The following is a 72,089-nucleotide window of genomic DNA, read 5'->3' on the forward strand; positions in this document are numbered from 1 at the left end:
CTGAAGAAGGCATTCAACTAACCCGCTTTTGTGGCATTGTGTGATTGAGAGAAATGCTGCCACACACACACACATTCACACAAACGCAAGGTGACGAGGTCGATTGTGAATGGGACCAACAAGTCAAAGGATTTGCGGAAAATGAAATTTAAGATACGCAATACTGATGAAAACTTTAGACAATTCGTATTGTACTTAAATATGAATTTTATTGCAAATAAATTATATTCAATTTTGGGCAATTGCTGGACCGCAATGACCTGAATGAATGAGGCAATTTGCCAGTTGAAATAAGTCAATTTGAATTGCATTACAATGCCGTATAAAGTAATTTCAGTAAATTTAATGCACATGTACAATAAACAGCCGAAAAAAAATTCTGTTTATCACAAAGATGCGAAGCCGCAACCACAACAAGAGAAATTGCTGTCGTTTCGTATGTCGCATATTGAATACTCTAGACGATTGACAATTATCTTCGACTGGCGCAATTAAAATGCGAATGATTTATATTTATAGGTATTACGAAAGACTGATAAGAATATAGTACAAAAGTATGTAACCTATTGTGTAACTCAATTATAGCATTCACAGATAGGGTATAAATGAATTCGCAATGCAATTAATCTGACCATGTCGATGTCGGATGGTCAAATATGGATGTCTCTACAACACAATGATGTAGCCTTTGTCGTGGTTTTTCAGTGTCGTCGCCGTGTCTGCCTCTGTCTGTCTTTTTGTCTACCTCACTGTGCATTTTATATTTGATTCTGATTAAGGGAACTTTGCACTCGATGCAGCTGCAGACACCCCAATATGTAGTAGAAGCAACAGAGCCAGAGAAACACAGCAGCTGGCAGCAACATTGAAATGCGGAGCATTGCACAGATTACGCTTGCCTTTTGTCTGCTTTTATTTGCATTTTCAATGAAGGAAATTGTTAATTGAAATTGAGACCAGAAACATTGCACACAAAAAGGCGAATTGTGGCTACTTTTAGGTGTCTGCTGGCTGCCTATCAGTCACAGTCTCGCTCTCTCTCTCTCTATATTGAAGAGCATTCGCTCTGTGTCTGAATAATTGTAATGTCAGCGCACGCAAAACAATATATAAATACTCTGGGTATCAACATTGAGCGTGGTTATCTTAATTTAAACAACCGAGATACAATACCCCAGACCTGTCTGTCTCTCTTGTCTGCGTACTTGTAAGCTCGTGTCGATGGAGCCTGCAAACTGTTACTCAATGAAGCACAAGTACTCGTAATGTGCAAACATTTCATTAAAATGAAATTTCAAATTGATTGCGAATGGAGGAGACCATCAAAAAAGAAAAGAGAAGGTAACGCAATAATTCTAGGAAAATGAAAGAACGACAGGAAGCAATCCACACACAACATACAACAGCAACAATTGTTGTACTGCAGCGGAAATTCCATTTTGTTATTGTTATTAATAGCACAGCAGAAAAGTTAGCATCCAGTTGAACTTTTGCTGCTGTTTATGGTTTTTCCTCTCGTTTGAGTGTCAGGTGCCGGGTGGGAGTTACATAATATGGGGGTAAAGATTCCTAGTATTATGTACCTCGCCACTTAGGTAACTTTTGAAGCGTATTGCAGCATACTTTGATGTGATAACCACACGCATTATTTAATAACTGTTATAAAGCAGAACAGTTCAGAAAAGTAATTAAATAATTCATAGAAATATTTTGAGAGGGTAATTACGTTTTAAATTTAAAAATAGTTGAAAAGTTAATTTATGGAAAGTTGAATGTAAAAAGTTTTAAAAATTGAACAGAAATTCATTTGTTGAGTGATTTGCCTCTAATATCAATAACCAGCTAACGTTTAACCTTCAAACACACAATACAATGAAAGTAAATATACAAAGGAAATGAAAGCCAAACTGAAGATAATTATATTTATATATAAGAGTATTAATATGTAAGAGTATTTTTTTTATGTATATTTAGCTTTGTTTGTTAATCAATGTCTTGAGAATTTAAGGGAAGCCAACATCGAGCACAATTCATCTACAAATTCAATTCTTCCTGACAAATCTAAAATGTATTGTAGTTTCTTGCTTTGATTAGACAACAACTTTTGTATTCCTCAAAGTTAAGGAATGATTATCTCATAGTCGATCACACTCGATTGTAGCTGTGCTGATTATTTATTGAGTTACTTCCGATTTTCTATTTTGGTCTGCCAATAAAATAAGTACTAAGTACTTGCATCACAGCACACGTTGTAAATCTTCTCACTAAATATAAGACGTAGTAGCAGATAAGTTTATTTTACCTGAGCTAAAAATATATATTTAATCAAAGCATTTAATAAATAGTTCTATAAATAGAGCTAATGTTTACAATTTGTTGCATAGTTCTTGTGTTCAGTTACTGTCAAACTGTGTGAATGGAAACTGTAAACTTCATAACCTGCGCCTGGATGTATGCAACAAAAATTGAATCTCTTACTTAACTACCAACATACATACTTAAGGGAAATTTAATTAAATTGCATCATTTATCCGTATTGTGTAATAAAACAGTTAAATTGGTTTGCTCTTTTATAAGGTTTTCTTTATTGAATGATGTTCGTTCAAAGCCCTTATTTTTAACATAATTGTAATTGTTGTTGTTGATTTGTTTTCTTCTGTATTTTGGTTAATGTTAAGTGAAACATGTTGTTCTTGCTTTTACATGTTGTTATTGTACGTTTCGCTTTCAGGATTTCAGGTTTTAATAAATGAGTTATACCTTTCATTGTTTTCGTAAGTTCTTCTCTAAAATCATAAAGTTCGCTTATAAATGTAATATATTATTTGCTTTGCTTGCATCTAAAATGTTTTCGATTAACAACGATATGCAGAAATATATAAAGTAATCAAATTGAGTAACACATAATAATATGAATCATAAATATAAATATTTAGGTATGTATGGGGTTAGTAATTTATCAGCATCGATATCCCTTGATCTCCGTGATCAAATGGGATTATTTCGGTGGCTATCAATACAAGGGTAAATAATAACAATAATAATAAGCTGTCAACTACAGTTTTGCAGTCACCATATTATTAATATTATTATATTTTGTTATGTTTTGTTAATATTTTCAACCATTTAGCAATAACAATTTCATATATATATGTATATATGTGTATGAAAATCAACTTATGTCAGTTGACAATTATTTGGTTTGATCTTGATTAAAGGTAAGTATTTCTTTTTTATTAGTGTTTGTGTATTGTTTATTTGCGTCTTCACTTATAATTATAATCGTAATCATAAATATAAAGTGTAATAATAATAATAATTATAAAAAAAAGTTTTCTCATAGCTTTTTTTTTACAAACGTTGAAAAATATATACGACATAATTAGAAACGTAAGAAACACATGCGATTTCAATGTTTGAAACTTGAATTGTTCATTGTTGTTGTTCTTATTATTTTTGTTGATGTTGTTCGATTTGTTACACTTTTTTGAATTGCGACATGTTAAAACAAGTGCGTTTGAAACAATGAAATGAATTACAAAAATTCATAATTTTAAATATTAATAATATTTATATAATTTGCATAACTTCAACATTTTTTTTTGTTTGTGCTTACAACTAAAAGTAAAATTGCGTCTCATAAACATAATTATTAATTTTTTTTTTCAACAATTTTTGTGATTCATCATCTTCATTTTTTTTTTTTTTTGCTTTTTTCTGCATGCTTTTTATCAGCTTTTTGCTTGCGTGTAACTTAGAAAATAAATAATGTGAATTGCCGAAAAGTGATTTTTCCAGCAACTCGCGTTTTATTATCTGCATTAGCGTTTGCGGCCACCTTAGTAGGCGTGGTTGGCAATGAACAGGGAACCGGAACCGGCACCAGCGCTGCCGGGAACGTATTTGCCCACAGCGGCCTCACCGTTAGCCTGTGATGAAGGAGAAGGAGAAAGATAAAGAGGAAGTGTTAATTAAATTAGAAATTTGTAAAAACCCTAAGTAAATTCTTATAAATAACTTGACGCTCACGCAAAATGCTTAACGTTTCATTTTTCAAACTTTGCTGCGATTTCTGCCATGGCTCACTGAACTGTAAACTTGTGGCTCAACTCGCCCGGCTCTTCATGTTTTCTCTCGATTTTTCCACCTGCGGCAAAATATTTTTCAAGCTCGTCGTACACACCGCCCACACGTGTAAAAGTTTTTTGTAAATTAAATTTACAAGTCTTTTGAGCAAAAAGTTTATTCGATTACGGATAATTGCGCTGCGCAACTGCGACGAACTCGGCAGTGAACAAAAGGGGACGAACCCAAAGCTTTTCGCAATCCCTTTGAACGCCGCAGGCAAAAGTTGAACCTGACCCGTAATTCACTGCTTGTAATTCACACAATTATGTATACGCCCCGTGTCCGGTCAGCTGTGTGTGTGCGTCCGCTGGCCAATTACGTTCTTTAAGCCATGTTAAAATATTCATGGCTACACAAGCATCACGCTTGCCTTTACAGTTTTGCAAGCATTGCTAAATATTCAATTTACAAACTTGTTTCCTTATTTAACATTTTAACGATCACACATATTAAAAAATATTTATCTTAATACTAGTTATCTATATATCTCCCTCTGCAACAAAAAATATTTCCATTAACGTAAAATTAACCTAACGATCAATTCTTCAAACATGTGTCTTAAGATTGTTTTTTTTTATTAAAATTCTAGTTGTACATCTAAATGATAAAATTAAAAAAAGTTTATAAAAGAGTGTAAAAGAAATATCGTTATCTCCATTTCTGTGTGTGTTTGTGGCTCTCTGGAATGTAGTCTGATCGCAGCACAGTTTAGCAGGCCTTTGGGTAAGCTATTGCACTTGCATTTTGGCCAAATAGGATTTAATATTTTTAGTATTTGTGGCCAGCAATGAAGAGACTGGCATTAGCCGCATACGAGGGTATCGAACCGGCCACGTATTTGCCTTGGCAAGCTTGGGCATTAGCCTGTGTTTTTTGGTTGAATAGTGCGGGTAAAAATATAGAAACAGAAGAGGAAGCGGGAATTGGTTGGGATTAATAAAAGAAAATTGTGCATAAGGATAAACATAAAAATAAAGTGAGGTTAGCAACAACATACAAATGAATAAATTATAGAGGTTAATGCAAATGAGTTTATGATGTTATAGTTCAATATGATTCACAAATGTTAAATTGATAATTACAACTTTAAATTGAAAATGCTTTAAAAGTATGTTATGTTGATAGATTATTAGAGTTAGCTTTGTACAGATTTCATTATTTTACATGCGAAATAAACAATTTTTGTAAGTAACTTGAAATTTGTTTCTTTTTTTTGTGATTTCAAATAAAAAGTAGTATTAAAATGGGATTAGTATTTATGATCTTCAACATGAAGTCCAGCATCACCAGCAGCGCCTTTAACCGAACCGGCTTCATAGCAACCTGCACTGGCAGCACCATTGGCCTGAATGAATTAGTTGATTAGGATAAGGATGATGATAATGATTAGTAAATTTGGATGGGATTAATTTGGGATCGAAGTGGAAGCTGTGGCAAGCGGGAAAGCACCCGAAACTTTTCGTCTCAAACCCAGCCTGACAACCAGAACTATATGACTTCTTAAATCTAAACCCATTCTTAAACTAACCCAAAAGTCCATATCTAAAATAGGGTTAATCTAAAACTTACCCTGGCGCGCTTGAGCAGCTCGTTCTGGCCAGCACCAATGTTCTCCTTCTTGCCACCCCATGCGCGGAGCACGGAGGCTTGCAGGGCACGACCGTACGAGAAGGTCAGACCCCATGGGCGACCCAGAGGAACTTTGTTAATGGCGCTCAAGTTGACGGAGGCCTCCTCCTCGGACTGACCACCAGACAGGAAGGTGACGCCTAGTGATTGTAATCGTTTAGTAAGTTTGCAATTTGGAATTAGAAAGATGTCTCTTACCGGGAACGGCAGCGGGCACGGTGCGACGCAGAGCCTGAACGGTGGCCAAGCCGATCTCCTCGGGTGTGTTCTTTTTCGCGGCAGACTGACCAGCAGTGACCATGTTGGGCTTCAGCAGAGTACCCTCCAGGTAGACGTGGTGATCGTTCAGGGCCTTGTAGACGGCAGCCAGGACGGTCTCGGTGACCTTCTGGGCACGGTCCAGATCGTGATCACCATCGGGAAGCACCTCAGGCTCAACAATGGGAACGATGCGCTCCGACTGGCAGATGGAGGCATAACGGGCCAACACATTGGCGTTCTCCAGAATGGACTGGTATGAGGGGGTGTTCTTGCCGATCTTCAGCACGCAACGCCACTTGGCGAAATCGCAACCCTCCTTCTTGTACTTGGCGCAACGGGCAGCCAAATCATCCAGACCCTGGGTGGTCGACTCATCCTCGGAGCCGAACAGTGGGACAACACCCTTGTCGACCTTGATGCCGGGAATGATGCCCTTCTTCTTCAGCAGCTGAACGAAGGGAGTGCCATCATCGGCCTTCTGGTACAGAGTCTCGTCGAACAAGATAACGCCAGAGATGTTCTCAGACAACTTATCGTCAGTGGTGAACAGAAGCTGGCGGTAAGCGCGACGGTTCTCCTCGGAGTTCTCCACGCCAATGTCCTTAAGACGCTTGCCCATGGTCGACACGGACTCATCGGCGGCGAGGATACCCTTGCCGGGAGCGACGATCGCCTGGGCGATGGTCTTGAGCTCCTCCTGCAGCTCCTTGCTGGGATAGTTGAAGTATGTGGTCATGTTTGAGATTCGCGTATAGTTCTGCAAAATACGAGTCCATTTTGATGAGAAAATTTGAAAAATAAGGGCGGTCTGTGACAAAACCATTTTTGCAAAAATTTAACTAAACGATGAATTTCAAAAGCCCTAATAAAAACTACAAAAAAAAAAACAACTAAAAATTTCCAACTCTGATATTCTGATGTTCAACTTAATTATATCTGTATTGAATATATCAACAGCAATCAATCATGAGAATTATACATTTTGAAAGCTAGTCAAATGCTCAGCTGTTTCCAGTTAGAAAGAGACAGAAAAAGAGTGACAGTAAGCAAAGTAAAGAAGAGAGCAAAACAGAGAGAGAGAGAGAGAGAGAGAGAGAGAGTTGCAGAGTGCGCAACTCTTGCTCTTAGCAACATTTCGTTCACATATGAATACACATAAATGTTGCCAATGAAATGTTGCTAAGCTCTTGTTTTTTCTTTCTTTTTTTTATCATTTACTTTTGTAAGAGAACAGGTGAAAATTTCACTTAATATGCAAAAGTAAAACAAATTTTTGCAAATGCTATTAAAGTATTTGACTATTGAATTATATTTCTAATACAAGCTTGCACTTGTTTAAGTATAATCGTAAACTTCTATTACGACTGCTTGTTTATTGCTGTATGCTGTATTTGCTTTAAACTCATTCACTTTGCACACTTCCTATTTGTTGTTTCAACTTCAGTTAAACTTTTTAAATTGTATTCACTTGATTGCCTAATACAAAGTTCACTTATTTCAACAACTGCACTACATATTACTTATAAGCTTTAGTTTTCAATTAGTTTTCAACTGTTTTTTAAGGGAACTGCTTGAAGAGTGAACCAACCTCGACAATGCTTTTCTAGCAACTGAGCCAAGTCGGACGTGCGAATCGGACGTCAACCTCGACCACTGATGTAATCAAACCGGTAGGCATCGAAATATGTACATGAGTATTACACAGACTGGAGGGTGTCTAGAGGGGGATTAGGGGGCAAATCACCCTCGCATTTGTGACGTGACCGTTCGTTCACTTTCACTTTCAATAGAAGCTGCCCTGATGCGTGATATGCGACATGCGGCGCATGCTCTTCGCTTTGACATTGAACAAGGTCAAGCAACATGTTGCGCTCCCTCCGCTTGTGCTCAAATGTTGCTAAAGTGAAATTTGTGACGTGTTGCTTACGAAACGGTTATACAAACTCGTAAAAAAATCAACAGAAATTCGTGTGGCACGACAGAGAGTGAAAGAGAAGGAGTGAGGAAAAGGCAGTGATATATAGAGAAAAGTTTCGGATACAACAAAGTTGCAATGTTGCGACTGCTTGACTTGTTTGACATTGAAAAGCACGCACAACTTATATACATTTATATTTAGGTATACTATATATATAAGTGTGGTGACTATTCCAGCAACTGATTATAGTAACCTCAACTGATAGTGCCTAATAAACTACATAAATAACGTTTTGTTTACGTCGACCTAGAATATAGCTGAATTGATGAATTACACTTCAAACACTTGACTCTGCTGCAGAAGAAAGATCTTTATGCAAATATATATATTTTGATCTATATAAGTAATATAAAGAAAGCTGATTCACTTTTTTTTAACACACACCTACACGAGCCGGCAATCGATCGAAGACTGAATGTAGCCCAAAATACGCCACGAATAAATATAAAAGCGAACCCCACAAAGCGACGCATGACAACAACAACAACATCAACATCAACGACGACAACATAGAAGAAAAACAACAACAACACTAATTTACTGCTGCTATCACGAGTGTATATATGTATGTGTGTGTATTTGTATAAAAATAAAATAGACACATGTGTACAAATATGTTCGGTCGTGCTGCTAAAAAAAAAAAACAAGTTGATAAAAAGAAACGAATATATAGTAATTTTCGAAAATTATGGAAACTTTGTGGAACAACAATTGATTCGCTGTTGCCTGTTGTCAAGCAGTTAACATCTTTAACCTTCAGCAGAGGAGCAAAACAAGAAATAAACGAGCCCCCATATAGACCAAAGTCTTCTTTTTTTTTTTTTTTTATTATTTTGAAACGTTATCATAACCAGACTTGTTCAGGATGTTGTTGTATCAATAATAATCAGGGCCTGCCTCCTCTCAGTCATCAACAATAGGTCAAAAGAACAAAACGAGCTATGACAACGCTGAGATTATTTCGAGTGTAGTAGAATAGAATAGAATAGTATTTATTGATGATTAGGGCAACTGGCGACGATTATGTAGCTCAACTGACGTCAAAAGGGGCAACGAAATCGAGAGAGATATAGCGAGAGAGCGAGAGAAATGGCGAAGAAAGGTTGACAAATATCTATACATAAAAATAAAAGAAAACCCGAAGCGAGAGAGGGGTCTGCAAACAGCTGTTGTTTGTATTATGCATTATAGTGAAGAAATATGTAAATATATTCTATAAACTTTTATCATTTCGTAAAAGTGAAAACTAATTTGATTTGCAAAAGTTTTTTAATTAGGCACATAATAAATAATAATAATAATTTTTATGACTGTCAAAGACTTTATCATCAGCTTTAGTAGAATAGTTTATTATAATATAACTAAATATTGTTATCATTTTTTTCGCATTGACCTGCAAAATCTTTTTCTTTTTTAGGAGGGCAAGGAACTGGTTTCATTCACAAACTTGTTTTGCGTCTTAAGTTGCACATAAAGTTTGTTATGCGTTTAGTTATACATATATATTTTTGCCACCCCTAAAAATGTCACTCTCTCGCTCTCTCTTTACATAAGCTTTTAATATTTCTCTGTATGGGGATCACTCTCTTATGTAAATCCCAAAATCTAAGCAAAGATAAAATGCTAAAGTGACAACCACACCCGAGTGAAGCAAATACAATTTATTTACTTCAGGTCTATTCCCATTCTCTCTCTCTTTCTCTCTCTATATATCAGTCTCTTTTTCTATTCCTCTATGTCTCCCTTTATCATGTGAAATCAATTGCTGAATAAATGTTTTAAAGACTAGGAAAAACAAAGACAATTGATGCTAAAGTCAACAAACGATGACGACATTTAATTGAGAACTAAACGAAAGCTAATTAAATTCATACATATAGATAATTGAAAATACTTATACGACGCGTGTGCGCTATATGCATATAACATTTGAGACAACTATTTATATAAAGAAAAAGACGACGACGACTACAAATTGCAGTTGAACAGCTGCCAAGAAGCAAATGAACCCAAAAGTGATAATATAGTTGAACATGCAGAGAGCGACCAAATGCAAGAGAATGGGAAAAAGAAAGAGATTAACTCTGCATGGAAGAGCCGGTTAAGCCGGCAATTCAACTATGGTATATATTGGAAGCAATGTTATACGATATCTGGTGGCGGGCTCAGGTTTCTTATCAGAGTTGGAGCGGTTGCATAGGTCAACGACGTTGTCAACGTCGATAAGCAGTACAACTAAAACAACAAAGTTCGAGAAGCCCTCATAAAATACTTGTAGTTAGAAAATTTCCAGAGTCACACACACTCAGCACATACACACACACACACCCACATACACACACGCTTACAACGAGAATGTTCTGTAAGTTGTAATCAGCTTTAACCAGTGCAAAATGATTACGAAACCAAATTGAGATAGATGTGAGAATATAAAAAAACGGGCAATGCACTTGATATTATTACGAGATAACGAACTGCGTTTTTTCTTATTTAGTTGTTCCTTTTTTGATTTATTTTATTATTATTATTTTTTCTTGATTATCACACACTGCGGCAACACACTTCTGCACTCACCGATCTGGAAAATGTAACTGTGTAGGTGTTTTGCTTTGCGCTGCTCTGCTGCTGGCTACCGGCTGGCTCTGCTGCTGCTGCTGCACTGGAGTTAAATAGAGGACGCTTTTATTTTTGGGCTATCGACTGCGACGTCGACGTGAAATTCCAAAGTGAAATAAGCAAAAAGGCGGCCGAATGTGGGCAAGCGAAACGTCAAAAGGTTGTTTGGAGGTCGTTCGGTGTTGATAAATCGAATGCACTCTTTGTGCCTAAATTGAAAATACCAAAAGCTCGCGGTATCTTAAAGCTTGCGTTGGTCGTTATGGGCGTGAGTAAGCACAATCAGCTGTGCGCAAGCAGTGCGTGCTTTGCACTGCTTGTAACGTTAGACAATACGTTAGTATTTAAATATTTAAATTTGCGCTGCTTGCTGTTGAAAGTTAAATGTGAACTGCTTGATATGATGGAACTGCTTGTCAAGAATCGTCTAGCACTGTTATTTTGAAGTACATTACGATAGATTGTATTTATCAGATATAAAAATAATAATATATGTATAGTTTGAAGTACTTCCATATTAATCAGAAAACAATACTTAAAAGTGTCATTTTCCACTTCACACACAATTTGATAACTGATATCGCGAAAAATAGCTGGAATAATTCAAGAATCATAAATTAAGAATTACTCACTCACACAAATTATACTTAATTCGCAAGAGCTAATAACAAAGCACTTGAAAACATGCCTGACCTCCTACAATGTGAAATGACTCAATCAAACAATAAGCAAAATGAACAAAAACAGCTGACCAGAAGAGTCGAAAATTTCCCAATATTCCACACATCAAAATTGGAGTAACTCAAAGAGAATAATTCCCTGCCTTACTCTTTGTTTTATTCTCACGCACACTCTCCGCAACTTGCTCTCTTCGCTGTTGCTTTATCCTTTCAGCTTAAACTTGTGAGGAATCAAGTTTGAAGACTTTAAGAACTATACTCCTGAGTTGGTATTTAAGCAATTTAATTGTTTTGGCTTACTTAAAATGTAGTAGTTACATTTTAATCCTTTATGTTATGTTCTTAAGTAAGTATTCTCTTATCTAGTTATCCCATTGATGCCATCTTTATGTGTTGTACCGCGTGCTCTTATCTAATGCAGCAGCCACAATCGCAATCACAGTTAGAGCCACAGTTACATCCGCATCTACATTCACATTCACATCTCCTTTAGGTGGCTCTGTTCTCTCTGTTGTCCTTGCTCTCAAAATGCTTCGCTCGTTGTTTTGGCTTCGTGTTGTCGTGTTGTTGGCGTCTCGTGTTCGTGACGGGCGCACAAGGACTGCGGCGAGTCCTGTTTCGCATTTTGTCGCCATTTTCAGTTTCAGTTGAAATTCGTGCGTCGGCCGGTTGGGTTGTGTGGCAAACGCGCTGCTTTATCAACAGCCACACGTGTTGCATTCGCCTACAACCACATACACGCACGCACACACACAGACACACGCATACATACGTGAAAAACACGCAAATTACGTTACGTTACGTATACGCCGTGCCTGCCATTGCCCTCGAGCGTTGACTGCGACAACAATTACGCGATTTTCTTGGCGTGTGAGAATTAATGCAAGAAAATTATGTGAATTACAAGTGAAGTGTAACAAACGAGATTAAATACTCCAAAAGCAAGTGTACAAAAAAGTAAAATAAATACACAACAAGCAAAAAAAAAAACCCAATAAAGTATTAAAGCACGAGCTTAAAGCAAAAGCCACAAGCCGGAGAGCATGTTAAATAGTTTGCACAATTTTGGTAAGCATAAATGCCCATAAATCCTGGCAAGCAAATAAATGTACAAGTGTGTGAGTGTGAGTTTCTGTATGTGTGTATGTTTGTGTTATTTTCTATACATATAAATTGGTACATGGGACATTTTGTGTACCCGGTTTTGCGGTTCATATGCAGATTTTTGGCTGCTAAATTCGTAATATTGAGAAATTGATGAGTGCCACTAGGTTCAGCGCAGGCGAAGCCACAGTTCAGCTCTCGGCGACTGGCAGCCACTTCATTAATATGCAGCAGGCGACATGCGAATGCGAATGCTGTGCGTTGTCAAGTCACCCAATTTCAACCCAGAGAAATCCAACCTCAAACCCAAGCCCATTGCCACATGCCGCACACACACACACACACAGACAATGCCATTTAATAGCACTTTGTGAGTGTGTGTGTGTGTGTGAGAGAGTGTGTGTGTTGTGGTCCCTTCGTTTCTTTGCCGCCAAGTCGTCTGCATTTGTGGAAATGAGTATCCTATAGCTGGTGCTTGAATATCATCCTGTCTACTGCCTCCTGCTGATGATAATGTTGATTTTTGCCTTCCGCAACAATTTGCTTTGAACTTTGCCCTCCTTTCATTCTCATTCTCATTCACTTGATATGCTTCTGTTTTTCACCCCTTGTTGTGTTGATTTCATAAACGTTTCTTACCTGCTTTGAAGCTATGGTCAACTCTCCGGACACCGTTTGAGCTTTGACTTTTTGTTTCATTCCGATTTTATGACACACTTGACATTAGGGAGAAATTTATTGGGTGCAAAAGATAAATAGCTGAGGAAGCGCCACATAAAATGCATTCACATTAATTTAATTAGGTTTAAAATTGTGTTTTAAATGCAAGAAAATATCGCATCGTAAACTATAAATATACATTATTATTAGGCAAATAAATCAGTTTAATTAAATGACAACACAGCTTATTAATTCGTTGCCATTAAATTTATAAAAACAGCAGCAACATGAAAAAATTGTAAATATATGCAAACAATTTGTTTCAAGTGTTAATACCAAATATGAATGCGCATTAATATTAATAATTAAAATTGCTCAATTAATCATAAAAAGTTACACATGTTCGACCACAAAGCAAACAAATATTAAATGAGCTACGTATGTAAATGTTTTCTTAAAGACTTGAGAAAACCTTTTAGTTTAATTCGAGTAAAAGTTGACTACGAAATTTTATCAAGCTTATTTTTATGTACACACAAATATTATTTGTATTTTCTCTCTTTGCTTTGAGCAAATGTATTTCTATAGTTGAGCTGCCTGTGGATATTTAATGTCAACTATTTGTGTGCGTTGGCCAAAAGTAATATGTGATTTTATAGTCGGAAGCAGCATCTTTGGGGCCATTTGGGGGCAAACATTTAAACCTTTTAGCACTGGTTTTGCAATTGGTTTTCAACTCGTGCATAAATTATGCACGCCAAAGGAAATAAAAAACAAAAAAAACAGTAAGGACAAAGCACCAAAGCAACAGAGCTGCCAAAGCAAAGGCAAAAGGCAAATCAAACAAGAGCAGAAAACATGAAAATGTTGTAAAATAATTTCAATTCATTCTTACGCACGCATGCCTGAAGGGCGTCTCTTTGCTGTTGCTCTGATTGTTGTTGTTGTTCTTGTTGTTGTAGTTGCTGCTTGTCATTGTATTGGTGCTGCCCCCAAAAAGTGTGCCACACATACGAATATACTTTTCCATAAGTTGCTCAGCTTCAGTTGTTTACTGCCAGCCCAAAATATGAAATGAAATAAGCGCAAAATAATCAAAATCACAACAACAACAACAACACAAAATAATAATAATAAAAAAAGTGAAACAAATGAAAGCAAAACATCAGGTGGCGTTTCTTTCTTTCGTACTTTGCACAATGTGCGGCACCTTTTTGTTGCTCTTTCATTAAATTAATTTATGCCGTATGGTTACTTTCATTTTTCTCATGAGTTCTTATTGAAATTGAACTGAAATTAGAATTTATGGCTTATGGAAATAAGTGCGTTGCAAACCTTCTCCTCGAGGAATCGTAAATGATTCAATGTGGTAAATATTTTCCATGGCATCGCATTTAATTGCTTAAAGCTCTGCTGTGCACGAGAGATAAATTGCCGAAACTCAAGTTTAAATGAGCCTTAAAAAGTTTTTGTTATGCTCAACAGATGCCAGGTTTTATATTTCGATATCAAATTTCGATTCAGAATCTTTATTTGGGATAGATCAGAATGCTTTTAAAGCGCGTAATTTTAAGCCTTTAATATTTATGCTTTTTATTATATTCTGTTAATCTGCTGGCAATACTTTTTTGAATACAGCTCTGGGGCAACAACGAGATCAGCTTAAGTTGTTGGCATGTAATAATTCTTAAATATTTTATGATGCCCATTAAAATGGGAAATTGCTGAAGCTCTGGCAGATGGCTTTACTTAAGCCAAACACTGCGAAGCCAAGCCACGCCACGCCTTATTATTATTATTATTATTATTGCCAGGCATTCAGGCTAACAAATTTTTGTGCCCCCTGGTAAAAGGACTTTCTTGTGCAGCGCCATGGACTAAAAAAGAGCCAAGGCGTGGAAATTGTGAGCAAATGTGAAAGAAGCGACTGATGGCTTGCTACAATTCGTATTGAATGGAATGAATGGCAATGAATGAATTTGAGTCCAAAGAGCGAAAAGCAAATGAAAAAGAAGGCTACTTGGAAGGCACGGAGGGCACACCGTGGGGTGCATACGGAAGAGGGAGAGGGGCTTGGCTGATTTTAAATAACGTTAAGTAAGCGCACATGAATGCATTTTGATTGTCTGCCATAGTTTACGGCACGTTTCCTTGCCAGGCTCCGGAATGGAAATGAAGAACGACAAACTCACAAGCCAGCGGGTGACTCTGGACGTTCTTCCTCCTCCCTCTCCTTCTCCTCTCTCTCTCTCTCTCTCTCTCTCTGTCGTGTCTTGGCAGCGGCAGCCACTTCCTTAAATGCTGCGCTAATGTTGAAAGAAAAGTATTTTTATTATTTTTATTTATTTGCTTGCTACTTTGTATGAAATACCAACTACCATGCAGAAGTCACAGTCACAGTAACGTCAACGACTGCGATGCGGACGACGTCGCATTTCCTTGCTGCAATTTTCCAACGCGCGCTCCGTTTTCTTCTTTCCTTTTTTTTTGCCTTTTATTATTTCGTTTCGTTTTCGTTTTTTATATGTGTGTCGGTTATGCGCCGTTCCCTTTTGAGGCCATGCAAAATAATGTTTTATATGTTGCAATAAATGTACGATTCGCCCGTTCTTGTTGCCCACCCACTTCCCCTATCGCTGCATGACAACGCGCATACGCAATGTTGTACGCAGTTATCCTTGCGCCCATTTTGTCCCAGCGACTGTGAGTGTGTGCAAGTGTGTGTGCGTATGTGAAAGTACGTTTATCTCTCTGCATTTGCTGCCCAGTTGCCAACTGACAAGCTACCAATTTTGCGACTCGCAGCGTCGCATGTTCCCTCAAGAAAATACTCCCTAATTGCAATAAAGGAACAAACAACGAAATGTCGAGTTATGTTTGCATTTTTTCGTTGTCTTTGGGGGAGTTAAAAATATTTTCTTATCGCGATTTAGATTGTTGAATTTGGTAAAATATTATTACTATTATAATTTATAAAATAATTGTGCACATTACAAATGTTATGATACTCACCTTTAACTTTTTAAATAAGTGCGTTAAAGACAATTCAATATTACTCAAAGAAAATCTATTTTGAATATTCGTTTAATCATTTTTAATTACTGTTAGCAAAAAAGTAGTTCCCTAGTCTGTTATACTGCAAAAAATTATGAATCATATCTAATTTTTGTAGTAATTCTATATCATAAGAATTAATTCATATCTAATTTTTTATATTACTAAAAAATCATAAATCATATCAAATTGTTGTGTAGTAATTAAGTAGCTACTTAATGTTTTATGTTGCTTATAATAATAAAACATATCCTATACCTTTTTCTACATATACTTTTTTGTTAGTAAAAAAGTAATTCCTTAATCTCTTATGTTACTAAAAAATCATGATTGATATTTCAAACTTATTATAATTGTATTGAAAAACATATTTTTTCATTGCATACAAGTTAAAGTCAGAGTTTCATTGCTTAACTGGAATCTGGCACTTTAAAAAAGGATACAATTGTAAAGGGAACAAGGGTATCAAAAGTATTTAACGTATTTTCTATTGTTCTCTGATATTTTAATTGTTACAGCTTTCGACTGTGTGTGTGTGTGTGTGTGTGTGTGTGTGTGTGTGTGTTTGAGTATTCCATTTGAAGTCCTTTTTGCATTTGGTAGCAGAGAAATGAACAGTATGGCAATTTAATTAAAGATCAAATGTTGGTCCTTCGTCCTTGGTGCTTTTAGGGCTTCTGGTCCTTGCTCCTGTCACTGGCATAAATGTTTAACGAAGCGTCAAACGTTTTCGATTTCGCAGTCTCTTGTTGTTTGTCTGGCTTGTTGTATTACAATTGTATTCGACTTTGTTGTTGTTGTCGTTGTTGTTGCTGTTGTTAACCCAATAGATGTTCATTTAGCTGCTTTGCGTGTTGTCGTTGTGTTGTGTTGTGTTAATACTTCGTGCGTTGCGACTGTGTCACGTTTTTGCTTTGCCCGTTTGCCGTTGCCCTTGTCACAGTTCAATGTTGTTCTTGTTATCAATTTTTTTCTTGTTCTGCATAATTTCGTTTAAGGCGAAAATATTAAAGATCTTTGTCGAGTACCGAACCGAACCAAACCACATCGCAAATGTTAAGAATAAAAATGACTTCAAATGGGCACCAGCAAAATGCAAATAAAGGGAGAGCAAACAGAGCAGATAAGAGATATCTTTCAAACTTTGTAGAGTGGAATGTTTCCATTTTGTTCCCAAGCAACAGACCATGAAAATCAACATACGAATTCGTGTCCCTCCATTCCACATTTCTCCCTTTCTTACTTCTTCTTCACCCAAGCATCATCCATCTCTGCATCCTCTTCTTCGGGTTCGGCTTCGGCTTCCTCTTGCAACATCCATATCCACTTTCAGTTCTCCTCGCTTTTGGTTCTTGTTATTTTCTCTATTTGTATGCTCTACAAAGTGCATACCAGCAGTTCTCATATATGAACTCTGTGCAAATGAAAAATTGTATATTGCACGAAAAAAATGTTGCAAATGGCAAAATCTTGAAAATACAACTCGTCTACTGTCGACAGTCGACAGACGACAGACACAATGCCACAATAATACGACGCATGCCTTGGCACAGTTATTGCGATGCAGGAATTCAAGATATTTTTGTGAAACAAAGCAAAGAAAACATTTAGTGCAACGACAATTCAACAACATACAATCTCATTTCATAATGGAGCTAATGAACAACAATTGCAAGTTGCTCGTTTCATTTCAAGATATTTTCATTCGTTATTCGTTTATTCGTTAAATGATTTAACCATCTGAGCTCAGCTTATGCTAGATAATGTTCAAAAGAATCCAATTATTGGTGTGTCGAAATATTCGCATTCATTTTAACTGTTCAGCAATAACAAAGAGGAAAATTGAATTTTAATCTAATTATAAAGTTCCAAATAATTGTTTCACAGAATTTTGAATCATTTTATTTAGCGAGCGAATAATTTTAGGGTGTGTGATAAACTGAAGGAAGTTTCCATTTTACTTGAATTAATCTTTTCAACTAGGAGATAATTTGCTTTATTCATTATAATACTTTAATCTTATAAATAAATTAATGTCTTAAATAAATTATTTAGACTGCTAATACACTGAGTGAATAGTTTCAAGGTGTATCTGAAGGAAAATTTGCCACGCCAACTTCCGCCATTGCAAATCGAATAAAAAGCGTAATTTTGAAGCTTGATTTTTGTTACAAGCAATAATAACTACAGTATTTGTGATTCCTTAAAATTTAGTTGCGATCGGAAAAAAGTTGAAGAAGTTATTTAAGAAATACTTGACAAGAAATTGTTATTGCAATCGTGTTTTAGTTGTTAGCAATCTGGTATATTTTGTACTCTATGGTATATCACCTACATAAACATACCTAAAATATGCTACGACACCTTTTGTATTTTTTGGTATCTTAATTTGGTATATTTTAACAATAAGTTTTGCTTTTATTCAAAATAGGAAGCAAGTATCTCACAGTCGAGCACACTCGAGCTTTCTTGCATATTTTAGTTGTTCGTTAATTGTCTACGCAATACTCGAGTTGCCTTTTTATTTTGATGTTTTCTACTTCATAGCAAGAAGCCGACTTATGCATTAAAAACTATTAAGAGTAGTTTAGTTTAGTTGAGTTCTGTCCCATTTTGTAGTTGTTGCCGTGGGTAAAAACTTTAATTTGAGTTTTGCAAAGAAATTTGCGAAAACGAAATGGGTTTCGCACAACTGACGAACAGAAAAAAAAGTTCCCCCCGAAAATCAAAAACGAACGCAAGACAGAGCAGAATCGGTCAATAGCCTTTGGGCGACTACTGTGTCAGCAACTGTGGCTTACTCATATGCTACTTGCAGCCCATGGCCAATACTCCGACATCAGTTGGTTTCAACATTTAGCATTTTTCCCCCACACCCTCTTTATCCACCTGCAGTTGGAGGCAAAACTTTTTGTCGCTTCAAGATGAAAAGAAAAATCCCCTCCGAAAAAATTCATGGAAAGTAGTTTTGCTGTCTCTCTCCGTCTCTCTCTCTCTCGCTCTCTCGGGTATTCAGTGTGCCAAACTATTTATATTCGGTGTTGGCTTCTAGTTGCTGTTGCTGTTGCTGTTGCTCTAGCTGATCCGTTAGCAAAAAGTTTGCTATAAATAATTTTTGCATTTTTATTGTGCATTTTTATGCATTCGATATCGAAGTTGGTTCCGCAAATAAATATGAAAAGTTTTATTTATGTTTGGCATGGCGGCGGCTAAGTCGAAACCCAACCAGAAGTCCATGGGCGTTATATTTATGGCATTTGTTTGCCAACAACTTTCAATAGCTCAATCACGACATCCAGCCAACGTGGGGAGTCTAAGCAAACAAAACCAAAACCAAAAACTATAGCGCATGCAATATTCTTGATGTACACTAGAAAAACAAAAAAAAACAAAATGATAGAAGATTCCTTCCGAATTCGTGTTCGTACTCCAATTTGGATTTCGATTTCCATTTCGATTGTGATGTGATTGTAATTTGCTTTTCTTATTGTTGTTGTTGCAGTTAGAACGACGAACATCATCAATGTGAGTGCTGCGTGGCTTGTGCTGTGCTGCTAGCTCCTGGGGGCAATGAAATCGAGGAAGCTGCCAAAGGTTTGTGGCCTCAACTGTTTGACGCTCGTCTACTTCCCGGTGCTGGTCTTGCCCATATTAAAATGCACAGTTGTTGCCACTGCCAATGCCAGCAGCAGCAGCAGCGGCAGCAGCGGCGGCAACAGCGACTTCGACTATCGCATGCAACGGGTGCGAAATGTGCTGAAGGAAGTGCCACTGATCGATGGCCACAACGATTTGCCCTGGAACATACGCAAATTCCTCAAGAATCAACTGAAAGACTTTCACTTTGGCGGCGATCTGCGCGAGCTTGCCCCCTGGTCATCGAGCGCCTGGAGTCACACGGATCTACGGCGTCTCAAAGAGGGCATGGTCTCAGCCCAGTTTTGGTCCGCCTACGCGCCCTGCTCGTCACAGCATCTGGACGCAGTGCAACTGACATTGGAGCAAATCGATTTGATACGACGTCTAGTGCAGCTCTATCCCCATCACATGGCTCTGGTCACCACCGCTGCGGGCATCGAGCAAACCCATCGCACTGGGAAGATAGCCAGCCTCATTGGAGTCGAGGGCGGCCATGCGATTGGCACCAGTCTGAGTGTGCTTCGAATGTTCTATCAACTGGGCGCACGCTATCTGACACTAACACACACCTGCAATACACCTTGGTAAGTTGCACTTGGCTAAATTAACAGCTTGATGCTTGTTCTTTGCGATACTTACAAGTCATTTTCTTACAGGGCGGACTGCTGCAAAGTTGACGAACCGGGAAAGTATCCACACATCGGTGGACTCTCACAGTTCGGCAAGGTAAGCAAAGATAACTAAATTAAGGAAGTCTTACTTTAAAAATAAATAAAATATATGATTGTCGGTTTATGGCTAATTGATTTTTATTTAGATTAAAATTATCATCATGTTTTTAGACAAGAAAAATCAATTATATTTCGATAGCAAAATTTTTAAAGTTGGCGTGAAATATGACAGGAAAAATTATATATTATATATTACTATACTGTGTTTTTAATTTGTTTGAAGTTGAAGCTATCGTCTAAAATATATTTGTTGTATTTTTATATTCAATTCATTGTCGTTATTTATTCTTTGTTTCATACCATAAAATTAATAAATTTAACCATAATATATTTTTAAGCAACAACCATTCTCCAGTTTATAGTTTGCAGTTATTTTAAATTGATTATGCATCACACTTATGTTATTAAACAAAAATCAAAGTCAAGTCGTTTGCATATTAAAAATTAAACTTTCTTCATATACTTAATAAACAATGATCCAAATTGTTATTGAAATCGATTATATTTTGATGAAATACATGTTAACAAACACATCATAAATGCTCATAGCATATTTACGCAAAAGTTTTTATTTATATAATATGAATATAACAGATGTTTGAATTTATTTGTTGCTGACAAACACAAAAAAGACTTAAATTTCAAAAACCATTTTTATGACAATATTTGATTGCATGCCCATAAATAATTCCCTCAAAATCAATTGTGTGTAATACTTTTGCACATGTATAATTCTGAAGGCTATTTGTTAGTATTTATTAATAATAAAACAAAAAGTCTGAACAATATTAAAAATATTGAATATATGCTTCTTTATTTTGCTGCTGCTGTTTAGCTGGTGGTCAAGGAAATGAATCGCCTGGGCATGATTGTTGATCTGTCGCATGTGTCGGTGCCAACAATGCTCGATGCCCTCGCTGCATCGCGTGCCCCGCTCATATTTTCGCATTCCTCGGCTCATGCCATATGTAATAGTTCCCGCAATGTGCCGGATCATGTGCTGCAGCGCATTGTACGTATATACATATATGAAAAGCCATTGCCATTGCTCGGCAGCCAATTAACTTGGCATTAATCTAATGAGGTTTTCTACTTTGCAGGCCATTAACGGCGGTCTCGTTATGGTTGCGTTTTATCCGCACTTTGTCAGCTGCTCGGGACAGGCGACACTGCACGATGTTGTGGGTAAGTATGAAAAAAAAAAAACAAAAATTTATGCAGCTGCGTTACACATAAAGAGAAAAAAGTTTAATCCAATTCCGTTGCCTACTTTTCAGCGCACATAAACCATATACGAGAGGTGGCTGGCATTGACCATGTGGGCATTGGTGCTGGCTACGATGGTGTCAATCTGTACGTATTCATTTCTCTTTCGCTCTATTTCTTTGTGTCATTGGTGTATACGTGTTTTTTCCATCTTCTTCGTTTTTTTTTTTGTGTATGTGTTTAGTGTGCCGAAAGGCCTGGAGGATGTTTCCAAATATCCGCATCTTTTTGCCACTTTACTCGAGTCGGATAAATGGTCAGAAGGGGATATTGCCAAGCTGGCTGGCAACAATCTTATACGCGTCTTCAAGGAAGTCGAAGCAGTAAGTATAACACACATTCTAGTACCTAAAAAACACACAACAACAACAGGATAAAACGTGAGAGATAGGAGAAAGAAGAGCATTTGCTATTGGCATTCCATTGTTCATTGTGCACATTGGCAACATTTCTGAATGGCTTCGACTAGTTGTGTATACTACCTGCAGATTAAGGCTTAGTCAGAGCTACCCAAACAAAAGCACATTTCTCAGCTAGAGCCAAACAAAAAACATGTTGAGCCACTGCAGCATCCCCAAGATAACTTCGAAACGGAGCGAAGCTCTAGTTGCAGTTGCTGCTCCTCTTGTTGTTGTTGTTGTTGATGTTGTTGTTGTTGGCTATATAGCTGGTGCATTCACTGTCTGCATTCTCTGGCTCGCTTGTTATTGCACTTGGAAAATTCCTTTCAAAGGATAAAGAGAATAATGTGGCTTTGCAATGGAATTTGCACATACTTCGTGCGGAAAAGAAAAAAAAAAGGAGGGCAAGAAAGCATCGGGTTGATTCTGCCTTCGACTCGGTGGCGTCGAAAAGACGCAAGTTGCAAAATAATTTTAAAAGGATTTTCAAATGGTTATTCCGATATTTATACATGAGCATGACCAATAGCCAACAGCCAACAGCCAACAACCAGTAGCCAGCAGCCAGTCGCCAGTAGCTAGCTGCTCGAGGAGTCTTTAGCCTTTAGCAGGCTAGAAGCAACTGAAGCTGCTGCAGTTTGTTTGCGGATGTGGTCAGCTTGTTTGCTGTCTGCTTGGCTGTCCAGGATCACACTGTTTGCCGTACTATTTGTTCCTTTTGTTGCTGTTGTTGCTATTGCTATTGCTGTTGCCTCTCTGTTGCTGTCACTATGCGTTGAAGCTGCTTCGGATACACTCAAGCAGCATTCAATTTAAATCAATACGCATTGGCATTGCCCGTCCGACGACCATACATACGAGCACTACGCTCCATAAGTCTCTATGTGAGAATCTCTTTGAGCAAGTTACTCCATTCACATCGAATGCCACTCAATGCATAGTACCATTGAAAGCATCCAAGTGGGTTTGTTTTGCAGTCGAATGGCTGTGCTTGGCTAAGCGTTCGCCTCAAATAGTTGCAAGCCAAGTATTTCCATGTGTTGCACCGATCCCAAAGTGTACTTAATGCTATTCGAAATTGAGTGAAAGGCTTATGGGGCTTCTCAATGGGGCCCAGACGAGACTATCTTAACTATCTAGAGCAGTCGATTAAGGAATAATAAAGGTCAATCTATGAACTGAATCGACAGCTCATGGATCTAATTTATGCTCATCATAAACTGCAAAGCTATCTGAAGCGAACTAATATTCTTACGGCAACCTCGTTTCTATGAAGCAGTTGGTAATTTTTTTTTTCTTGCTTTCTAAATTGCTTTAGTTAAAAAACTCATTTAAAATGTGTCTGGTTGTAGAGAAGAAGTGGAAGTAGTTGGAAAGTCTCCTCAGTTCATAGCTCAGCGACTATGGTCATTTAAAGATTTAATAACAAATATAAATCATACGCCCCCTTGAACCGTTTGCCGCCTTAGCGCACATTTTATTGCTTTTGCTCCTCATTATAAAAACCCCCATAAGTTTCGTTTCACCAAAAAGAGATGCGGCAGCATTTTTAATTTAGCGCTTGTCTCGTTGCTGGCAAACTTTAATCATATTCTCTCCTTCACTTCCCTGGACTCTGAATTCTCGACTCGGACACGAACTCGAACTCGGACGGTGACTCTTACTCTTACTCTAGACTCTCTGACTGGCGCCTTATCTGCCTGCAACATTGTAATTAGTTTTGCCTTTGCGCTTCTTGTTCTATGTGCATTAAAAAAAAAGAAATAGTGAAAGAAAAAACTAAAAAGAAAAAGTAAGCTACAACCGACAATGGCTCTCTATGTGATTACAATGCGCATTTGTATTTGCCTGCTTACTTAGTAATGTGTTAGCGGATGGGAATGCGAACAGCAATGGCAACGGCAACGGCAACGGCAACAGCAATGTGGAAATGGATATGGCATTAAAAGTGTTGCCTACTTTGCCGGTCGAGTGATTAAATTCGCATTGTTTTTTTATTGCATTTTGCACTCAACAAAAAACTGTGAGTAAAGTCGACTATTAGGATACGCCGTTCCCAAATGATTATTAGTTGTGAGTGTGGCGAGTTACATTTGCGGTTTATAACCAGTTGATTATACCCATTTGGTGTAGGGTATGCAGCCACATGGTAAATATATAAGTATATGTATAGTATATATTACAGTTTTTTACTGCTGTTTATTATATGGCATAATGCTCATTAAGTATTGTTGTGTTGTAATACTTTGTGCTGGCGCTTTTCATTTTGGTTAACTCTGCCACAAAAGTAATTAAAAATGTTTGCTCAGCGCCTTTGTATATTATTTTATTTTTAGCTATTTTTTGTCTCAGCCTCGAGCGAGAGGCTTAATAAAAAAAATCACAGTAACTCTTGTGCGAGGTTATTGCCCTGACTTTGAAATGAAATATATGAGGACTCTTATGAGTTTGTATAATATTATCATCACAACGTCGCGTCGCCTGTGCTACAATTAAATTGCACATACACACACAAAAAAAAAGCAGTTCAAATGTTCAATTATTAGACGCTTAATGCGCTGCCTCATGGGAGTGAAGAAGACCCTGTGGGTCAGTTTGAGTATCTTTGTTGATGTCGGTGCCATCGTTGTGATAATTAAGCAAGTCATAGAAATTAGGCAAAAGGCCATTTAGATGATTGTCATCTCTGCTACACTCACACACACACATGCTGACACGCCTACTAAATACCCTTTTATGCCAGACACGCACTGGGATTCAAATTGCGACTCATGCAGGAGAGTTTTATGTTTCCGAAATGAATTTCGCCAAGTCAAATTAACTTTTCACTATATCCAAGAATGTTTGTTTAGAAGTATAGTTATAAAGACATAACTTTTTCAACTATAAAATTTTACATTTTTGTGGCTTTAGTAAATAATTAAAAAAAAAAAATTCTAAATAACTCACTTAATTAGACAGCACTGCAAATATGAATTTACTAATTTAAATGACCTCTAAAACGGTTTACTATTGACTTGACTTAATGCCAAAGTACACTGAATTTAATCTAACGCCCAGCGGCCATCATTAACCCATGAGTGTGCCATATAAAAATAAGCGAAATTAGGGCAATAGAGATTTGAGGCTGCTCATGGGAATGTCACAGTGTTACAGTGTTCATGCTGTGGCGCCTTTTCAATGCTTTACGAACAACGACAACAACAAACAGAACAGCATCAACAACAACCACAAATGACAGGCTGGGGAGTGAGTGGGGCGGTGGAGCAGGAGGGGAGGATATTACAGGACCAGCAGCCATTGCCATGAACATGATAATTTTCTTGACGCCAGTTTTTATCTAGACAAAAGCAGAGGCCGTTCTGGCAGTTCAGACTATTCGCAGAGGAGTGAAGAGGGAGTGGTGGAAGGGAGGGAGGGAGGCTGGCTTGTGTAAATGTATCTTTTATTTTAGCCTTTTATACGAGTATCTAATGCGAGCATGGAAAGGCATTTGGCACGACACATAGCCCAAGTGGCGGCATTGGGCAAAGTCCTCGGCAAATGGCAGCAATTTGTGCGAGACAAATTCATTTAAATATCCTATGCCGGCCTCTCTATGACTTACACTTGTATGTTTCTGTGTTTGTGTTTGTGTGTGTGTGTGTGTATTCATGCGTGAGTGGGTGGGGATGAGTTTCTATTTGCTCTACTTGCCATGTTTGTGTGCGTTTGCTTGTGTTTCAGACTGACCTTCTTACAATTGATTTGGTTAGCATAGAAGAGGCGCAGCTCTTTAACAGGCATTTTGCGCTTTGAACTTTTCTCACTCAAATGTAACTGTGAACTGTGCTTTTGCATTTCTGCAGCTCAAAGGCCGGGAACAAAAAAAACGCACTGCCAAAGGCAAAAGCCACAAAAGGACTTGTGGAAGCGGGTGGGCGTGGCCCAAAAGTGCAATGACTGAGCCCACAGACTGAGCCCAAGCTGACGTTTTATTGTTGTGTTTGTTGTGTGCTTGTGGGCGGGCGGGAGACGGAGACGGTGACGGTCGTGCACATAAAGCCTCATAAAAAAGTCGTAAATTCGATTGTTATACGGCAAACAAAGCACCGGAAATGGGCCGAGTGAGCGAGCTGCCTTTGCCTGTCTGCCACCCAACACACCTCTAACTGCCAGCCATCAAACCTTTCTCTCTCTCTCTCCTCCTTCTTTTTGTCTTGCTTTCTGTTTCTGTTTTTATTTTTCTCCCTCCTTCCTTCAAGTCACAGCTGTGCGGCCTCAAAAGGTGTTTGGTGTTGAAAACAAAACATTTTTTTTTGTGTTTTGTGTTTTGCTTTTGCATATATTTTGTTTTATTGTACGTCCCGTTTCGCTTTTTTTTTTTGCGCGGCATAAAATGTGCTTGAAACTTTGCGCAAAGCACACCCACACACACACACACGCACACTAAGTTGTTCAAACAATAATGGCTAGAATGAGCCTAACTGTGGGCTTAGAAGGCCTTTAAGGACTGACTGAATGCGTTGCCAATAAGCGTTGCGAATGCCTTTCTGTTACCGAATTTACATATGAATAATTTAATACGAATATGATTACTTTTTAAGTAGCTAACAACATAAAGGAGTTCTTCTGATTTCTGATAATACCAGCAAGACAATGTGATGAATGATTGTATTAAAAATTTAAGGAAAGCATTCCCTTTTTTTGTTGCCAATACTTAAATTTGTAGATTTTATTAAGAGATGGCTTAAAGCATCGCGTTAGAAATAAAATAGGTCAAAGTGTATTCCATTGAAATTCAAAAGACTTCATTAGAATAATGGCTGCAGCGTCCGCTGGGATATTTAATGACTATTCCGTCAAGAAAACTGCTGAATTTATGCTTAATTAATAACGGCAAATCTAATGCACTCGAAATTCAACATAAAACCAACAGAATTCCCATTTGAATATTGAGCGCAAACTTTGCCGAGCTGCAAAACTTAAGAATTTTGTTTACACAAAAGTTGCCTGCATATTGAATTAATTTTCATTAGTTTCAGCTCACAACTGACTGGCAACTAGTATGACGTTCAATCAGAGAATACGAAATATTACGCATACGCTATGTGGCACATAACTTGACACACTTTTGGTAATTGACTTTTGTTTTTGTTTTGCAATCGTTGCAGGTGCGTGATCAAATGGAATTATTGCGAGTTCCGCCAATTGATCAGTCAATTCCAGCCGAGGATATTATGGGCAGATCCTACTGTCGCTATCAAGGACCAAGAACGTGATAATTTCTTCATATGTAAAAACTGAAACCAACACACACTCAATACATACATTCATACTAGTCAAACACACACACGCACACACACTCCGGGAAAAGAGACAAGAAATTATGTCAAGCGTACGTGTTGTAAAGTGAAACTTGTTTTAGGTTAATTGACAAAGTTGTTTCGTCCTAACATGTGAACATTTGTTTTCATAGTGTGTTCGTGTACAAGCCAAGGTATGTGTGTCGTCGTATATATGTATATGTATATGTTCCCTTGTATTTGAGTATGCGTACACAGACTTTCAATCGCTCAGACTCTCCACGTGGCAGCTGCTTCCAGGCAACATTGTGCACAGCTGGCAGTGCACATAAACAAATACAAAGTGGCATAGAGCCGCCATACTTCACACACACACACAGACACACACACAAACACCCACCATATCCTCTCATCCCAGTTCAGTAGGTACAGCACTGAGGTTACCATAGCTCATCCAACACATTGTGTAAATATCATTGCCATGTTTATTTTCATCTTTAGCACTTAGTAAGGCAACAGGATCCGCAAAGAACGAAAGAAAGAAACAAAAAAAGAACGAACGGAAAAAGTAGTTAAACCGGAAAGGAGTAAAGCAAACTTCAAGAAAGAAAAACGCACAAGCAACAAAACGATAGACAAAAGCCTGGCTAAGTAAACAACATAATAAGAAAAGTGAATCGCTCCTAAGCCTCGAATTAGTAAGCAAACATAAAAGAAAAGAACAAAACGAAAAAAACTAAATAAATAAATATAAAAAGTGAAAGTGCGATCGTTGGATATAATCCTGTTCCAGGCAACAGAATATATACAGTTTTTCATTGAGTATTTTTTCTATGAAAAAGTTATACTTGTATTATTAAAAATATTATAAAAACAAAAAAAAAAAATAGCTACAAATTTGTCTATCAAAGAGTTATATTTATGTGGCTAATGAAGAGTCTCTCGGCTATATAAATTAGGATATGTTTTTTTGCGAACATTGAAAATTACTATGTAGTATAGGATTTCAAAGAGCTAAACTTTAAGCGCAGCTCTGTAAAATTAATTTCGAATTAAGTTGTGTTATTAAAAATAGAATCCAAATGTGCGCCCTTCATTAGCCATTTGCTAATTCACTAAAGATTCAAATTACACAAAGCGGTATTTAATTGCATTCATGTACAACCGTTTTATTTCACAGTCGACTTAACTAGAATGTTTTATTTAATTACTTAATTAAAATTAAACAATTAATTAGCCAGAGCTTTTCGCACACACAAACATACTCAACATGGACAGATTTTATATAGGCACGTTCCACATCATTTGGCAATTTGTACAAAGTTTTTGTTATAGTTTCTAATCAATATTCGGAAATCACAATCCACTAAATATTCTATAATTAATAAATTCAAACAAAAGTCAACCCGCCAAATAAAAAAATGCAATTAAGTTCACAAATCAATTTAAAATCATAATAAAAAGGATTTTTAAACAAATTCTAATAAACACAGAAACTGAACAAAGGTCAAACTAATAAATTATTTTTGTTTACAACCATGAACAAGAGAGATATCCTCATCCTGTCAAACGTCCTTTTTGACATTTTAATGGGCATGGTTTGTTTAGTTTGATTCATCTTCATAAAAGCGTTTTTGATGGCTCCAATAGAGCTGTCAATTGCCAGGTTATTGAAATTTTAGCTAATCATATTTGGTTTTTTTTTTATCACTAACTTTTAAATAACCGAATTGTGTTTCCTAATTAGTTTTCATAAACAAACTGTCAGGCAATGATTTGACTTTCAGTTCCACTACCACATATTTTCATAGAAAGAACAGGCAACCAGAACATCCGAAATACCATGACATATTTGAAGTTTGAATGAAACGAGGTGAAGTTAAGTAGTACACAAAATAAAAAGAGAGACAAAAACACATGTGATCAAAAATTATATTAAATATATTATTATAAATATTACGATTATTTAATAGCTAATGAGGTTTACAGAACTACAACAACAACACAACAAGAACAAACACAACTACTGAAATGAAAACAAAACATATAAACTAACTAGTTAATACCTAATAATGAAATATGAAATATCTAAAATAATAACTACTGAATTTGCAGCAAAGAGCAGAAGTCAAGCTAAGAACAGTTGTAAAATTTGCCACATAAACGAAATAAATTTATTGATTTAATCATAATACTATAAATTTAATTGTAATATTTAATAAACCTAAATGTACTCCTATAGAAAATCCAGAGAATCCAGAAAAACCAGTTATACAAAATACATGTATGTACTATATGTATGATCACAGCTGAACTCCACAAAAAAAAGTTGAGAGTTATGCAGCATTCTAACTTGTAAATATTTGTATGAATAAAACTAAAACTTGTACGATTATGTGTAAGGCATAAAGAAAACTTAACATAAAACGTTGTGGATAATAACCTAAAAACAAAACAAGAAAAAAAATCGAAAAAATTCATAAGTGTATTACGGGAAATTGTCATAAGTGGCCAGTGGAAAAAACAAAAAGAGAAATAAAGATAAATACATAAAAAAATTTAAAGACTGCTTTTGATTACGGCAATACGCACAAATGAGATCTCTACGAGTAAGGTAAGTAAATTCCGAAAATATTTCAAATTGAAAGCTTTCGCTCAGTCAACTCAAAAGAAGTCACAAGTAATCTTCATGACTTCATGCCACGTTTACAGGCACCAATAAGTCTTTTCTCACACACACATTCGTAGATGCCAAAGTGGCATTGCAATCCTTATCATTCTTACTGTTGTTGTTGTTGTTGTTGACTGTTTGCATGAGGAAGACTAGTGTGAAGAGCCATCAACACTGAAATACTTCCTGGAACTTCAATTCATTCTTCATGGCATTGTTTTTGCTGTTGTTGTCAATGTTGTTGCCGTGCTGATTGCACTCGAAACACACACTCAACAAACACTTCAGAGCCACATACACACATCCTGCAGAGAGCGTCGTCGTCTGTCTGTCTGCCACTCTGTCATTCTGTCCCATCCTGTTAGCTCAGATCTGTGCTCAGAGTTCGCTTGTCAATTTGTTAAAAACAAAGCAAAATACCAGTTTGACTGCCACCCTCCTCAACACATTTTCTGCTGCTGCTGCTTCTGCTGCAATTGAAGATACTCTGTAAGTGAATACTTCGAATATGAAACAATTTTCATTTTAAATACTATCCAATTTCGGTGCATACCTTTTTTACGCTTCGCTTTACAGGGTATTAAATACGTATACATATATAAATCGATTCAGCTCCATCGTTGTGCTTATCAGCGTGCATTTTGGTAAAAAGCAAGCATTTTATTTCATTTCATTTTATTCGCACAGCTAAAGATAAAAGTGCTGGCGAGTTCAGTTGCAATAAAAAAGCGTCTGTTATCGCCCGCGGGCCCCTTACCGTGTAATTTATGTGTGCACTGTGGCCAAAAGTTCAAACATTGAAAAATCATGAAATTTATCTCATTTTGCGCAAAGGTCAAGCAGCGCCCCATGTAACCCGTTACCAGCTACCAGTTACCAGTCCTATCTGGCATCCCTTGATTCATTCTATTCATACATATGCCCCAAAACCATATAATTCAAACGCTCATAAAACTTGCAAATATTTGGCATTTCGCATTTTTGTGTGCTGCCACGAGCGACAAAAGAGCAAGAAGAAAAAAAACGAAGCAAAATACAAACTACAAAAAATGGCGCCCCTTGCTTTTGCGAAAGAGGAAAGGGAAAACAACTATGCATCACATGAAATGTATGTTTTACATAAAATTTCAATTAAATGAAATAAAGTTAGGGAGCGAAGCAATGTCCTTGGCAGCAGCAGCAGTTGGTTTGTCAGAACGCGTGCGTCTTTCCTAAATCATTTTGCTGGCAGTCGAAATTAAACTGGACCTGGACCAACAACTTTTGTATTAAAACATTTGTTGCCAGCACTCGGCGAGTTGCCATCGCTTAGCCCAAAAGCAATAAAAACCGCTGAAATATCGATGCGAAACTATGGCCAAGTGTGAATTGAAATAAAGTATACAAAAAATGAATCGAAGAATAAACATCAAAACAGTTATTTTAAATATGTATTTTTTCAGATTTCTCTGATTGTGCTCTCTTAAATGTAAAATATTTTGTTATCAATCTGAACTTTATTTTTTATAGTTTATTAGGAATGTATCGCTATATCTGTTTGTAACTTAATGGAGGGTATATATCATTTTTTGTATAATTTATTGGAAATATAACTTGGTATTTTGTTTTGTTGTGAATCGCTGGACTTTTGCTACTCTGACGAGCACATAAATAAATAGAGCGAGGGAGAGGCAGTCAAGTGTCGGCAATAATAAATAAATATAAAAAACGTACAGAAGAAAACAAAAAAAAATAGCAAAAAAGAAAACGTTATGAAATAAAATAAAAGCACAAATACTAAACATTTTCGTTTAGTTTCCAATGACGATTTGTTGGTCAAGCCACGCCCATTTTGTTGCCCGCCCTTTGCCGCAAACAATGTTACCGCCTTATCCGGCGTGTCCATACACTTTTTCCCGTTCTCTCTATTTCTCTTTCTACTTCTGTCGTTCTATGTGCTATGTTCGACTTTTGGTGTTCAACCCGTCGTCTGACCTCGTCCTCAACATTGCGATACTGTGACACACTCAGTGGCGAGGAACCCAAAGAGCTGGTCGCAGACCCAGACGCAGTCCCAGTCCCAGTCCGCCGTAAAGTGCCACCAAAAAGGATTGTTGTACGCCATAAATTGTTGTATTTTATTGTCCAATTTCTTTTTATTATATTTTTGGGTTATTTTTCGCGTTGCGTTCTGTTGCTTATGCTTCATCTACTGTTTCGCTTTTCTTCTGATTTCTTTCTGCTGTTGTGTTTTGCTTCTGTTTTTTTTTTTTGCGTTTTCCTTTTCTTGTTGGGCACTTTGTGGCACATGCTGTGTCCGTGCTCTAGCCAACTGTAAGAGCTGTAAGCGCTATACTGGACCAACTTGGCCGTCATTTCCATTGTCGTTTGTTGGAAAATTGTTTTTTAAAAAATAAAAAAAGACACACATATACAGAAATGGCAAACGTTTTCTTACAATAACAACAGCAACAAACTTGAATTATTAAATGACGACCCACAAGAATGGCAACAGAAGCAGCAACAAAAACAATAGATGACCCTGTGTGTGTGTGTGTGTGTGTGTAAGCGTGTGTGTGTGAGTGAGTGCTTGTTTTAACAATTAAGAAATTCTTGAAATATTCAGCATGTCGCAGGACAATAACAACTCAACTGAACTCTTTTCTTCCACCAAGTCCAAGTACTGTTTAATGGTGTTCTTGGCCCTGGCCAGTAAACACCACAGGGGCAGACACACACACACACATGCACACACACATATTCATTCAGGTATAAAGAATGATAAAATGTTCATGACATTTCGAAGGTTCAGCTTCAGGATGCAACTGTGGAAACCAAAAATAAATAAAATTGGTGCCTTTTAATTTACCATATTTAATAAAGAGAATTCTTTGAGATGGCGTGGAAAAATGTGCGGGACAAAACAATGAGAAGTCAAAGGCACAAACAGTAAAACGCAGCTAAAAGCAAAAGCCATCGATAACAGGCGCAGCTGGAGGTGAGAGGCTGTGTGGAGGTCATCGAGCGCCAGTAAACGGCTTTCGTTTGGCTTTGGCCAACTATGCGTATGCGTAACATGAAGGTAAACATTTTAATGAGCGTTTGCATAACAAACGCGGTTTTTCGCAACACCGTTATGTCGAAGCCCTATATATATGTATATGCCCGGCCAGGCAGCCTCAAAAGCGGGGCATAACCGCACAACGCCCCCGACTGGTGGCAGCTTTTAACGCACTGTGTAACTGTAACATGCAATTATATTTAATGATGATGTTTATTGTATAATGTACTCACCCACACAGCCAGAGAGTGACAGAAAGAGAGAGAGAGAGAGAGAGACAAATACACACACAAACACACACACAGAGACACAGAGTTTATTATGATAATATCATGATTTTTTTATCTCTGCCATATGGGGCATCAGATAGCATCGCCCCACAATTTGAATTTACAGAAATTGATTTTGTATTAACTAAATTGAATTATTTATGATGCATTCAGACAGTATTATAAAATAAGTCAACCTACTCGCATTTATTATAGACGATTATACCTAGCGACAGCTGCTGTGCGACGTTTCATATTTCACTCAATCAGGGAATTTAGTTAAGCCTAACAAATCCTCACACAGCTGCCACAGACCACAGACCACTCATCAAATACGAAAGGTGCCTGAGGTGTGCTACAGCATAAAATAGATGTTGACCACCCATTGTGAGAGTACTTGAAGCAGATTTTAAAACAATGGGGCATGACTAGTATGAGCTTAGAGTATACTAATTTTGTATCCTGTTAAGACTCAATGATGAAAGGCCCAGGTATTTACTCGTCTATCAGCTGTTTGTGTAATTTAAATCAAAAAGTACTTAGGCATTAATACAGAGTTTCACAGTATACAAAATCTCTCGTTCTCTTATTGATACTTGAGCTGTTATACTGAGCTTTGATACGTGATACAGATTTATTTCTGAGCTTCATACGCAGTGTTTCACTTGCGATTTTGCAAGTACCTTTAGAGATGTCTTGGGTATGCTTCTGTTGCTGCTTCTGCTTCAGTTTCTGCCATTTTGGGTGTGCTGTTGACAACCGCAAGGCAATTAACGCTAAGCACCACAAATCCTTGCGGCAGCTCCTTCAAAATATTCTCTCTCAAATGAGAAAGAAAGTTTTCAAGTTACTCGCACCCAGATAGAAAACCCAAGGAACCGCTACATGTGTTGATGTTCCTTGTAAGCGGCTCTCCGCTGGAATGAATCCAATTATGTGCTTAATCACTGCGAGCGAACAAGACAGAGATATCATAAGAGATAAGAGAGCATGCGAGAGAGAGACAGAGAGGAAGGGAGCGTCCGTTAAGGCATTGAAAGGACTCGCTGACAATGCTGGCCATAGAAAGAGTCAGTGAAAGAGTTGCTCATCTCCACTTTAAGGATGCGTGTGTGTGTGTGTGTTTGAGTCACATGTGCGTAACGCTTACGCTTTTGCTTTGGCTGCCAAGCATGTAGCATGTGGCATGTGGCATGTGGCAGGGCTTAAGGCATACGGCTGGTCGCTCAGCTGAGCCTTTAAGCATTAAATACTTTAACACACAAGCGCCGTTAAAATTTATTCATGGCCGTTTTTAATGCTAGCGGGCAACGGGGTGCTGACTCCACGGACAGCGTCTCTCGACTTGACATGCAAATAACTGAGAGTGTGCTCACACAGCGTGTGTGTGTGTGTGTCTCTGTGTGCCCTAGTATGTGTGTGTGTGTGTGTGATTGCTGCTCGAGCCTTTTTTTTTGCCATGCCGCCTGCTCTTTGCTGTTGACGCTGCTGTTGTTGCTCTTGTTGGTGTTGTTGCCGTTTGTTAAGCATGCTTTTGAAAAGCTATTGAATATGTTACCCCAGCCACCCCAGAAGAGGGGTCTCCATTTTAATGGCGATTTTTCACACTCATTTGCCACTGGCTTTCCCTTACCAGACAAAGTGTATAGCACATTTATCAAAAGGCTTGTACGCGTATGTTCGGCTTAATGGAGTGTTATTTTTTGTTGTTGTTGTACATTCAATTTATTGAAAAAAAAACTTAAGTGCACATAAATATTTATTAATTTTAATCGCTTTAAGTTTTTCTACGATCTCTCAATTGGTATTATTTATTTTCTTATTTTTCTGCTGCGCATATAAGACATTTTTATTGTAATAATTATTCAATTTAATAGTTATATATTGTTATATTTCTGATTTATTATTTAGGCTTATATTTAAAATAAATTTTTATATTAATACTTATTTTTTCTTTAATTTTTTCATTATTGCTAGCTTATACTACATATTTTTGTTCCTAATATATTTTTTATTTTCATATTTATTCATTTCATATTTTTACTTAAAGTAGAGTATACAAAATGAGTCGCATCGACTCCGGTAGTTTCATTTAGATTTTTTCTGGCCTTTCAGTGCCCACTGTGTGTGTGTCCCCCATGGGGACGATGAGTCTAGGGGCCGCAGTGATCCAATCATCGGTTAAATGGCGAGTAAAGTGGATGGAATGGAATGGGAGATGCCCTGCCCTTGGCTTTCATTAGTAGAGCCCACGGATGGCGTTTGTTTCAATCGATGTTTCCGCTGAAAGCGGCAATTCAACACTTTGGTACAGCCGGTACCCACTTGATAAGGTGCTGAGCTTACACTCATCCCACTCTCACTCCCATTGCCCATTCCCCATTCCAGTTTACAGCTTCTTGAGAGCAAATATTTTAACATTTAATTTTAATTTACAACAGAGAAAAAGAGTGGAGGCCTGAATGAATGCCAGGTCATGCCTCAGGCTCGACACATGCGCAAAATATTTGTCACACTCCAAAGGCAAACTGAAGGAGATGGAGAAGGAACTGCTGGGAAAAGGAAGAAGGGTGAGAGGGACACCCACAGTTTCCATTTCCATGTCACGAATCTCCTTGTGCCCATGAGTTTCGAGTAAATTACTTGGTTGGCATTTGATTTGCTTAAAGGTTAAGTGACTGTGACATGAGAGTAAAAGGAAAATGTGCACAGATTCAAGTGCAGACAGTTGACGTTGCGTATACGTAATGTCAAGTGAGTTCATGCCGGGGGTTTATGCTTGTTTGCCTTTTACATTTCGTAAATAATTAGGCAGCACATAGTTTACATTTTGCACAAAAATATTCCAGCTCGCAATCTCTCTTTCTCCTACTCTGTGTTTCTGTTTGACAAATACAACATTTTGTGGTGAAATTTTAATAAAATTTGCGTTGATTTGAATGGAGCAAAATGCGTCTGACTGACTCCTGGCATTTGTAATTAGTAAATGGCATTTGCAATTGGCAATTAACAGACCTCAGGGGGAATTTCACTTTCACAAGTTTTTGGGTTTTTAGCTAAGTTGCCAAGTTCGACACGCGCGCACACACACACACAGTCACACACATACAACAGCAGTTGGCATTTCCGCATCCGTTTTGCTTTGTTAGTCGGCATCCGTTGCCGCGTAAGTTTGATTGCATTTGTCTGTGTAAGATTTCAATTTCATTGCACCCATTTCCATGGATGCATTGTTGTCGTCGCTCTCTCTCGTTGTTATTGTTGTTAGCGTCGCTGTTGAGAGCGCAGCGCCAACTGCACTTAAAATGTTTATAAACTTTTTTATTTACTTTATTTGTTTTGTTCGCTCCGTTGTGCGGCATCTTCAATTCTATTTTTGCCAACATCTTAGTTACTTCCATTGTTGTTGCTATCTTTCTCTGACTTCAAGTTACAGCAGCGTTGGGTTTGCTGTTTTCCGTTTGCTGTTCTGCGTTCTGTTCCGTATTCCTAGCTTGGTATTTGCGCCTGGAACTAAGCTTTTAATTTCGTTCAAATTTGCGTTTCCGGCTTGGCGTGTAACCAAGTAACCGCTTACTGCTGCATTTTCTTGACTGCGAAATATTGTGGCAAAGTCGCTTCCGGAAGAGCAAGTAATCTATAAAGAAAATTTGATATGCCAGCAGAGTCTAAGAAATATAAATTTGAGTATGCTTAAACATCTGTTTAAAATATTTAATTTCAATTATAGCATCACTCTTGTTGCTTTTTAAATACATTTTAACCTCAATTTTGGGACAATCTTCAGCCTTTAAAAAATAATTAACCACAAGTTCAACATTTTGCTTTTAAGTGATTAATACTGAAAGCTTGGCCTCAATACATCTAAGCTCTATGCCTATAAATTTTCATATAATTTTCACAGTTTGCTGTGGGCAATCGAAGCAAAGCCTCAACCCATACACAAATTTCTACTCGTTGAGAGACCCAAAAAAAAAATATTGCACTAAGTATCTGCTTGTTATTGGCATTTGCTGGCATTTACATTTTAATGCCGCCCACCGCAGGCTGCAGGGTCCTTTTTTTGGTTTTTGGTTGGAGTGTTGCCCCCTGAAGGCAAGAAGGAGTCCTTTTGTACTTTGCCAATTCATTTGGCTTACTCTCGTTTCCCATTTTTTTTGTTTTACATTTTTTTTTTGTTCGTTGTTGTCGTTTCTGTGTCTCTTCGTTTCATTTGCCCTTTGCTTTCGCTTTGTATGTTTTGCAACTTTCTGTTTACATTTGCTTGTTGCCCGTTGTTTTTGCTGTTTAAATATGCCGCAGTATTTAGCATGACAACGACTTTGACAACGACATCGTTGTACAATTACACACACATATACTATAGCCATACTATATATATAGCAAAACCTCAGCCGTTGTACACATGCCACAGCAATCGCCAGGGCACAGTTCAAAGGACTTTCCCGTAACCGCCAATAATTCAGCTGGTTTTTATGTCTTGTGGGTCCACGTTTTGTTAGCATCTCTCACTCTTTTCGTCCAGCTTTGTTTGCCTGCGGCTTGTGCATGTTTTTTATGGAATTAATTAAAACTTTCCGCTCACTGCTCATTTGCAGGAAAACATCACTAAATCACAATGTTTAATGTGATGGCTTCAAAATTGCAAAAACATCTACACTTGTTTGGGGTTAAAATAAAAGAAGAAATATAAACTCCATTTCATTAAACACACTTTCGAGTGAGGCATCAGTTTCACTGGCATTCAAATTAAACACCTTTTATTTCACACGATGCTTTGAAACTGATTCGACAGCGGAATGCAGATTAGACCTATGTAATAATGAGCATTTCCTCGTTGGCTTATCGTTTCCGGTTTGCTATCAGAGCTCTTGCACAAATTTGTAGCATACCTCGTATCTATGGATATGTTGTACAACAATTGTCTGCCAGCTTCACATCCGTTTAATGACAAATTCCAGACTAGCTGGCTGGCAAAAAAACAAGAGAGAGGAAAAACCAAAAAAGGCAACAGCGAACAAAGTACAATAACAACCAACCAAACAACCAACCAACCAATGGTGGCCCTTTTTGCCGCGTCCTTTTCACGTGTCTGCGCCATGTTTTAGACCGTCAGTACTCTGATTTTATGCATTTTATTATCTTCCTTAGTCACGTTTCAATTTACGGCCCATTGGCGGTTACAATTTGCAATCACGTTTCACCCTCGCAGACCCCAAACAGCGTGGGGACTCAGCTCAGCTCACTCTCTCTCTTTTCGCTCTCGTTGCAACTTTCTCCCGTCATGACACCTTTATTACGAGTGGCAAACTGCCGCCCAACATTCTGCTACTACAATTCGAGCTGCGACTGACTGTGTTTATCATATGGTCGTCGTGCCACTTATACGCTTCACTGGGCTGACTCCGTCCACTTTGGCTGTTAGTGAGTTTGCCTTTGCCGTTGCCTTTGCCTTTGGCTTCGTCTGCGTTTGAGCCTTGTTTTAGTTTTGAATTTATTGCCATTTTGTAATTTTTTTCTTCCTCTTTTATTTCTTTTTGTTCCTGCTGCTTTGCTTTGCTAGCTTTCTTTTGCCATTTGCCTTTGTCTTAGTTTTATAACTTATTTTGCCGGGCAGGTGCAAATGTTCGTGGCGGGCGTTCCTGTCTGTTCCCGCCTGGCAAACGAACTAACCTGGCGCGCACGTCTGCTTTGGCTTCATTGTTATGTCTTTTATCTATGACGGTTCATTGTACGTTGCCATCCAGCTTGCACCTGCCTTCTTACCAGTTACCAGTTGCCCTCTTCTGCGTTTGCACCTGTAGCTAGACTGCCTTTTGTGTCTTCCACTTGGTCTCTTTGGGTCACGTGGCCAGCGCCACTCGACTCGACTCGACGCTGCATAGTAGCAATCGTAAATTGTAACTTTTTATTACATAATTTCTGTCATTACGCCGCTGGATGGTTTTTGGCTGGAATGACTGGCTGGCTTCTCGCTTGGTTGTTGCCGCCGTGTTAACCCTCGTCTTGTGGCCATATTCCTAATGACTTCAATACATTTCGACTGTCGCCGCCTGACTGACATTCGTTGCCGTTGCCGTTTCCGTCGCCCGTTCCGTTTTCCCGTTACCACGGCCATTTTGCGACTGCGTGTCCTGCATACATACGATTACAAAATCTTCCTTCCATGCCACCCAAGACCAACTCTTGCGACTTTCCTTTTGCCGAGTTTTTATGTGGCTTTTTATAGTACCTTTGACTCCGACACTCTTCTAACGCTGTCCGAGGCCGAGTAATGTTAATTTAAAATGTAATTAGTTTAAGTAATGAAGACAGTTTTTCGGTTGTCACTGCACTTAGAGCACTTTTCTTTGGCTATTTGCAACTTTGTTGGACATCATGATGTTCTTCAAAATCATTTCGCAAACAGAATTACTTCTATAATTCTCGGTTGACATTTTGAACAGCTTTCATAATTAAATATTATTGTCAACTTTTCAGTTTGAGTTGGAAATTTGCTCCATTAAAACTTATTATCGATATAGCATAGCTTTCTGTTTTCTGGCACAAATGCATTTGTCTTTTCACCTGATTCACTGAGAGATTTCTGCCAGCATTTAAAATGAGTTTCGCCATTTGCTGCGCATAATTTTCACATTTACGTTAAAGTTTTTCTTCGCTTTACTCATCCACGCAGCCAGCACTTGGCGAGCTAATTTTTATGCTTGCCATCATAAATCAAACAGCCTTTTGATCATCAGCGTCCAGCTAAGGAGAGAAGTTGCTGAAGATGAAGGAAAAGGAGAAAGAGAAGAAGTGTCTCGACGTCAATCTGGACAGCACTCTAATTAGCTGTTGCCTTGGCCATCCTTTTGGCTTGTTAGCTTTGTCAGCTCACTTTATATATATTTTTGCTTCATTAAACCAATTTCCGTGTCGCTGTCAAAACAACAATTGATTTCCGCGCCAATCGCCGGCAATGCCTTTTGAGCATTTGCTCGTCGACCCAACGTTCTGTATTTTGCTTCATTCTTCATCCTTCATCCTCCATCCTCTGGCTAGTAAAGCTTGCTGCGCTTTTCACAGCTCTTCTTCCGTTAGATTCTTTCTGAGCTATTTACTGGACTGGCTTTCCTTTTTTGCGGCTGCCCACTTGTGTTTACATTGGCAGCTGCTGACAGTAACGAGTTGTTCCACACACGTCCACATGTCCTTGTTCCATGTTCCATGGCCCCGTCCAAGTCCTTGTTCGTGTGCTCATGTCCGTGTCCAGAGCGAACATCCTTTGTCAGCACATCGCCTGTTTGTCTATCATTCTGTGCGACAGCAATGCTCCAACATACTTGCAAATATTAGAAAAATTCCACACAGAAGCCAAAAAAAAAAAAAAAAATAAAAATAAAGTCTATCCTTGACAGACAGCGGCTGCAGCAACTTCAAAAAGTGGCCAAGTAATCGATTCTGTTATCGATGATGTTTGCAATAATGCTTACAGGCAAAATACGCTGTAGCATTTTTTTGAGGTCCACACAACTTTGTCAGCAACTTTGTAATAAACTTCAAAATAAACATATTAATTAGATAGGTTGGTTTTAATATGAAAAGCATTAAAATGAATTTAATATTTTGGTAGAGAGAAAAAATATACCTTTACCACATTAAGTTTATAAGCTGCATAAAAAACGTTGCAGTTATTCCAAAACTTAAGTTAAAATAAATATTGTGGTTATCTTCGATCCGTCGTTTTGTGTACGTTTCTTTATATTCTGTTTGCATTTCACTTGGCTGCCATAATTTTTATTTATTTTTGACTATACGTACATATTTTTTTTTTATTATTTTTGTTTTCTAGCTGGGAAGTGTCTGTCTGCTTTGTCGGGAGCATTGGCAGCATGTTGCATTAGCAATATGATTGAGCGCTGGAGCGTACACGTGCCGCCGACATGTGTCTGTTTTGGCATGTTGAAATTGCAGAGCATTTGCAGGCGAACTGCGTGCGTCGCTATTTAAATAAATATATTTCTGCTTTCTGCATTTTGTGCAGCTGCAAAGAAAATATCAGCCAGCGAGTGCTGATGCCTTCAGCAAGGCAAACAAATATTAGCAGCACCAGCAGCAGCATCAGTAAGAGAAAGAGCAATGGCAGCAGCAGCGCTGTAGCAGCTAAAAGGCCACGCATAATTTACCAATGGGCACGTCGATGTACGATGTAGTACGATGAACGGGACGGGGCAACATGCCACTCTCACTCACTCACTCTGAATTGCGAGTCCCAGACGTCATATGGCTCCTTTCTATGCGCCAAAATTACGGTGCGCCTTTGCCGAACGATTTATTTTACAGTTTTCCCCACTATACGATATACGGGAGAGAGCTCTGCATATTGCGTATACGATCCGTTGCCGATGACGACACCAATTCAGTCAAGCGCAAGTGTACACACAAATGTGTATTGCGATACAAGTATATGTATAGCACATGGAATTTGTATCTACATACAAATGTATATATCAGCTTGCCTTTTTTGGTTGCACATTTCGGGACGTCATATGGCAACGATTGCTGATGTGTGTGTGTGTGAGTGTGTGCGTGTGCATTGTTAGCGGGATTTGACACTCATTGAGCTGCCTTATGCCAGTTGGCAGCCAATGGAAGCGGAATCGATGCTATTGGGATTGGGATGCATTCACTGGATACTGATGCAATGACATGCTATTCTCATGTTAAACACAAGCTCTGAACTGAATTGGATTTGTCAAGGATATAAAAATGCAAACTGTAACTGGAACAATGCGAATATATTCGATTTACGTTCCTTTGATAAGGTTATGGATGCTTTGCCACTATTTCTCTATATACATCAAGATACGTATCAACGTGTACAATCATGTTAGCTGCAATATTGATTGAGACCAAAACAAATTTTAGTTATTAAGAAACTAAATTAAAATAAAGACATCTAAGTTTGGTCTACAATAAATATTTGATTAAGTTTAACCACATTAAGTTGTATTTTGAATTAAGCCCAGAAGGTATTCTGCACTTGAATATAGATTGAAAATTTTAATTATAATTTGTTCACAAGCCATTTAAACTTTGGCCATATAGTATTTTAGGGGTAAATTTTCATAATTGCTATAGCAGAATTTTCTATTTGACCAGGGGCCAAATAAGCCAAATTACTCCCCATTAATGTCATCAAAATGTGCAAATAAACATTTGTATTATAGCCGAACGTGGCCGCAAAACTAATTGGGTGTGTATATGTGTGGGAGGGTGTGAAGTCCATTTCATTAATTCATTAAAATTCATAGCTCAAATTCACCCACACAGATGCACACACACATACTTATGAATTTCAAAACTAATAATAACTTAAGCTCCGTAATTAGGTGACGGTCCCTGGACGAAGCTGTGATAACATTTTGCGCCCCTAAGTTCTGGCTTCAGGTATGCACGTTGCCCTCGCTCTCTGGTTGCGGTCATCTGCAGTTCATTTGCCATACATATCTAATTTATATTACTAATTTAGCACATTCGCACCTCTTCGGCTTGATTGCGCTTTGCTATGAAGCTATGCAAAATGGATGTGACCAGCTCACAGCCTCTAAGGTCAAGCCATTCACGTGGCACTCAAAGACACCGAGACTCATCTTCCCCACACACACTCTCGCACACAGCATACAGCACACTCGAGGGAGCTGCACATTAATGGACATCCAAATAATCAAAAACTAAATTTTCGTGAGCATCAACTGTCAAGTCCCACGGGCTGATGCCACAACCAACATGATTCGCACTCGAACCATATTCTTGCTGACGTTTTCGATTTGCAACACAACGAGTTTTACGTAAGACAACCAAATGGCCACCACTCAAACAAATTGTGGAACGAGAAATCGTACTTGGAATTGTAGTTGGAGTGCAAAGGTCCGTTTCGACATTCATGAATTCATTCATAAATTATTGGTCCCAGTGCAGTCATAAAGTGACCGAAGCAGCCACCAAATATTGCACGATTGCATATGGCCAGCCAGCATCAAGGACCAAGACATGGCACTGACCACTGGCCGGGGGTGTGGCATGATGTGGGCGTGGCCACATTCAGGTACTTGGCCCATACCGATTATTTACAGAAGCTTAAAGTAATTGCTTTGATTTCCAATCGTTTCCAGGGAAATATAAATTGTCACTACGGCGTAATGCACAAATAAATAATAATAACACTATGCAACATAAAAGTTGTTGCCCAGTGAGATAAAATCTTAAAGTTGTTAAAGCTTAGAAAGTAATTACTTTATTGTTTTTTAAATAAAAATTTCAAATATTAAAATACATATAGGTAAATCCAATATTTATACGAAAATATTTCAATATTTGGTTCAACAGTTTCATGCACAAATTTATTACCGTTCTACGAAGTTGTCAGCCAACTGCATGCAACATTCACGATGAACGAATTGGTTAACAAAAGAGACTAATACCAGTTGTTAGAGCAGCATTGGTCTATTTCATTTTCTGAGAGTTGAAACGTTGAACAACAAAGTTTGTGTGTGTGTGTGTGTTGCTCATGGCAATACGCTTTGGACAACTTTTGTCTGAGCCGATGCTTAATAAGCATCTAAACAGCCATGGGCAGTGTGACCAGAGCAGAGACCAACATGCGGATGCCAACACGTGTTTTGGCTTAGTAACTCGACAGACATAGGTATGTGTGTGGGTGCGTGTGTGTTTCTGTACGTGAGTGAGTGTGTGTTCGTTTGACTGAGAGAGTTTTTCCCCATGCTGTTTTTGAGGCAGAAAATACAAAAGTGTGAGTGTGGCAAGGGGCAATGAATGCATTTTGATTGCAATCACAGTGCAATGTAAAGTATTTGCTTTGATTAACAAAGAAGAATATGAAAATTTAATGATTCGTATATAAATTGTAAACGAAAGATAAAGAGTATTGTAATAAAAAAGAAAAAAAAATTTATTTGCTATATTAACCTTAGCGTACTCCGTTTTTTTTGCTCCACTGTGCATAACACTGCAGATGATTGCGTCGCTTGTGCTTTGTGTTGTTTTAATCCACGAGGCCAGTAAGAGCAAAAAATCATTGCATAAATTACGGGGCAAAAGCAACAAAAACCTCGACATGCATTCAACAAATATGCATAAGTTCAGCAACAGCAGCATCAGCAGCAGCAGCATTGTTGATGCCCCCCTTATTTCTCTGGCCATTCTGCCTGTCTGTTCAACCAATTGTCCAACGGTTCATAAGAGGACGTTTGTGAGGCGTACAAGTTGCACTGCCAGATGCAATTGCATCATGGTTCATGGTTCGATGTTGTTGTTATTTCTGTTACAGTTATTGTTGACGATTTTGTTGTTGCTGCTGTTGCCATTGCTGTTGCTATTATTGTTGTTGTTATTATTGCTCACAGTGGTTACTGTTTTCACTCGGTTTGCTCTCTTGCCGCTGCTGCTGTTGTTGTTTTGTTATGCAGCCATCGCTCATCTGACTTCTTGGCTGCCAATTAAAGTGACACGTTGTCTGTTTGTCTTGTCGTTGCCTGTCAACAGAACGGTGAACCAAATCGAACCAATGTCGATGGCCGAATGTGTCCGTCCCCATTTCCTTCTTCCCCCACTTTATCAATCTCTATATGTTACATGCGTTGAGAACGCCCATTCCCAAATGACTTTGACATTTGCTCATTTATTGTCATTTCTAATTTATTTCGCATGACATTCATTGTCCATTTAGGATTTATATGCAACGCACATCCCCCTGCCACAACATCCTGTTTGTGTTTGTTGTGCCTTGCGGCTGCCCGACCAACAACACCCAATTATCCAGCCCATCGTCTCACCGTCTCTCAATCTCTGCGTCTTTGCGCATCGTCGTCGTCTGTCTGGGCTGTCTGTCTGTTGTGGTTTATTGGCTAACTGCTGTAAAATTGATAAAGTTGACTTTCAACATAATCAAAAGTAATAAATATTGTAGCTGCTGTGCTTGAGTGCAGTCAGTGCCAGTCTGGCGTCACATGTTTGTCTTACATCCTGCTCTTTCAACTCCACTCTCTCTCTCTCTTTCTCTCTTCATCTTCTTCTCTGGCTGTCTCGTTCTTGCGCTGTCTTGCTGACAGTAAGCGAATTTATTTGTTTGATTCGATTTGATTTGGCCAACTTGAGCGCAGGATTCCATGTGCTTTGACTATATGTATCTGCTTTAGTTTCTATACGTGCCAAACGCATTGCAAATTGGGTCAACTGAGATTTCGTCTTAGAGCACGCTCGCTCTATATCAATATTACTCACCCGCCCCCGTTGCCCCAAAGTCCATTACGAACTATTCTGTCTCACTTCCGACGGGCATTGGTCCGTCTGCGTTTTGATTTCCTGTCTGTTTTTGTCTGACCTCCAGCAAATACATATGTTATTATGATAAAAGCTTACATTAACTAAAATAAATATTATTGTCTGTCGTCTGACTTAATATTTTGTATCGATTAAATTGGAACAACTGCAGGCTATTTTATTAAAATAAGCAGAAATATTGATCTCAATTTATATTATTTTTATTTCTATTTCGAAATTAATTAACATTGAATAAATAAATGCTTTTCATTAAAGTGGTTTTTGCTTTATATTTTTGTTATTTTTCAGTTCATGTGACAATTTTGCAACACACACAATAGACAAAAGGCAATTGAGTAAATGTGGTAGAAGTCTTATGGCCCGTTTGGCACTGACTTGTGTTTAGTAGTTGTTGTCACTAGCATCTAGTTCAGCATGAGTTCAGCCCCCCTGGCCGAGATGCCATGCCTGCCAATGTTGATTGTTCCTGTGTCTGTCAGGACGCTTGTCTTGTCCCTGCTCATGTTTGCTTGATTTGCAGTGCTCGTATCACGGAAAATATCAAATTTCAATAAATCAAATTCAATTTGGGCACACATACACACACACACACACTTGCACACACCCTCTCACACGCACACATGCACACATTGATAGCTTGTGATAGTAATATGTCTTTGTTTCTGTCGCTGGCAAAATATTTGCACAGTCTTGTTGTCTGGGACTTGGGCCTGGGCTTCGGCTTTGGCTTTGCTTCGAGCTCTCTCTCTCTCTCACACTCTCCCTCACTATTTGCTGTGCTTATTTGTATGACTCGCCTGGGCGTGAGTGTAAGTTTGAGTGCGAGTGTGTGTCCACATTTGTAATTGTATTTGTGTATTTGATTGTCATCAGTTTGATACACACACATAAACACACACACACACACACCCTCAAACTCATACTCACACACGGACAAAGTTGGCGTTGTGCCCGCTCAAGCGGAACTGCTTCTCAAGGGCAACATTTACTCGTATGTGTGCCTGAATTTTATTGTTTATTTTCTTTGATATCATGAGGGGACAAATGTGTAGTTATATATATAAGTGTGTGTGTGCGCTTGTGTGTGTTATATATTCCAAGTGCGCCAGCAGCTGGCCCAATTATGTATAAGCCATATGTATTTGGCAAGCATTATATTATGATAATTATTATAATTATGATTCGAATAGCTTCCACTTAGCATCGGTTTTATTTTAATAATTTGGTAGCTTTGCACAAATTGTCGAGCAATCCGACCGTGTTCTATTTAGGTACTGTCCGTTCTCTCGGAATTTGCTTAATTTTAGAGCCATGTCGCAAAATGATATTACTTAAATTCGTATATGATGCGTATACTTAATGCGAAAGCTGCTTGTCTTCGCCGCATTGCATTTGTTTATTTAATATGCACGTGTGATGTGTAACGGACTCTCAAATTATGTGCAGAACTTGCTTTATTTTTGCTTCCTTTTTGCTTTCTACTCACAGGATTTGCCATATGTTCGGGGGCAACGTCAACGGTTGATAAATTCAATTTATTTTTCGGCGTAATTTTTCCTCTTATTTGTGTGTGTGTGCGGGCAACGTCAGCTGCTGTTGGTGGGAGGCCGTCGCGTATTTTCTTTCCATTTATATGGAAAAATTAGCTGACTGTTTGTGTGGGTTAAGCACACGGTCGCACGCTCGTACATGCACATAAAGGACTCTACTCAAATTAAATGTAGCATACATTTATAGGGCAAGCGAAACGAAATCAATGGCAATTTTTGGGCATTACTTTTTTTTGCGTTTACCGGAATTGCTTTTCAAATTATATTGTTCCTCAAACTGCTGGCAAACATATGCCCGAAGGCGTGTAAAAAAAGTTTAAAAACACCAATTTAACAAACTAAATAATGACTGAGGATTAGTGCAATGGCAAACAAACTGTAAGTTTACTTTAGTAAATTGTAAAAGAAAAAATTGCTTTAAGCCCTTTAGAAAAATATTGCTATATACATATTTGCAAATATGGCAAAATTAAAGAAAATAAAACAAGTTAAAAACATTTTCAACTCAAATTAAAAATAAAAATTCGATTCAAATATAATCTACGTTTGTGACTGCTGATTGAAGCTACTCTAAAACGAATATAATCAATATCCGAATTTATTTTCCTCATTTGTGTTTATTTTGTTATCCGCATCGTTTGCCATGGGAATGTATTTGCTTTGCAATAGAATCAACTGAGCAAGAAAAATACATTTCTGCCAGAGGTAGCTCATTTCATAGAGAGCATAATCTAAAACGGGTTGTGAGCACATACAGCCCAAAAACTATTTGGGATGATTCATTATTCACATTTCCGCACAAAGATTGAATACTTTTAAATTTGCCTTCACTCACTAGGCCGTCGGCTACTGTTGGGGCAGAATAACATCTACTTCGAGAGCTCGCGGCACAAAAATTTATACTTTTATATTATTTATTTATGGTTTTATCTGTTTTCACTTTATCGGCAGCTCATCAAAGTTATTTGCATGGAAGCAGCATGTTGCTTTAGTAAATGATGAACCTTCTTTTATGTACACGTTCTGTGTCATTCGGCAAATCAAATCCACTCAGGCGTGGGCATTTCCGTTTGTGTATGTCTAAACTAAACACATTTCCGTTTTCTCTCTGTGTCACACTGGGATTGGATGGGATGCTAAGTATCCTACTATAAGAATTTATATATGGTACATTGCCCTTTTTCTTATGCAGCGAGAAGACAGTAAAGTAAAATGGTATTCGTCGCCTTTCGTTCGCTTCGTTGTTTGTGCCGTTGTCCTTTGATGTGTCATTTTTCAAGCTTTTTACTTGTCGCCGTGTAGTTGTTGCACATTTATAACGGCAGCTCGGCAAATGTGCAGGCTAAAATGATTGCATTTAGACGCTGCTGGCAACAACAACAACAACAATGACAACTACAAGGACTCAAAGAGAACAACAACAAGAGGAACACATAGGAGAAGCAGAGAAGCCTGCGCCGTGACTATTTTAGTTAAATTAATGACGCTCTATTTGCCGTGCAAGTGGCAGCCAAAGGATACGATAAGTGCTGCCAGCGTGAGTAATACGCAGGTATGAACACAGCTGCTGCAGCCATATGCTGCATGTTCACCTACATACATATATTTATGTACGCTACCCCATAATGATAGTGTCCTAATTATGTCAACTATCACAGCGTACAGCTATTTGAAATTGACTTAAAATAAAGTGAACACTCTCATTAAATATATTTTTGTAGAAGGCATAGTTTAATCGATGCTTGCGATCGGGTTACACTGCGTATGCGCAATATGCAAATGCCTATTTAAAATGCAAATGTTATATAATATAATAACAGCTTAATAGCGAAAATATATTATTTCGGCGAGCAATATATTAGGCCAATGCTCACTGGCATCAACAGCGGATTATCGGCTGCCATAATGAGTCAACCTTGGCCCATAGCCGGCTATCGGTTATTGGTGTATCAAATTTATTGAATTTTCAACCACATTCAATTGAGGTTGGCATAGACATTGTAACGTGCAACGAGAAGAAGCACAAGGCGACAGGGCTATCGGCATTTGCGGGGCACGCTTTAGAGTCCGGCTCTAGCTCGTCGGCTTTGGGGGTGGTGGTCTTGCTTATGCCAATAACCCTTCCTTCGCTGCTCATTATTATTAATTTAAGATCAGAAATTGAGCGTGCTGCGACGAAGAAGGGATTGCTAGAAAACTAGCCGGAAAGAGAAGGAAGATCCAAAAATGTCTCAAAAAAAAAAAAAAAACAAAGAGAGAACAAGAGAGAGAGAGACAGAAAGAGAGAGAAAGAGAGAGCGAGAATTGAGGCAGGCCATCACAGCTGTTAAGTGATGAAGTCCCTCCCAACCTATGATCACAGCATCAGAGCATGGCTCTGGTGATCCCTTTTAACCCTACGACAGTGGTGTCGCTGGCTTGTTTCGGCTAAATGAAAAGTAAATTATTTCATGGTATACAATATTTAATTAGTGATAGATATTAAACAATATGGCATTATAAATAAAAATAGTACAAAATGATCAATAATACTACAAGAGGATAGTTGCAATATTTCTTTTAAAGTTTCTTTTAAATATATAATGTATTTTAATTTCAGTGCTTTGTATTATTTCATGTACCAAATTTTAAACTTTGATTTAATTTTGTAATTTATCTTCAAACATTTTTTTTATAATATTTAATAGTTTGAATTTTTTCGTATGCTTTTCTATAAATTTATATTTCGTGTTTGTACAATGTAAATCGAGGTGAAAGTACTATATAAAGTGTGTGTTTCGCAATAAAAAAACTCACCAACAGAACTCCTGCGGCGGCGATCGATCTCCGACGAAGGTGTGCTGGAACAGTGCTAAATTAAAATAAAAAATACAACTTTCACCGAAACACTTCATATTGTACCTACGCGAAACTGGTACTAGTTATTCAATATAATTTGCATACGTTTTCAGTTTTTTTTTTGTTTTAATTTTTGCTATTTTAACTTGCACTGATTTTCATAACTTATTCGTTTAATTTAATTTAATATAATCATTTTTATTTAGGCATTTTGCCTTCGAAGCTTTTAGCTGTTTTGTTTTATATTTTAAATTTTTTTGTAACTTGTGCACTTCACATTCAACAATTGTTTTAAATTCTAAATTCTCATGGCTCTACAATTTCTTATTTAATTTAAACTATTTCATTCATATTTGTACTTGTTTTGTTTTATTCTTGTAGTGCTTCACCTTTTTAATTGGTTGTTTTACAATATTTTAGCGCTTTTATTTTGAATTGAATGTGGCACAATACATGTTCTAATTTTAACATTTTATTCTTTTTATATCAACAAAACAGCTGCTCTAATTTCTTTTGATTTTAAATCATTTTTTCTTTTAACCTTTTAACTTAACTTTTGACTTTTATTTTCTTTGTGCAATTTTGAAATTCTGCAATTGCAGTAGCGCTTTAATATTAATTTGAAATTTTAACTATTTTTGTGAACAAATGCACTTTCAATTTTTAAATAATTTCTCAACTTTTAACTTTTTAGCGTATTCATTTTTTTTTTACCCAATTTTAACTAAATTAAATTAAATTTAATTATTTTAATTTTTAATATTTCTGTGCAATCTCTGCGATTTTTGCAATACTAAATTTTTCTCAACATGTTTCATTTTAACTTGTGCTGAGCGGCGCTACACTGTTGAGCTTTTACTCTATCATATTGTTTCACTATTTTTTTGTTTTATACAATGTAGCGCATCATTTTAAACTTTTCAGATTTGGTTTTAATTTCTCATAAATTCACTTTAACACACACACACTATTTGTATAAGCGATCTAGTCGCTGATGTTCAGGAAAGTAAAGATGAGATGATGCTGGCAGAGAGTTAAAGTTGGCACCTAAAGGCGCTTCGCTGGCCAGGCAGTGGCCTGTAGAGGCGCTCCGCTGGCCGAGAGGGCCGGTGCAGGGGTGCTCCGCTGGCCGTGAGGGCCGGAGAGGTGCTCCGCTGGCCGAGAGGGCCGGTGCAGGGGTGCTCCGCTGGCCGAGAGGGCCGGTGCAGGGGTGCTCCGCTGGCCGTGAGGGCCGGAGAGGGTGCTCCGCTGGCCGAGAATGCCGGCGCAGGGCGCTCCGCTGACCGAGAATGGCCTACAGGGGTGCTCCGCTGGCCGAGAATGGCCTGCAGGGGTGCTCCGCTGGATAAGCTGCGGCACTTGGCCGAAGCAAACTGGCGGTATGCTGCGAAGCAAGAAACAAGGCCTTGAAGGCAGCAAAACCAATCCTGCGAACAAAATTTTAATTACACGGAGTCCTCCTATGACACTATAAAACTTTTCTCTTACCAAATAATAGCAAAGACAATAAAAAATTTCCCAATAGCGCTCGATGCCTTCCGATTTAAATCTTCAATAATTACGCGTCTATGTACGCAGCCGGTCATTAGAAAATGACCAAACCGGAACCGGCTTTCACTAAGTTGGCCGCGCTCAAGCTGATGCAGCTGGCGCAGATGTCAAAGCTGAGCTTTCCAGTGCAACCGATGCACTTCAAGCTTATCAGCAGTTTTACAGCACTGCTCGGCTTATCAGCTGCTTACAGCGCTGCTTTAAGCTCAACTCGACAGACTAACAAGTGCATACTTTTAGGAGCTACTTGCAGCAACATCAACCTTGACTTAAACTTAGTAAACTTTTAGGCCGAATTCAATACACGTTGCTGTAGGCGCCGTTACAAAACCCCCCCGCTACAATCAGACTAGGGTATTTCCTTTCAATAGATACCCTAGACTGATACCGCCGGAAGCAACATCATTGTCGAATGTCCTTGACATGATAATTGCCTAGCAAATGGCCTTGTAAATCTTCGAGCTCATAATTCGAATTGCCGAGTTTTCTACGAACTCGCGCCTTTAGAAATGCGGGACCAAACTTTGCATTATAACCAGTCTGGAAGCAACTTTGCTTGAAATTTCGACGGAACACTTCTTGTCCTGGCGCGAAAGTTATTATTCTTGACCGCAAATTGTAACGTTTCTCGTTCACATCATGCTTAAGTTGCATCAGCTTACATGCATTCTTACGGATCAAATCAAAAGAGTCCTGTCGATTAAATACTAATGATCGATCATCCAGCATGTTTAGCTTTCTAAGCAATGCATATGTTGACCCCGACGTAATCATGTGCTGGCCGAAAGCCATGTAATATGGAGAAGTACCGATGCTCGAATGCACGGACGATCTCAAAGCACAGCATATTTTGCTTAAGCTTTCGTCCCAATCCTTTTGATCTGGACGCAAGTAAGCTCTTATTCCCGAAATTACCGAGCGATTAACTCGTTCGGAAGCATTCGCTTGAGGGGAATGAACAGCGGTGAACATTTGTTTTACTCCATACTGTTTCAAGAGCTTTTCAAACGCCTCAGAGCGAAACTGCGATCCATTGTCAGAGACAATAGTTTCTGGAACGCCGAAAGTCATGAATAGTTCTCCTTCCAGATATTTAATTACGAGAGCCGCGTTTATTTTTTTTACTGGCTTAAGGAAAACATATTTTGAAAAATGATCTAGTACTATAAATATTCCAATATTTCCACTCCTTGATCGGGGATACGGTCCAAGAAAGTCAATAAAAGGCGTTGGAAAAACCGCTGACTTTCAGGAGCTTTACCCAAAGGAGGTCTCAGAGCATGATTTGGTGCTTTCGTAGTTTTACAAACTTCACAAGCGTTGATGTAAGCTTTAACGTCAGAAACGAGACCAGGCCAGAAATAATATCTCCTCACTCTTTCGATGGTTTTGTGGATACCACCATGTGAGCACAAAGGACTGTCATGCGACTGGAAAAGAATTTCAGGGACCAATTCTTTTGGTATCCAGAGTTTCCAGGCATACTCGTCGTGTATCTGCTCTCCTGTCAAATGCTCAGCCTTACGATACACGTAGCCACTATCAACTTTTAAATCCGGAAAATTTGTACTATTAGCTTTACGCTATCGAGCAACTCCAAGTACTCTTGAGACTTGAAATGTGGCGAGTCTAAATCCACAATTAAACCCTGTCGTAAGTCTATGGCAGCCACGCCATCTTCATTCACTCTCGACAGAGAATCTGGTACCACATTCATCGAGCCTTTCCGATGTTCTATTTTAAAACGATACCTTTGTAACGATAATGCCCAACGAGCTAGACGTGAATTTAAATCATGGTTGGACATCAGCCATTTTAACGAAGCATGATCAGTCACAATGGTGAACTCGTGACCTTCCACGTAAGCACGAAAATTCTTCAGTGCTACAATCGCTGCTAAACACTCTTGCTCGGTGACAGTGTAATTGCGTTGAGCTTTGTTGAGTTTTTTCGAAATGAAAGCCACTGGACGTTCATCTCCGTTCTCACTCAATTGAACTAATACTGCCCCAACGCCAGATTTACTTGCGTCGCAGTGTATTGCGAATGGCTTAGTAAAATCAGGGCTGCATAGCACGGGAGCTTCACTAAGGCGTGATTTCAACACGTCGAATGCTGTACAAGCTTCCGGTGTCATACTAAATCTTCGTTTAGTGGTCATTAAATCGGTTAAAGGTGAAGCTAACGAGGCAAAATTCGGAACGAACTTGCGATACCAACCGCACAAACCCATGAAACTTCGCAAACCTCGCAATGTTTTCGGAAGTGGAAAATCTTTTATCGCTCTGACTTTCTCTGGGTCAGTCTTAATTCCACCGTCTCCGATTATGTGGCCCAAATAGCGCACACGGCGCATGCAGAAATGACTTTTGCCAATGTTGATTGTCAGACCTGCACGCTCAATGTGGAGAGCTATCTCTCTCAACACCTCTAAATGGCCATTGAAGCTAGATGAGACTATAAGCAAATCGTCTAAATATACAAATACTTCATTTCTAAGATGGGCCGGTACTACCTTGTCCATCAATCGCGACATAGTGCTAGTCGCGTTACATAATCCAAAAGGCATAACCTTAAATTGATATAACGGCCTACCAGGGACAGTGAAAGCCGTTTTATCTCGGGCTTGCACCTCGAGAGGCACTTGCCAATACGCATCCTTTAAATCTAAGCTGGTGATGAACTCAGCTTTAGGTAGTCTACTCAAAATGCCGTTAATTTGAGGAAGTGGATACGCATCTTTCTCCGTGAAGCTGTTAACTTTACGGCAGTCTAAACAGATTCGCACTTTGCCTGGTTTTGTTACCATAACGATTGGAGAAGACCAGGCGCTTTCTGACTCTTCTATCACTCCCAGTTCCAGCATCCTGTCTATTTCAGCATACATCGCCTTTTCTACAGCAGGCGAGACTGGGAAATGTCGCTGCTTAATAGGCTTAGCGCCGCCCACATCTATAGAATGCGAAATTAACTTCGTCTTCCCTAATCCCTTTCGAGCAAATGAAGGAAAACACTCTATCACAAGAGCTAGCTTGGCCCTGTCACTGTTCGATAATTCATGTTGGTCCTCATCTTCAACTTTGGTGTTAAAATCTTCGACACTGGCTACTTCCAGATTTTTCGGAAGAAGATCGTAAAGCTTCCAGAAATCAATACCCAAATACAGGTCTTGTTTCAGGGATGGAACAATATAAACTTCTAAGAGTTTTTCAAGATTAGCGTACTCTACCTTAACTTTCATCCGCCCTACAACTTGCTGAAGTCTTCCATCGGCAGTGGTTGCGCTTTTCTTAATTTCTTTAAATGCGATTTTATTCTCAATAATTTCTTTTGCTAGCGCTCCTCCGCAACAACTTATTGAAGCCCCTGAATCCAGCAGACCGTACACAGTGCGATTGAGAATTCGAACGGACAAAAATGGTCGAGGATCACTAGATCCAGGTGAGAGTGTGCCTATGTGTTCTAACCCTAGCACACACTTTTGACCTGCTGCCAAAACGATTTAATGCGCTTTGTGCTTCGAGTTTTGGATTTCGTAAAATCTGGTGAAAAATCATTTGTAAGAACGGTTTTCTCTTTCAATATTGGTATTTTTTGATGTAGCAATAAGCTGCCATCGTTTTGTAAGTCCGGTAAAATTTTCACATTTGGTAAAGTGTATGGTGGAAGTTGTGAGACTTCCGTCACTCGTCCGTCATTGTCGCTTGGCTTCGTGAGGCACTCGGAGTCTTCGGTTTGTACGCTGACTTCGACGTGCCGGGCTTGGAGTTTTTTGAGCACTTGCCACAACTCGGTTTGTACGTGTTAGCTGCTCCACAGCCATAACAAAAGACTCTTCGGTCTGATACGCAATCCTGGTATCGGTGGCCTTCCTTACGGCAATTCCAACATACCAAGGATAGAGCTTCTATGTCTAACTCGCTTTCGCATTCTGACTCCATACTCTGAGTTTGACAATCTACAAACTCTGCGACTTCACGTCTAAATGGTGTCCTTTTACGTAGCCGTGAGACTTTTGGACATCGTCCAAAAGGTTTCGCGTCGACGGCATATCTCCCTCAAATCTGACACAGTTTTACGTCTACATTTAACAGCTCATGCCGTATTTCAGGCCTTAAATTGTTTTTAAGGACGCGAACGACCTTCAGAGTAGACCACGGCACTTCTAACTGATCTATTAACACAGATAAGCCTTCGTAAAAACTGTCAAACGACTCATTCGGTTTCTGTTTTCTGTTCCTAATAAGCTCCTCTATGTCACAATCGTCTCGTGCGATTTTGAACTGTGATCGCAAGGCTGCGCACAATTCTTCCCATTTCACATTATAGACGCTTTTGTGGTAACGCCAATAGAATTCGAGGGCCTTGCCTTCGAAAAGTACGCTAGCATGCTTACATAGAACAACAAAATTCCCGCCTAAGGTCTGATGTGTGAGTGCCTCTGCTCTATATATAAAATTGTCAACGGATACTCCTGCTCCAGAGAATTTCATTTTCCAACCATTTAATACTTGCACTACCTTGTCTGGCCTATTTAATAGGTCGGATACATGCGACATTGGAGTGCCAGAATTGATCCTTGCAGAGTCAGCATTGAAGTTTTGCTCTCTGACATACTCAGGCCTACTTTCCATTCTCTGCCCTGTTGGAGGTGTGCTGGTTCTAGCATCGCTATTTGCTGGAGTCGCGATCAACCTTTGCACACTATCTACGACCGAACTCTGAATTAGTTCGGCCATCCTCTCGGAGAGTAGTGAGCAATCTTCTCTCCATAGCGAGCAAGGAAAGAGCATTCACGGATTCAGGATTCTCTGAATCACTTACGCGTATGTTCGATCTCATTTGCGATGTGCTAGCAACGTCATCCGTCACTGAATCGCTACTCCGCTCTTCTGCCTGACGGCTTTTAGACTGTGAGCGAGTTTGCAACCCTTGAGTATTCGATGGCTCAACTGGCCTGGATTGCACTTGACAAACTGGGCATTTGTCCTTCGTTTTAAAATGCAATTCTATGCACTTTTGTGAAACTCGTGGTTGCATGCGGTTCTATACGCCTCTGCAACGGACTTAATTTCCTTTTGCATAAAGGACATGAAGCGATAGGCAAGCCCATTGCTCCCTTGTTCGGCGATCGAGCAACACTCATTTTCAAAGGGAACGAAACAAACTATAGAGCTAATAAATGTTTCCAGAGTCGATCTTAATCGAAAATTATCAACAGAAGAAAAAACCAAAAATTTACTAACCAACGAACAATGTATATAAACAAAAAAAAATAATAAATAAATAAATAATAAAAATTAAAAAAAATACAAAAATGGTAGTATTCAAAGGAACCAAAAATAACGTAGAGATATAAAGAAATAATTCATAAATATTTTTAGCCGATAACAAAGCCTGACAACCACATATCGTAGGGTAATTTCATTCACTACCAAAATTCCCAAAAAAAAAAAGAAATAGAAATAGAAAAAAAAAATGAATTTTCCATCAAAATTAGACCTGATTTACGGACAACAAAGCAGTTTACAATACTTTTGTTGTATTCCAGCAAATCAGAGAAGCCTAATTCCTAAGAAGAAGAATTTCAAATTTAGGTATTCCTCAGTCATTCGTGGTTGTAGCATTTTCCAATTAAAATGTCTACATATTCCAAGCCGTCTGACATAAAGAACATTAAAATTTGAACCGTTTCACCAATAATGAGGAATAAATTAAACGGGCCAAATAACCAACCGTAGTTGAATTTATTTGTATTTCCTCATACAAATAAATTCCGCATTATTGGCAAATTCAATAATTAGAAACGAAAATTCGAAATAAGAAGAATTCAATTTTGGATATTCTTCAGTCTTTCTAGGTTGCAAAATTTTCTACACAAAATATTTACACATTCCATTCGACTGACATGAAGAACATCAAAATTTGTGCTGTTTCACCAATACTGAAAATCAATTTAAATGGGCCAAAATAATCTACCGTAGTTGAATTATTTTGTATTTCCTCATAAAAATAAATACTCCATTATTGGCAAGTACAAGAATTACAAGGGAAAATTCCTACACAACTTTTCCTTTTCGGCCTGCTTCACCAATGATGAAAACCAATTTAAATGGGCCAAATAACCAACCGTGGTTGAATTTATTTGTATTCCTCATAAAAATATATACTTCATCATTGGCAAATACAAAAAATTAAAAGGGGAAAATTCCAATCCAACTTTTTCTTTTTGGCCAAAAAGGAACTGATTGTGTATTCCTTCTTGTAATCCATAACAAATTTGAGATAAAGTCGAATTTTTGAAAAGAAATGAATGAAAAAGAAAATGAATGAAAAGAAGATAAAAAGATTTTAGAGTACGATATTTGAATTTATCCGAGAGTCTTAATGAGTATTTACTGTACTCACTAAGGCCCTACACGTTGGGCGCCACTTTTCTTAATTAATAATAATTAATTATAACTGTAACGTGCAACGAGAAGAAGCACAAGGCGACAGGGCTATCGGCATTTGCGGGGCACGCTTTAGAGTCCGGCTCTAGCTCGTCGGCTTTGGGGGTGGTGGTCTTGCTTATGCCAATAACCCTTCCTTCGCTGCTCATTATTATTAATTTAAGATCAGAAATTGAGCGTGCTGCGACGAAGAAGGGATTGCTAGAAAACTAGCCGGAAAGAGAAGGAAGATCCAAAAATGTCTCAAAAATAAAAAACAAAGAGAGAACAAGAGAGAGAGAGACAGAAAGAGAGAGAAAGAGAGAGCGAGAATTGAGGCAGGCCATCACAGCTGTTAAGTGATGAAGTCCCTCCCAACCTATGATCACAGCATCAGAGCATGGCTCTGGTGATCCCTTTTAACCCTACGACAGTGGTGTCGCTGGCTTGTTTCGGCTAAATGAAAAGTAAATTATTTCATGGTATACAATATTTAATTAGTGATAGATATTAAACAATATGGCATTATAAATAAAAATAGTACAAAATGATCAATAATACTACAAGAGGATAGTTGCAATATTTCTTTTAAAGTTTCTTTTAAATATATAATGTATTTTAATTTCAGTGCTTTGTATTATTTCATGTACCAAATTTTAAACTTTGATTTAATTTTGTAATTTATCTTCAAACATTTTTTTTATAATATTTAATAGTTTGAATTTTTTCGTATGCTTTTCTATAAATTTATATTTCGTGTTTGTACAATGTAAATCGAGGTGAAAGTACTATATAAAGTGTGTGTTTCGCAAAAAAAAAACTCACCAACAGAACTCCTGCGGCGGCGATCGATCTCCGACGAAGGTGTGCTGGAACAGTGCTAAATTAAATAAAAAAATACAACTTTCACCGAAACACTTCATATTGTACCTACGCGAAACTGGTACTAGTTATTCAATATAATTTGCATACGTTTTCAGTTTTTTTTGTTTTAATTTTTGCTATTTTAACTTGCACTGATTTTCATAACTTATTCGTTTAATTTAATTTAATATAATCATTTTTATTTAGGCATTTTGCCTTCGAAGCTTTTAGCTGTTTTGTTTTATATTTTAAATTTTTTTGTAACTTGTGCACTTCACATTCAACAATTGTTTTAAAATTCTCAATTCTCATGGCTCTACAATTTCTTATTTAATTTAAACTATTTCATTCATATTTGTACTTGTTTTGTTTTATTCTTGTAGTGCTTCACCTTTTTAATTGGTTGTTTTACAATATTTTAGCGCTTTTATTTTGAATTGAATGTGGCACAATACATGTTCTAATTTTAACATTTTATTCTTTTTATATCAACAAAACAGCTGCTCTAATTTCTTTTGATTTTAAATCATTTTTTCTTTTAACCTTTTAACTTAACTTTTGACTTTTATTTTCTTTTGTGCAATTTTGAAATTCTGCAATTGCAGTAGCGCTTTAATATTAATTTGAAATTTTAACTATTTTTGTGAACAAATGCACTTTCAATTTTTAAATAATTTCTCAACTTTTAACTTTTTAGCGTATTCATTTTTTTTACCCAATTTTAACTAAATTAAATTAAATTTAATTATTTTAATTTTTAATATTTCTGTGCAATCTCTGCGATTTTTGCAATACTAAATTTTTCTCAACATGTTTCATTTTAACTTGTGCTGAGCGGCGCTACACTGTTGAGCTTTTACTCTATCATATTGTTTCACTATTTTTTGTTTTATACAATGTAGCGCATCATTTTAAACTTTTCAGATTTGGTTTTAATTTCTCATAAATTCACTTTAACACACACACACTATTTGTATAAGCGATCTAGTCGCTGATGTTCAGGAAAGTAAAGATGAGATGATGCTGGCAGAGAGTTAAAGTTGGCACCTAAAGGCGCTTCGCTGGCCAGGCAGTGGCCTGTAGAGGCGCTCCGCTGGCCGAGAGGGCCGGTGCAGGGGTGCTCCGCTGGCCGTGAGGGCCGGAGAGGTGCTCCGCTGGCCGAGAGGGCCGGTGCAGGGGTGCTCCGCTGGCCGAGAGGGCCGGTGCAGGGGTGCTCCGCTGGCCGTGAGGGCCGGAGAGGGTGCTCCGCTGGCCGAGAATGCCGGCGCAGGGCGCTCCGCTGACCGAGAATGGCCTACAGGGGTGCTCCGCTGGCCGAGAATGGCCTGCAGGGGTGCTCCGCTGGATAAGCTGCGGCACTTGGCCGAAGCAAACTGGCGGTATGCTGCGAAGCAAGAAACAAGGCCTTGAAGGCAGCAAAACCAATCCTGCGAACAAAATTTTAATTACACGGAGTCCTCCTATGACACTATAAAACTTTTCTCTTACCAAATAATAGCAAAGACAATAAAAAATTTCCCAATAGCGCTCGATGCCTTCCGATTTAAATCTTCAATAATTACGCGTCTATGTACGCAGCCGGTCATTAGAAAAATGACCAAACCGGAACCGGCTTTCACTAAGTTGGCCGCGCTCAAGCTGATGCAGCTGGCGCAGATGTCAAAGCTGAGCTTTCCAGTGCAACCGATGCACTTCAAGCTTATCAGCAGTTTTACAGCACTGCTCGGCTTATCAGCTGCTTACAGCGCTGCTTTAAGCTCAACTCGACAGACTAACAAGTGCATACTTTTAGGAGCTACTTGCAGCAACATCAACCTTGACTTAAACTTAGTAAACTTTTAGGCCGAATTCAATACACGTTGCTGTAGGCGCCGTTACAACATACACACTCACGTATGCAGACGGTGATATTAGCAAACCACCAAAATTCACATCAAATCCCAAAAATAAAATTGGCGAAAATAAATTCACTTTATATTATTTGAGCACAGTGCACTGCATATCAGCATGGAAAATCAACGAAAATCTAAAAAAATTGTAAATCGAAATTTCAGCAGCAGTTGGCAGCTGGAAAAAGTTTAGATTTCGATTTCAATCCAGGCACACAAATTAATCAAATTTAGATAGATGATAGCTGTACTGGAAAAATTTGTGTATGCCAGTCAAAAATATGCCTGAGCAATGAAAAATAAAATAACTACTGATCATATGTATTTTTTCTATCATATCTTTAAAGCCACAAAATAATTTAATGAAACTATGCTTTTGAATTAAAAGATGTGACCTAAATTTATTTCCCATTTATGAACAGGCAAAAGAAACTCATTCAGAATTTAAAACACAGAAAATATAAGCTTTAGCATTGCTTCAATTCTCCGGTGAGATGAAGACAAAAAAAACTTAAATGCAATTTAAAATTTTCATGTATGCAAAATATAATTTTGAGAACGGATTTGTAGCAGTCCATAAAATGCATATGAGTCCAGTTTTTGGAGTTCGAGTCTCAATGCAAGTGCTAGAGTATAAAATTTATGCCTTAAAGACATCTCTCCCTCCCATCAACTTACTCCTGCGTTTGCAAATGAATATTGCAAACACTTGCAATCCTCGATTCAAACGGAGTTTGCTACAGATGTCTGCTGCTCAGCTTGCCGTAAAATTGGAAAACAAATTTTATTATTGAAATTGAAAAACGAAAGAGCACAGAAAAATACAGCAGGATGGATAGTATTCTTAAATGGATGCAACTGAGATGAACGTTGCTTTAAAACCTAATTAAATCAATTTGAACTGTGGTCATCTTTTAATTTTCTTCTATTATTCTCATTTGAGAAGAAACACTTGGTAATAATATTGCGTTTAATCTCTTAAAGAAAAAAATCACAAACTAGAAAAGGAAGTCGTGTTATTAAAGGGTTGAGAGTACACTATCAAAATGTGATAAGGTTTTTCGAATTGAAGTAAACCACAAGTGCATCCCAATTTGTATGTAAGGGACAGCACAGCCTTCTACATGCTTAGAGAATTTCAATTATTTTATTAGCCACGTGGCGTAGGGATTCTCTTGGCATAAAAAGGGATAACTTGAAGGCTAGCTCAGGTGAAGGTGTGCCAGGCATTGTTTACGGGACGGTTTTATAACCGGTAGCGATTATTATGAAATATGCAGAATGCTGAAGGAGATGGAGATGGAAGTAGTTGGAGACTGGAAAAGGATGCCTTGTGCTAGAGAGCATAAATCTTTCATGTACGTTTAGTCTATGAAAGCATATTTACTAATAACCCAATATCCTTTCGCCCAGCTACAAAGGCGCTTTTGGCTTTAGTTTCATTTTCAGCTTGAGCCTGGGTGATGGGAAGCCAAAAAAAGGACATAGAATGTTTGTAAGGGGTAGGGGAAAGAGAGAGTCCATCGACGCTAGTTTTGTATTTAGTTGAGTGCTTTGGGCCAAGTTCTGCTAAAAGGGACACTAGAACAATGAGATTTTGCCCTTGCTCGTGCATATTTTTAATTAAAGCACAAAAGCCGAAAAACAAAGTATGCCTCGGGCAATTTGAGGGCGTGCAGGCGACCGAGGACAGAAGAAGAAGCAAGAGTTGGCACACGCTGTGTGTATGAGCCTAAAATAAATGAAATATTTATTAACAAACCGTCGACATTCTTGGCAGTTTTGCGCGCGTAAGTGAAAGCCAGCAGCAGCAGCAACAGCAGCAGAGAAAAAAACAAACACCAAAACAACAACGAAACGAATGAAACTACAAACAAAACCATAAATGAATTCAATTACATTAACTTTTTTGTGTGCCATCTCTCTTGGTCTTTCTGCCATCTCTCTCTCTCTCTCTCTCACTCTCTTTCTGTCGCTTCTCTGCTGAGAGGTGGATATGTTATGCTTTATACGAAGCTATCGCGTAAGGCAATAAAAGGCAAAAAATGCCAACCAAGATAGTGAGGTCGTTGGGAATGAAAGGGTGCGGAAACGAAAGACCAAAAGCAAAAGCAAAAACAAAATATAAATAAAAGACGAAAATTCAACGTACGCGAACCGCAGCAATTTAAACAATGTCCAATGCAGTCCAAGTGGTTTTTACACCGCCACAGTTGACTGGCATTACCATTGGCATTGGCATTGGTATGGGTATTGGTCTTGGTATTGGGCATTGAACATTGGTCATTGGGTGGATTGCTGTATCGCTGAGTCGTCGTGTTGCTGGCTACTGTTGGATGTGGCAGCTGCATACTAAAGGAAACGGTTAAACCCTAAAGGCCAACCATGAAATAGTGATGGATGTTGCGGCTTGTGTACATAGTTAAACTCAAGGTGCTGCCACCAAGGACCAGCCAACCGATTGGTGAAAAAGAATGGCGTCCGAACAATGGCATGTGGCTTAAAGCGAAGTGCTTTTTTTTGTGCTCCTCTACTTAGTTTCAGCTGCGATAATCCCTTAGCTGCATTTCAAGTCACAAAGTCATTAATCAGGTCCATGAACTCTTCGTAAGCCATTTCGAATTCAACTTGGTAACAGTTTATAGATATAGATTACGCTTGACCGCCAAAGAATACTTACAAAGTTGCTGACAACTTTGCTGGTAGATGGCCGTTGGAGTAGAGTATCCGGTTGAAGTTGCGCTTTCCAGTTGTCAGCTGTAGTTTACCTGCAATCGGGCATTAAAATGTATTTATATAAGTAAATGGTTACTTGTCTCTTTGCCGAGTCAGTTACAGGCATTATCTGCCCTAAAGCGTGGCACCGCTTAACCGCGACTCTCTTTCTCTATCTCTCTCTATCTCTCTCGCCTTGTCTCTGTAGCTGTTGCTGTCGATATTGTGTCCTTAAATGCCGGTGTCGCTTGTATTGCTTGTGTCCTGCTTGTGGCTGCTGCGAGTCCGGGGGCGTTAACCGAAAATCGATGGCTGTGCAAATGGAACGGATGATGTATGCGGTCAGCGTCTGCCAAGTGGAAAAGTTGTGCACTCCTAGCTGTATCGGCCAACATGGACTGCAGCAAGTAGTATACACTGCGAGTGTATGTAATTGGAAGTTGCGGCACTGCAGCCTTAACATGGCCAGGCATTGTTTACACTCGTTCTCTCTGTCGCTCTCATCAACAATGATTAACTGTACCACGGTGACCATGTGGCATCACCTGCGGACGATGCACACACACACACACACACACACATTGAGAGTGTGCTCCAGTTTGTCGTCCACTTAACTGGCTCCAACCTTAATGCGCGTCGTCAATCAGCTCCGGTTACGTCAGCATCGGATACGTTTGGTAACCCTCAGATCACATGGACATACGGATGCGTTTGTCGCATCGCATCTCTAGCAGTGTCAAGCCAAACGGGGTCCAGATGCTAATGGACACCCATTAAACACTCGTTGACAAAGTGCCCATAAGACTCGACTCTTCTCAAGTTGTTGGCACCCAGGTAAATGCTCCAATTGAGTGTGGCGTGCAGCAAGCCAGAACGAGAGACAGATTTGTGTTGTTAAACTGCAAAACAGAAATATTCAACTGCAAAACTAATAATGTCAAAACCAGCAAACATTTGTCATGGTAAAATGATTTTAGAAGTGTGAAAATTTTCATTGCATTTTCATTTTTGAAAAATCACTGAATCCGAGTTGAAAATGAAATTGATTTCATGGAGTGCAACTTGGGCACACTTGCACTCGTTTTATGAGCTAGTTGCTTACCAACCGAGTGTCGAATGGGTTTGCCAGACGCTCTTCATTAATTGACAGGTTTAATTAAAAGGAAACAGAGTCCCAGTGGATCTTGAGTGCTTGTGTTAAATGAGCCAGCTGCCCTTTTTAAAGCTCACACAAGATTGTGTCACATAAACGCTGCAGTCGATTGAAAACTTCTTGTGCTTGCGTTTGTCATTTCAAAATTACATTTTATGTCTTGCAAACTCTATGTCTCTTGGCAGAACTTTGACCATAAACTCGCTCTCTTTCTCTGAGACTGACAGTATTCAGTCGCTAACTCGTCGAAGTTTTTGTTGTCTTTGGGTTTGTTGGACGCTGCAAATTTCAGCGACATTTTATGAGCATCATGTGCGTTGGGGTCATAAAACGCATCTCAATCGCAACTCAATGCATTTGCTTGATGTGTTGGCAAATCTTGAGCACAATTTTCCAGTGCAAGCAATGCAAAAAGACTTAATCATAACCGCAACAGATAAAGAGTGCTCAAGCTAACACAATTTTATTGCAATAGCTTTAGTTCATCATCTGTTTCAACCATTTGTTTGGAACAGGATAATGATCACTTAATTTCAACCTTTAAAAGTACAGCTGAATCTCTTTGATCCCTGAGGCATGTGCTTCAAGGGCGTAGTCATCTTTAGACTTCATTTAACTTGGCTGGCTGGCTCGCTGGCATTGTGCGAGTGAGTCGAGGCTCACGCCCACTTTGCCGCTAATATCGTTTGGTCTGGCAGCAGCTGCGTCAGTGGCATCGGCATCGGCAGCGGCAGAGCAAACATTATCATCGACATAGAATAAACATGCATAATGGAGCATCTTAAATGCAACTTATTTTGCATAGTTAAGCATTTAAGTGGCATCAGCAATGTCGGCTGTGCTGCCTCTGCTGCTGCTGCTGCTGCTACTTCACTAACTTTGATACTTCCACTCGACTCGGTTCGCCTCGCCTCGCTCATCGCCCCCAACCACAAACTCGTTGCAAGAGTTGGCCTGGGTTGAAGGTATACAGGAAACTCAATGAAAATATCTAAAGTTGGCAGCGCAGCGCAGGGCCACAGTGCCTATAAAAAGTATGCCCCTCAGAGCCACTGTCTAGCCAGAAACACTGAACGCTGCTCTGGCACCGACCACAGCAATAGCAACAGCGATGGCAATGGCAACAATCTCATGGAGCAGGCCAACATTTTTGCCAGCCACTTGCCATATTTACACCAATTCCCTTGTCTGTGTGCCAAGCATTTTTGCCTTCGTTCGTTTCTTGGCTCTGCGTTGCTGTTTAGCTTTTTTCACGTTACTCTCGTTGAAGTTGTTGTTGTTGTAGGCACACGCCCACAATAGCAACAAGCCTCTTCCTTGCAGCTATTTCTGCTACTGTTCGACTAAAAAATTGAATGCTGTTGCTGCCGTCGTTTTCTGTTCCTTGTACATAGTCTCAGCCAACATCATGATGAGCAGTCAGTTAGACAGCTTGCCAGCCAGAAGCTGGCCAGAAGCTTACCAAAGTTCGTCGTTTGCTTTATTTCGTTTCTTTTATTTTTTTTAATCTTGAAGTGGGTATTTATAGGTTGCAGAGATTTGTTAAAAGTTATTGGTAAATTAGGTGAATCATTTCCTTTTAAAGTTGAGAAGCTAGCAGAAGAAACGAGAGACAGAAAAATAATAACAAAAAATTATTATTGTGCCTTAACTCACCCTTTAGGTGTTGGCATCGCCAGGGTATAAGCACTTCGTTTCTGTCAAATAGAATTCAGTGTGATTTTCTTTTACTGCATTCTCCTTAGCTGTTGCAGTTTGTTTGTTGTCTGAGTTTGCTTTCAATGGCATTATATTCAATCATCGGGTTAATCATTAGACAACAAGCAACACAAACTGAGTGACAAGCAACATGAACTTCAAGATAGAAATAGCGTAATTTAATGACTGAATTTTAAATAAATTTGTAAAATTTTTGCATAATAAATTCAGTGTTGTTATTTGATAAATATTTAAAGCAAACACGAAAATCACATTGCGTATACTTAATGCGAGTGTTCACTAATGACTTTAGCACTTAACACTCGACTAATTACAATGGAGCCAAATTTCACACATCGCTCATATATGTGGGGAATATGTTGATAGCCACACCTTTTTGCCTAATTATATTGTTCAGTGAATATGTGTAGGACTCAACTTTGATTAGAAGGCTGGGAAAAACATCTGCTTACTGTTTTTTTTTTTGTACAGCCTCCTTCGCACATTCGCGTAATTAGTATGGAGTGCTTCTGCTCCAGTTAAGTTGCCACGTTAACGCACAGTCTGATTGCAGGCTACGAAGTGACGATTATAAATAATAAAAGAGATTGCACAACCCATGACAGCATGTTACACCCACGTCAATGGCCAAGATGGCAATTTACGAGTAGGTGCGCAGTGTTAGGCTCCGACGGCTTGAGCAACCAAACAAACTCATTGAGCCATCAAATTTTTGGACGCCTAGCGTCATAATCGATGTGAACGCGTTTGCGAATGGTCCTCTGCCAAGGACACAGCGTTCTTGCTGAGCCTGTTTAGCTAAGCTCTGCTAAGCATTTGATGTAAAAGTAATCAAGTTCGAAATGGTTTTAAAGCCGACCAACACGAACATGCCATTATAGATGAAAGATACTGCACGTCAGGCTTATAAACTTTCGGCTGTTTTTCTTCTATCGTAGACTTTTCGATTTTTAATTTAAAATTAAAGCAATTTTAAAGATTTTGATTGATTGTGAGATACAAATAACAACGATATTTTAAGTTAGTGGCAAGATTATATATTAGAATTTTTTATCAGCGTTGTCTTCTTTAACTTAACGACATCTTACATTAAAATCTACATTAAAATAAATACTTTTAAATCTCATTTTCATATAGTAGAGATTATTTAAATATCAAATTAAATTCAAACTGTATATAAATCAATAATTTTAATTTTTTTTGTTTGTAAGGTCTTGTTTTGACATAACCTCATTAACCTCTTTGCGAAATGTGAGTTGATTTTATAAATATATTATTAGGTTGTCAAGGGTTATGTATTCACTATTCATAGCGTATTCACAGTTGGCTGTCCCTCGCTTTTATTCTCGGTTTCCTCTTTCCTAATAAGTTGGACTACATAAGAACTCTGCCGAGCGTAACTTTATCTGTTTAATTAAAGGCCGCTATGACAACGAGCCGCCAAACCAATGTTACCCACACACTCACACACACACTCTCGGCTGTGGTGGACTGAGGTGTCGTTTAGAGTTATTCTGGGAGTTGAGTCGATGCCATACGCCCTTCTTCATATATGCCTAAAGCACAGAGCCCGCTTTGAGTCATTTGTGGAATGTGATGCTCTTGCCTCAAACTGCTGCATTTATTTCTTGTTGCTGTTGTATTAGACGTTGCCACTTTTCCCCAAAACTAAGTAAAAGTTTATATAAACAAAACAACAGCAGCAGCCAAAAAAAGAATGACAAAAAAATATTTACCATTTTTTGGTTATGCTTTGGCATTTGTTGTTGCCCCTTTTTTTTCCTTATTGTTGTTGTGATGCCATTTTAGTGGCTTTTTACCACACACATGCAACAAAAATAATCTGGTTGCTGCAAAAGTGACCGACTATGAAATACTCTGTGCTGCTGAGATAGCAAGAATTCAAGTCGTTTATACTCAACGTGTGCATCTAATTGCTCGAGGGTAGAAGAGAGAGAAAAAACTGGCACAAGGACTGCCAAAGGATGCTTGCTGCACTCATTTTGGGTGCGACTGCGAGTATTTCTCTTGCCATTTTATTTAAGCGGATTATTTTGGCACATTTGCGCTTCTTTTTCCTTATTTTTTGAGAATGTGAATGCGAGTGTGAGTGTGAGTATATGGGTGAGTGCTAGTGTGTGTTTATTTGGTTTAGTTCCTATGCGGGCATTGGAATGCCTAATGAAACTCCTGCTAGATGTACGTAAATTTGACCAAATTATGTGTAGACACACTCTTACACATACGTACGTACACACACATACACACACGTATATATAAAAACATGCCTGGCATTGTGACAAAAGTTATTTAATTATGATTATGCTCATGCTGTTGCCGTTGCTGTTGCTGATGCTGTTTGCTTCTAACTATTACCACTCATCTGTGTGCTGGGCGCTCTTGTTGCTCATTTGTGCTGAAATTTACTTAGTTTTGCACTAAAGCGCCACAGGCTCAACAAATGTAGACATAAAACTTAAACACACACTACAGACTCTCAGTCACAGTCACAGCAAATTTAAGGCGGAGACCCTGACCAAGTGACTCGTATTCTGCAGGACACTGCAGAGACGCAGGACGAAGGCAAAGACGAGGACCCTGGGCGATGCATAAGGGGCCCAGGACACATGTCAGTTCACATGCAGCGACGACTGTCTGCACTTGGCTTCGGCTTTGGCTTTGGCTTTGGCTATGGCTTGGCTTTGGTCTGGTCTAGTCGCATGTTAACTTTGGCGCTAATGTCAAATCCTGGGCAGTACATGTCGCACGCACAGCAAGATGCCGACGTTGTGGCCATATGTGGGAGACACGCCCCCAAACTGCTTACGTGCCACGTGCAGCATGGATAAAGCAGCTTTTCACTGCATCTGCAATTGACCATAAGCATTTCCGAAATTAAACAACAGACAATTTAGAACTGAGAGAGAGCAAGAGACAGAGAAACGATAAGTAGCTGAGACATCAATGCTTTTGACAAGGCTTTATCTGTTGGTCTTTTACATTTACGCTGCAGGATTTAACGATAAGGTCAACTAAACATGCTAAGATGCTTGCCATGATAGCAAAATATATGACAGTTAGAACAAAGGGGCACAAACTTGACGTTACAGCAACAGAAAATTTTCAAGCAACTTTGCTTGCATACATAAAGAAATGTATATTAAGAAATATGATTTGTAAAAGAGGCATGCAATAATGATTAAATATAATTTGTAATATATGAATAAAAACAAATTAATTGAATACTTGTGTAATTTTTATTACAAGAATTAGCAAACTAAAGAAGTTTGTATTTTAAAAATCAGATAAAAATCATCAACTTGATATGTATATTTTGAAAAGTAGAAATCTATTGTCATCTATAATATAAATTCTTTCAGTAAGGAGAGTTTATAATTTGATATGAATAAGCGTGAGTCAGAGAAATATCTTGCTTTTAAATTGGTTTTGATTAGATTTTTGGGAAAGAGAGAATAAATATAATTTTGCAAATTTTCATTGTAATAAATACAAAGTCAAACTCTAATGTAATAGCAATTATTCCTGATACCACAGATTATATTAATACACATTTAACTTCAACTATTATTTAGCTACAGTCAAAGAATTCAATTTCAATAACTGACAAGTTGTAGACTATATTTATATGAGCAATTGCAAATTATTGCAAATGCTGTGAATCATTCAAAATGTTCATGAAAATGAGAATTTGATCTGCTTGCCTCTGTGACAAGAACTTTATCTGTCTGTCATAAAGTGTCATTCAATAAAATGACAATAACCAGAAATGTGTGCAAATATAATAAAATCATGCCATAATTATAAGTTATATATATGTATAATGGACAAAGAAAGAGATAGAGATTAGATGACAAACATGAGGATATTCGTATGTACTTTTGCTTGAATTTTGCACTTAATTAAATTTCCATATTTAATGCAAGTCGATGGCCAAGATGAATATTATATGAATATCAGTGCGTAGTTAAATGTTTGGCATTTTCTTCGTAATTATTGTGTGTGTGTGTGTATAAAGTGTCAAGCTCTTTAACATTTTGCAATTAATTAATACTATTTAAGCAGCTTATTGTAAATGCTGCTAATGAAGCTGATGCTGCTGCTGGTAATGCAATGATTAGTTTCAGTTTCAAGGACAATAGACGAAATTTTGTGCAATTTTCTTAGGTTTTGTTGTATGTATGAGTAAAATGCCATTTTGACTACTTAGTTGGCCAATTGTGGAGCAAAAGGCAATAAGCAAAAGGCCAAAATGGTAAATGGCAAAAGGCAAACGGCAAGCGGCAAGCGAGTAAACAAATTAAAGTCATCCAATGGCAACTGGCAACTGGTAACTTGCAACAAATTGCACTTTGACTGGTATGGCAAGTTTAGTGCCCGACCTCGACTTTTGGATGCTGTCGAGCAGTTGCACAAAAGTGCCCCATCCCTCTTTCTTTTTTGTTCCCCATTGCATTCAGCGGTTGTCCCTGGCGACCAAAAGAGCCAAAGAGCCATACAACCAGAGCAAGAGCAAGAGAAAGCGGAATGAGAATGAAAATCAGACTAAAAATATAGAGGAGGATGGCCAAAAGGATGCACCAAGCTGAGATGGATGAGTGGCAGCCACATTGGTGGTAGCCAGTTGTATCTATCTATCTATCTCTGTGTGTGTGTGTGTTTCTGTACTTGTGTATGTTGCCAGCAATACAAGAAGAGCGAGCCAAGAAAATGCATTCTGAAGGGCAAAAGGGAATGAAGAGCTACAAAACAAAACTGTGGAAATGAATTTCAAGTAAACGAAATGAAATGAAACAAGGGAAATTACAAAGTTTTAATTCAAACATTCGCATTCGTTGGCAAATACTTAAGCTGCAGCTTTAGTTCAACTGAAGTGGCATGGCAAGAGGGAGAGTGAGAGATAGATAGAGAGAGGGAGCGCTGCAAGTGTAGGGAATATTTTACCGAGACTAAACGAAATGCCGCCTTCAAACAGCAACAATTTTGCCTTGCCCAATGTTTTTTTCGAGGCACCTGACTTACCACCCCTTGCCTCATATCCTTGTTGCATGCTCTATAGTGTATATCCCCTGTAGCAATGCAGTTGCGCCTGTTTCGCATTTTGATTCAAAGCTGCTGTTGCTGTTGCTGCTTGTGGGTTGCATTTAATTGCAAATTAAAATTCTGCGCTCAAGACTTTGTATGCAAAAGGGGCTGACAGACAGACCCTCAGATAGACTGAAGGACAGACAAACACACATACATACACTTATACGATTACACACATACACACACAAAGAGAGATAGGTCCAACGAGAGTCAAGTCCTCAAGTCCTTTAGGGAAGTGCAGCAAAATAAATAAATGTTGCCGCTTTCCATGACTCTGCGCCCCAGCCTTCCACTGCAACTTTGTATGCCTTTATTTGTCAGTGTATGTGTATGTGTGTGTGCACTTTGTGCTTTTGTTTTTCTTTGCAGCGAGCTCACGAAAACTTAACACAACTTTACTCTTAACTCGTTTGCCCGAATTAAATGTTGGCCAAAAATTTGCCAAAAAAACATGTCAGCTGCGCGCCAGTAACAACAATAAGAACAGCGACAATAGCAACCAGAGAGAGAGAGAGCGAG

General features: G+C 38.4%; 2 protein-coding genes across 8 annotated transcripts; one reads left to right on the forward strand and one right to left on the reverse strand.

Moving 5' to 3' along the window:
- Positions 1–2,557: 2,557 nt before the first annotated feature.
- On the reverse strand, positions 2,558–10,732 carry LOC132784470 (fructose-bisphosphate aldolase). 5 transcript variants are annotated; one of them, XM_060790107.1, is made up of 5 exons: positions 5,956–6,775; positions 5,698–5,897; positions 5,385–5,473; positions 4,900–4,996; positions 2,558–3,929 (listed from the first exon to the last, which is right to left on the reverse strand). In XM_060790107.1, exons 1-5 carry the CDS (start codon positions 6,752–6,754, stop codon positions 3,840–3,842), a joined length of 1,275 nt encoding a protein of 424 aa, XP_060646090.1. In that variant the 5' UTR covers positions 6,755–6,775; the 3' UTR covers positions 2,558–3,839. The 5 variants fall into 5 exon arrangements, with proteins under 5 accessions (XP_060646090.1, XP_060646091.1, XP_060646087.1 ...); XM_060790108.1 differs by lacking the exon at positions 5,385–5,473 and having other exon boundaries at positions 4,915–4,992; XM_060790105.1 differs by lacking the exons at positions 2,558–3,929; positions 5,385–5,473 and adding an exon at positions 10,571–10,732 and having other exon boundaries at positions 4,687–4,992.
- A 1,228-nt stretch (positions 10,733–11,960) lies between these two features.
- On the forward strand, positions 11,961–29,990 carry LOC132786669 (dipeptidase 1). Of its 3 annotated transcripts, XM_060793263.1 has the most exons (8): positions 11,961–12,360; positions 19,613–20,333; positions 20,406–20,475; positions 21,316–21,492; positions 21,581–21,665; positions 21,758–21,833; positions 21,931–22,069; positions 27,301–29,990. In XM_060793263.1, the coding sequence occupies exons 2-8, from the start codon at positions 19,681–19,683 to the stop codon at positions 27,406–27,408; spliced, it is 1,308 nt and encodes a 435-aa protein (XP_060649246.1). In that variant the 5' UTR covers positions 11,961–12,360; positions 19,613–19,680; the 3' UTR covers positions 27,409–29,990. The 3 variants fall into 3 exon arrangements, with proteins under 3 accessions (XP_060649246.1, XP_060649247.1, XP_060649248.1); XM_060793264.1 differs by lacking the exons at positions 21,758–21,833; positions 21,931–22,069 and having other exon boundaries at positions 27,301–27,389; XM_060793265.1 differs by lacking the exons at positions 21,316–21,492; positions 21,581–21,665; positions 21,758–21,833; positions 21,931–22,069.
- Positions 29,991–72,089: the final 42,099 nt, after the last annotated feature.

Source organism: Drosophila nasuta, chromosome 2R, assembly GCF_023558535.2.
Source record: "Drosophila nasuta strain 15112-1781.00 chromosome 2R, ASM2355853v1, whole genome shotgun sequence".
Taxonomy (NCBI): domain Eukaryota; kingdom Metazoa; phylum Arthropoda; class Insecta; order Diptera; family Drosophilidae; genus Drosophila; species Drosophila nasuta.

Excerpts from the sequence above, each read along its gene's own strand:
- LOC132784470 (XM_060790107.1), bottom strand. The coding sequence starts at position 6,754 with ATGACCACATACTTCAACTATCCCAGCAAGGAGCTGCAGGAGGAGCTC. Across the intron at positions 4,997-5,384 it reads CTTCATGTTGAAGATCATAA|ACAGGCTAATGCCCAAGCTT; the intron begins ATACTAATCCCA and ends CAACCAAAAAAC. Across the intron at positions 3,930-4,899 it reads TCATTGCTGGCCACAAATAC|GCTAACGGTGAGGCCGCTGT; the intron begins TAAAAATATTAA and ends CCTTCATCACAG.
- LOC132786669 (XM_060793263.1), top strand. The coding sequence starts at position 19,681 with ATGAAATCGAGGAAGCTGCCAAAGGTTTGTGGCCTCAACTGTTTGACG. Across the intron at positions 20,334-20,405 it reads CACACCTGCAATACACCTTG|GGCGGACTGCTGCAAAGTTG; the intron begins GTAAGTTGCACT and ends ATTTTCTTACAG. Across the intron at positions 22,070-27,300 it reads TCTTCAAGGAAGTCGAAGCA|GTGCGTGATCAAATGGAATT; the intron begins GTAAGTATAACA and ends CAATCGTTGCAG.